Source organism: Nerophis ophidion, linkage group LG12 (genome assembly GCF_033978795.1).
Source record: "Nerophis ophidion isolate RoL-2023_Sa linkage group LG12, RoL_Noph_v1.0, whole genome shotgun sequence".
Lineage (NCBI taxonomy): Eukaryota > Metazoa > Chordata > Actinopteri > Syngnathiformes > Syngnathidae > Nerophis > Nerophis ophidion.
In genome coordinates, this window is record NC_084622.1 from 36,022,546 (window position 1) to 36,094,634 (window position 72,089).

At 40.6% G+C, this 72,089-nt stretch overlaps 1 protein-coding gene across 2 annotated transcripts; it reads left to right on the forward strand.

The window, feature by feature from the left end:
* The first annotated feature begins 6,253 nt into the window (after positions 1-6,253).
* Positions 6,254-56,484, forward strand: det1 (DET1 partner of COP1 E3 ubiquitin ligase). 2 transcript variants are annotated; one of them, XM_061917467.1, is made up of 9 exons: positions 6,254-6,517; positions 39,479-39,815; positions 39,976-40,242; positions 40,329-40,541; positions 48,182-48,405; positions 50,483-50,612; positions 50,933-51,123; positions 55,685-55,876; positions 55,987-56,484. In XM_061917467.1, exons 2-9 carry the CDS (start codon positions 39,567-39,569, stop codon positions 56,174-56,176), a joined length of 1,656 nt encoding a protein of 551 aa, XP_061773451.1. In that variant the 5' UTR covers positions 6,254-6,517; positions 39,479-39,566; the 3' UTR covers positions 56,177-56,484. The 2 variants fall into 2 exon arrangements, with proteins under 2 accessions (XP_061773451.1, XP_061773452.1); XM_061917468.1 differs by lacking the exons at positions 55,685-55,876; positions 55,987-56,484 and adding an exon at positions 51,483-51,612.
* Positions 56,485-72,089: the final 15,605 nt, after the last annotated feature.

A 72,089-nucleotide genomic window follows, 5' to 3' on the forward strand; every position in this document is an offset into this window, starting at 1 on the left:
TGCAGCCCAGATGAGAGCAGTGATATGCTGGTGCAACCCGTCATATGTTGCTCAATGGAAAATTATTGAAGAAGAAATGCCATCCATCCCCATACAAGCAATCCTGGCAGATAGCAATTTACAAGCCCACATAAATAACATTGATAATCCATGGGTGAAATGAACCCTTAAAGTATGGAAAAAGATCATCACAAGAAGGTCAGTGACTTCACTATAAAAGTGGGTGACATTGTTATCACCAGGAAGGATGAGATCACCTCCCTAGGTTCCATTCTAGAGGCCAATCTTTCCTGTGATAAAATGGCAATCAAGGTGATCAAAAAGGTCAACCAAAGAACGAGATTCCTCTACAGAATCTCCTCTCTGGTCAACAAAAGCACCTTGAGGATTCTAGCGGGAACTCTCATTCAACCCTTCTTCGATTACGCTTGCACCTCCTGGTACCCCAGCACCTCCAAAACCCTCAAATCTAGACTCCAAACATCCCAGAATAAGCTAATCCGGTTACTTTTAGACCTCCACCCCAGATCACACCTCAATCCAACCCACTTCTCCAAAGTGGGCTGGCTCAGGGTGGAGGACAGAGTAAAACAACTTGCACTGAGCCTAGTCTATAAAATCCGCTACACCTCCTTGATACCGCAGTACATGTCAAATTACTTCCTTAATGACCGCCATAACCACAACACCAGGGGGAGCTCCACAAACCACGTTAAACCCAGATTTCGATCTAACAAAGGTCTTAACTCATTCTCTTTCTACGCCACATCAATGTGGAATGCACTCCCAACAGGTATAAAAGTAAGTGCATCTCTATATTCCTTCAAAACCGCTCTAAAACAACACCTCCAGGCTACTTCAACACTTTACTAATACCCTCCTCCATTCACATCCCATCTCCCCGGATTATAAACAACTCAAATGTACTTCTAATGTATATACTTGTTCTTATGCTATGTGAACTCACTATGTTCTCTGCTGGCTGTACATATCCTACTAAATAAGACCTACACTGTTTCAATGTCCACATTTCTCTGTTGATGCAATTGTTGATGACTGAAGTTCTGATATCAACCAAAGCTCCCCACCCACCCCCCGGATTGTAAATAATGTAAATAATTCAATGTACATACTATGATGATTAACTTGTGTGATGACTGTATTATGTTGATAGTATATATTTGTACCATGAACGTGGACCCCGACTTAAACAAGTTGAAAAACTTATTCGGGTGTTACCATTTAGTGGTCAATTGTACGGAATATGTACTGTACTGTGCAATCTACTAATAAAAGTATCAATCATAAAGGAACACAAACTCAAGAGCGATATTGCCGTTCTCAATTGGTGTGCCTATGATATACAGTTTGCACCTAATAAATTAGACTCAAGATTTAAGGACTGGATATCTAAGGGTATAACAGCTTTATGTAGGGTAATGGAAAATAAAAAAAATGCTTAGTTTTGAAACTATGAAAAGGACATATATATTACAAAACCAACATTTTCATCGATATCTGCAGTTGCGACATTTTGTTAATATGAAGGCGAAAAGCGTTACAAAGACGAAAATATGTTTGATTGAATTGTTTACAAAAGCTTACAATCCCACCTAGTACCAACTTCGTCACGTCCGTTGTGTCCTGAGCAAGACACTTCACCCTTGCTCCTGATGGGTGCTGGTTGGCGCCTTGCATGGCAGCTCCCTCCATCAGTGTGTGAATGTGTGTGTGAATGGGTTAATGTGGAAGTAGTGTCAAAGCGCTTTGAGTACCTTGAAGGTAGAAAAGCGCTATACAAGTACAACCCATTTATCATTTATTTATTTACAATTCAGAAATTATCGATAAAACTGTTTCATGCTTGTATAAGTGTTTGTTGAATATGAAATTATATCAATCAATCAATCAATGTTTATTTATATAGCCCCAAATCACAAATGTCTCAAAGGACTGCACAAATCATTACGACTACAACATCCTCGGAAGAACCCACAAAAGGGCAAGGAAATCTCACACCCAGTGGGCAGGGAGAATTCACATTCAGTGGGACGCCAGCGACAATGCTGACTATGAGAAACCTTGGAGAGGACCTCAGATGTGGGCAACCCCCCCCCTCTAGGGGACCGAAAGCAATGGATGTCGAGCGGGTCTAACATCATACTGTGAAAGTTCAATCCATAGTGGCTCCAAGACAGCAGTGAGAGTCCCGTCCACAGGAAACCATCTCAAGCGGATCAGCAGCGTAGAGATGTCCCCAACCGATACAGGCGAGCGGTCCATCCTGGGTCCCGACGAGCGGTCCATCCTGGGTCTCGACTCTGGACAGTCAGTACTTCATCCATGGTCATCGGACCGGACCCCCTCCACAAGGGAGGGGGGGACATAGGAGAAAGAAAAGAAGCGGCAGATCAACTGGTCTAAAAAGGAGGTCTATTTAAAGGCTAGAGTATACAGATGAGTTTTAAGATGAGACTTAAATGCTTCTACTGAGGTAGCATCTCGAACTGTTACCGGGAGGGCATTCCAGAGTACTGGAGCCCGAACGGAAAACGCTCTATAGCCCGCAGACTTTTTTTGAGCTCTAGGAATCACTAATAAGCCGGAGTCTTTTGAACGCAGATTTCTTGCCGGGACATACGGTACAATACAATCGGCAAGATAGGCTGGAGCTAGACCGTGTAGTATTTTATACGTAAGTAGTAAAACCTTAAAGTCACATCTTAAGTGCACAGGAAGCCAGTGCAGGTGAGCCAGTATAGGCGTAATATGATCAAACTTTCTTGTTCTTGTCAAAAGTCTAGCAGCCGCATTTTGTACCAACTGTAATCTTTTAATGCTAGACATTGGAAGACCCGAAAATAATACGTTACAGTAATCGAGACGAGACGTAACAAACGCATGGATAATGATCTCGGCGTCTTTAGTGGACAAAATGGAGCGAATTTTAGCGATATTACGGAGATGAAAGAAGGCCGTTTTAGTAACGCTTTTAATGTGTGACTCAAAGGAGAGAGTTGGGTCGAAGATAATACCCAGATTTTTTACAGAGTCACCTTGTTTTATTATTTGGTTGTCAAATGTTAAAGTTGTATTATTAAATAGAGGTCGGTGTCTAGCAGGACCGATAATCAGCATTTCCGTTTTTTTGGCATTAAGTTGCAAAAAGTTAGCGGACATCCATTGTTTAATTTCATTAAGACACGCTTCCAACTGACTACAGTCCGGCGTGTTGGTCAGCTTTAGGGGCATGTAAAGTTGGGTGTCATTATACTTAACCTCATATATATAAAACAAAATGGGAGAAGGAAGGAGGGATAACTATATCAGAGGAAGAATGGACAACAATATGGAAATATCAATGGACTTGTACCAGCTCACCCAAGTGGAGGGAGTTTGGCTGGAAAAGTTTGATCCGATTTTTCATTACACCTTCTCAGAAGTCTCACTATGATAACTCCCCTGCCTGCTGGAGAAATTGTGAGAATTCAAACGCAAACCACTACCATGTTTTCTGGGACTGCTCTACCATAAAGGACTATTGGAAAGAGATACACCAAGGTTTACAGGATATTTTTAAACGAGAAATACCCCTTGAAAGTAAAACTTTGTTTTTTGGACTTGCACCTCAAGATTGGCTAAAGAAAGATAAATACTTAATGAATATCCTACTGGTGGCTTGCAAAAAGACCATCACTAGGAATGGGATATCCCAGGAGAGCCCAACTTTGAAGCGATGGATGGAAACCACAATGGATATATATAAAATGGACAAGATAACTGCCTTTATTAATTATAAATTGGAGAAATTTGCCTCATACTGGGAAAACTGGGTCAATTATGTCAAGCCCCATAAGCCTGATTTAAAACTCTGGAATTAGTGTACTGTTTAAAAAAAAAAGATTACTCCCTATATGCGTGCATATACATATAAGTATCTGTATATATTTATCTTATTTTATTTCTGTTCATTACTATTAATGTATTATTTATTTTTTGCTGATTTAATTGATGTATGTGTAGATACTACCTTGTTTTTGTTATCTCTGTTTCTTTTTCTTTTTTTGGGGGGGGTGAGTGGTAAACAAAAATACTTTTGACATTTAGGGCAGACAACGGCTGTGTGATGTATGTGAATATGATTTAGTGGATGTAAATGTCTGATGCTGGATGTCAATAAAAATACAATTTAAAAAAAAAAAAGGAATGGATCAACCAAAGAAATTTAACAAAGCACCAATATGATCCAGTTAAACATACTGTTCAAACTACAAGTGTTCACAAAGTACAAAGAAGAACAATTATGAGGAACATCATAAACTTTTATATATATATATATATATATATATATATATATATATATATATATATATATATATATATATATATATATATTATTATTTTATTTTTATTTATTTTTTTGATGTCGATTCATGTATTTCAAAAAAAGTTAAGGTACCAAAAATAGTCACACACACACTAGGTGTGATGAAATTTGACCTCTGCATTTGACCCATCCCCTTGTTCACCCCCTGGGAGGTGAGGGGAGCAGTGGGCAGCAGCGGTGCCACGCCCAGGAATAATTTTTGGTGATTTATTTAATATTTGTTTACTTATTAGGGTATATGAATTATTTGTTTATTCACTGTTTTGTTACAAACAGAGAACAAGGAAATGGGAAAAAAATGCTATGATATAAAAAGGGGTAGGATGGAATAAACTCTGCTTATTCCTGCTCCATTTCGGACGTGCTGTAATGAAACAGCTGGAACCATGCGATGAATTACATTGTATGCATGTTCGAAATAAACGGTACGTATTGTCATTTTTTTACATTTCCATCCTAGAAATATCCATCCATCCGCTTGTCCAAGCCTACCGCTTGTCCCTTTTCGGGGGCGCTGGAGCCTATTTCAAATATTTTAGAGTTAATTTTTTCAGGTATTTACAAATTATATTTATTATACAATGAACTATTGGCCCATTCCTGTTGAATCTTTTAATAATCTTTTTGTGTTTTTTTTGTTTGTTTTTGAGCATTTTCTGTCTTTAAAGTGTTTGGACATTGCTGAGTGTTTGCTATCATACAGTGGGGCAAAAAAGTATTTGGTCAGCCACCGATTGTGCAAGTTCTCCCACTTAAAATGATGACAGAGGTCTGTAATTTTCATCATAGGTACACTTCAATGTGAGAGACAGAATGTGAAAAAAAATCCAGGAATTCACATTGTAGGAATTGTAAAGAATTTATTTGTAAATAATGCTGGAAAATAAGTATTTGGTCAACCATTCAAAGCTCTCACTGATTGAAGGAGGTTTTGGCTCAAAATCTCACGATACATGGCCCCATTCATTCTTTCCTTAACACGGATCAATCGTCCTGTCACCTTAGCAGAAAAACAGCCCCAAAGCATGATGTTTCCACCCCCATGCTTCACAGAAGTTATGGTGTTCTTGGGATGCAACTCAGTATTCTTCTTCCTCCAAACACGACGAGTTGGGTTTATGCCAAAAAGGTCTATTTTGGTTTCATCTGACCACATGACATTCTCCCAATCCTCTGCTGTATCATCCATGTAACCATTTTGGTACAAACTCAACTCGTCGTGTTTGGAGGAAGAAGAATACTGAGTTGCATCCCAAGAACACCATACCTACTGTGAAGCATGGGGGTGGAAACATCATGCTTTAGGGCGGTTTTTCTGCTAAGGTGACAGGACGATTGATCCGTGTTAAGGAAAGAATGAATGGGGCCATTTATCGCGAGATTTCGAGCCACAACCTCCTTCCATCAGTGAGAGCTCTGAATGGTTGACCAAATACCTTTTTTCCACCATAATTTCCAAATAAATTCTTTAAAACTCCTACAATGTGAATTCCTGGATTTTGTTTTATCCCATTCTGTCTCTCACAGTTGAAGTGTACCTATGATGAAAATTACAGACCTCTGCCATCATTTTAAGTGGAAGAAGTTGCACAATCGGTGGCTGACTAAAAACTTTTTTGCCCCACTGTACAAAGGGATAAGCCACAATGATCCAAAAATACATTATAAGTGATACAAGTGACATTACCATAAATATAAGTATATGTTTCATTTTGTTAAAGTCCAAAACTGATTTTGGTGTAAAACGTGCCTGGAGTAATGTTTAACTTAGCGTTGCTGTGTGCAATACTTCATTTGTCCTGAGCAAATACGACAGCGCTGTCTAAAAAGACTGAATCCCAACTCTGCGCTGTTGTATCCTTTGTCTCCTGTTTCCGCTTCCGCTTCCGTTTCTCCAGTCAGACCACACACCCATAACAAACATCATTCCTCCTTTTCACAAACATATCCAACATGTATTCTGGTATTTCAGGGTAAAAATGAGGGGTTCTGTATTTCTATTGCCTGGATGATTTGTACCGTGTTTTTTTCCACAAGAGTGTGAAGGTTTTTTACTTCGCCACCCAAAGTTTGCTGCTACTGTTTAGCAGCTTGTGAACTTGACAGCAGCTGCAAGATGCCATCAACAGGGTGAGTAGGAGCAGTGGTGTGTTGTCCTAGCAACGAGTTTACTGGTAGAAGAAAGTGATTGTCAGCCAGATTAGGACGGAATGTCGTTGCATGAGCTCGTTGCTGTGCAGGATAAAAGAGCAACAAGGTGCAGATTTAAATAGATTTACTGTGCAGATAAATGCATTGCACTTTTGCATATGCGTTCACGTTTATAGCAGTGGTGCATGCTGGTCTCTTGGCTCAGGCAACTTAACTTTGCACATGCACTCACATGTTCGTAACTTTTTTCATGCCTTTTGCATGTCCTGTCAAAGTTAGAAAGATCACCAAAACCCACTTTTGACCATCCCCGAGATGGTTTCATCAAGTGGCATGGCCAACAGCACATTTTGTTTGTTACAACACTTCCAGTCAGCCAGCTCACTTTGTCATACCAGGTCAGCTGAAAAGACCTAGCTGTTACTTTTCCCCCACCTTTTGCACCAGATTAATCTGAGGAGTTGATCTACCCTCCTGTTAGACTCCAAGTGTTGCTTTGTAAGGAAGACCATCAAATTGCTTCGCCAAAATCCGGTCCGCAACATTCAAATTATCTGCCATTATGTGCAGCTTGCTACCTAGCAACCCGGATTATAAATAATGTAAATAATTCAATGTATATACTCTGATGATTAAATTTAGAGATAGGGTGAGAAGCTCTGTCATCCGGGAGGAACTCAAAGTAAAGCCGCTGCTCCTCCACATCGAGACGAGCCAGATGAGGTGGTTCGGGCATCTGGTCAGGATGCCACCCGAACGCCTCCCTCGGGAGGTGTTTAGGGCACGTCCAACCGGTAGGAGGCCACGGGGAAGACCCAGGACACATTGGGAAGACTATGTCTCCCGGCTGGGCTGGGAACGCCTCAGGATCCCCCGGGAGGAGCTGGACGAAGTGGCTGGGGAGAGGGAAGTCTGAGCTTCCCTGCTTAGGCTGCTGCCCCCGTGACCCGACCTCGGATAAGCGGAAGAAGATGGATGGATGATTAACTTGTGTGATCAAATCAAATCAACTTTATTTATAAAGCACATTTAAAATTTACCAAAGGGGTAGCCAAAGTGCTGTTCAATGGACAGGTTAAAAGATAATACGAAGACCGAGCAGTCATGACTGTATTATGCTGATAGTATATATTTATACCATGTGGGGCTGGGCGATATGGCCTGTTTTTAATATCTCGATATATTTAGGCCATATCCCAATGAACGATATATATTGCAGTAATATGCTTTAGCCTTGAATGAACACTTGATGCATATAATCACAGCAGTACGATGATTCTATGTGTCTACATTAAAACATTCTTGTGCATACTGCATTGATATAGTCTCATTTTAAACGTTCATGCAGAGAGGGGAATCACAGTGATTGATTGATTTATTGAAACTTTTATTAGTAGATTGCACAGTTCAGTACATATTCCCTACAATTGACCTCTAAATGGTAACACCCGAATAAGTTTTTCAACTTGTTTACGTATGGGTCCACGTTAATCAATTCATGGTATGTCAATTCACAACTAAGTCAATTGACCAAAATTGTATTTATTAAACAGTTGTTAAGCAGTGGCACGCACATTCATGTCATTTCCACAACAGAAAGTGCAAGATTGTCAGAGACATTTTAAAACAGGCTGTTAGTGCACTTCTGTGCATGATGTCACTAGATGACATATCAAAAGAACACTAAATTAAAGTGCACTTTTTGTACAGAACGCCACTACAATATTTTAAAACAAATAAAGTGAATGTTTATGCATGATGTCACACAATATATTTTAATAAGTGTCAAATAAAAATGATCTGCATAATAAGAAATCAAATAGCAGTGCTGCTACTTTTTGTAGCAACGCTTTTGCCGCATAATTGTTCAACATATTCCCGCTTGGAGCCAAACCACCGCCTGACGATACACCCCGTGCTGTTTTTCTTGGGAATTAATTCTTCCTTCATTTCTTACCAGATTTGCACCTTCTCTCTCTCGTATTACCACTCGTAACGCACTCGTAACGTTAGCATACACAGCTAATGTTACCCATGGAGCTACCTCTCTGCCCGGGGAGGGCGTGTGACGTTGCACACGTGACGTATGTAAGAAGGTGCGCTTGTTTATGTCCCCGTGAGAAGGAGAGACAAGAACGAGTGGGAAACGCATGTAGTGTAATGACAGCAGCTAAAAGCAACTGTGACTTATACGATGAATTGATTAACGTACAAGTTGAACAACTTATTCGGGTGTTACCATTTAGTGGTCAATTGTACGGAATATGTACTGTACTGTGCAATCTTCTATTAAAAGTCCCAAAAGCTAGCTCGCTAGCTGAGACTGGCGCGAGGCTAGTGCAAAGTTTGTCTGGTTTTGATTGCTTTGAGACGGTGGAGGGCCTCAGCAGCACCCGTTGCTCGGTAGGGACGGAAACTGCAGAGTGAATGAAGTCAGTCTCTAAACCCAAAAAACACCATTAATTAAAGCTTTATTTGTCGCGAGTCATTTTTAACAAAAACAATGACTAAGAGGTTTAGGAAAGTCTCCGGTTCAATTGAGAACAACAGAATGAAATTTATAGAATGCTCCCACGGATGTTTACAACACAAGATCGCTGATTCGCTCATTTTGCTGTCAATCAAAAGGGGAATCAGTCAGACGGATCATCCAAAAATCATGCAGATGTTGAGCGTCCGGGCCAGCCGAGGCCAGCCCACTGCCTCACAGACTACCAGAGACGCTGAGCGTCCGATGGGCGGGACAAAGCCAAGCATTTATCCAGCGACTCGTCTCATTTTGCTGCAGTGTATGCTTCCCCATTTAACTCTGTGGACAACCAGCATCTACACTGTTTAAAGCACGGTAAAGCTGCGGGAATGAGAGAGACGAAAGCCACGTTGTTACCAGCGATAAGAAGGTGATCATGAACAAAAGAGCGTGTTGTAGCGCATATTTAGTCAATAACGTGCACACAACACTATATATTTAATCACTTATTTTTTGACATTTAAGGGGAAGATTAGCTTCCCTTGCAGTCTTAGAACAATCGTGTCTGGTTTATAGAGGTATGTTGTATTGTCTTTGTATTCCAGCAAGTTAATCCGTTTTTGGGGTAGGGAATTGAGGGGATTATTTTGATACGTTCAAAAGTCTTATGGCCTGAGGGAAGAAGCTGTTACAGAACCTGGAGGTTCTGCTGCGGAGGCTACGGAACCTCTTTCTAGAGTCCAGCAGTGAAAACAGTCCTTGGTGGGGGTGGGAGGAGTCTCTACAGAATTTCTGAGCCCTGGTCAGGCAGCGGCTTTTTGCGATTTCCTGGATAAGAGGAAGAATAGTCCTGATGATCATTTCCGCTGTCCTCACCACACTCTGCAGAGACTTCCAGCTTGAGGCACTGCAGGCTCCATTCCAGACAGAGATGCAGTTGGTCAGTTGGCTCTCTACAGTGCCTCTGTAGAATGTGGTGAGAACATGAGAACAGGGGGAAGGGAGCTGTGCTCTTTTCATCCGACGCAAAAAGTGCTTGCTTTGCTGAGAGCTCCGGTGTGTAGGTACCAGGTCATATTGTCAGTTATCTGCACCCCCAGGAACTTGGTGCTGCTTAGGATATACACTGCTGTGTTGTTGTCCACCACTGTCTTGTTTCCTTTATTTTCAATTATCCTAATCACAACCTGCTATAGTTGTTTGTCGTTAAGATAGCAAACATACAAACATAGCAATTACAATGATTTGATTTAATGTCTAAAATATTTCAAAAGTAATATATAGTCTACCACATTTAACATTCGTCTGTATGACAAGAATGAAAAAAATAATTTTATGCTCTTCCTGCAGGTCTTACTAACACATCTTAAGGTTTAATCAGACTTGCAATGAAAAAAGGAAAATGTCTTGAATTAATGAAGGGGATATTTGCTATACTTCCTTTTAAACACTCCTTGTGGTTATAAATACCGGCAAAATCACAGTCTATGGTTGATTAATTTTTGAAATACATGTACAGGTATTAAGGGTGCATTTACACTTGTCATTGTTGGCTTTTTTTGTATGGTTTGTTTAGTCAAGTGCGAATGCAATCCCAGAACAAAAGGACTGGACCAAATAGGGGGAAGGAAACAGCTAAGAAATGGGTGAAACAATTACTTTGAGGGCAAAAGCCAAAGATTTAAATGGGAGATAATTAAAGATGGAACAATAAATGGTTATAATGATAACCACGGTAAAACTACAGACAGTTAGTATTACCATTTTAAACTAAAATGTGTTCTTTAATAGGATTGGAGGAGTATGGCTCAGATTGTCCTTTTCCAAATACGAGGCAATTATAATATCATCATGCTCTTGTTTTATATTGTTTTTATTGTTTCCAGAATTGCCTTTCATCATCTTAGTTTTTGTTATGTGACTTTTAACAAGTGTCATCTATAGAGGTACTATTGTAGCAAAATTTTTTGCAAACGTGTGTCTCAATCAGCGTTTAATCCAATTTGCGTGTCTCTATATCAGTCCGAGTGTGTGTATTCAGATCCGCGTACTTTTGTTTTGGATCTGCGTATTTGTGTTTTTAAGTTGTCTGTCCCTAATCAAAAAAAACCTTGATACTTACTTACGCGTGACTTTTGCGACACTTCTGCCGTGTACGATTTGAGCGAGCGCATCCTGATTCGTGAACGTGTAATACATCTTGTGTGTGCGTTTTTAGAAGTGCATGCGTGTAATAAAATCTGCTCGTGCGTATCTAAGGTGATCTTTTAGAAGCAGGAATACTCTATTGGCTGTCTCTTTTACACTTGACTTTTGCGACACTTCTGCCATGTACGATTTGAGCCAGCGCATCCAGATTTGTGAGCGTTTAATAAACAGTGGGCTCGCATAGTCAGAAGTGCTGCGTGTAATACAATCTGCGTGTGCGTATCTAAGGTGTACCTACATTAAAGGGGAACATTATCACAATTTCAAAAGGGTTAAAAACAATAAAAACAGTTCCCAGTGGCTTGTTGTATTTTTTGAAGTTTTTTTCAAAATTTTACCGGTCTCGGAATATCCCTAAATAAAGCTTTAAAGTGCCTTATTTTCGGCTCTCTGCGAAGACACTGGCCATTTCCCTGTGACGTCACACAGTGCTGCCAATGTAAACAAACAATGGGAATACCACAGCAAGATATAGTGACATAAGCTCGGATTCAAATTCGGATTTCAGCGACTTAAGTGATTCAACAGATTACGCATGTATTGAAACAGATGGTTGGAGTATGAAAATATTGAAGAAGAAACTGAAGCTATTGAGCAAATAGCTATTGACGCTATTCATAGCCATAGCTTGGCCGAATAACTGCGTTAGCATCGCCGGTAAAATGTGCGGACCAAACGATCAGGACTTTCGCATCTTTTGACACTGGAGCAACTTAAATCCGTCGATTTGTAAGTGTTTTTTTCTCATTAAATGTGGGTGGAAGGAAAGGTAATATAGTTGCAAATGCATCTACAGGTTATCCATACATCTCTGTTCCATGTCTGCTTTAGCACCGCCGGTAAATACCATGTTAGCATCGATTCGTGTACCATGTTAGCATCGATTAGCTGGCAGTCAACCTCAACAAAACTCACCTTTATGATTTCGTTGACTATCGTTGAAAATGCATTTGCAGGTCATCCATACATCTCTGTGCCATGTCTGCCTTAGCATTGCCGGTCAAATGTGGAGACACTCTGGCACATTCAATGGGGGTCTGGCGGCAGACACTTTCGCATCTTCGGGCCAGTGGTGCAACTTGAATCCCTCCCTGTTAGTGTTGTTACACCCTCCGACAACACACCGTCGAGGCATGATGTCTCCAAGGTTTCAAAAAATAGTCAAAAAAACGGCAAATAACAGAGCTGAGACCCGGTGTTTGTAATGTGTTGAAAATGAAAATGGTGGGTGTGTTACCTCGGCGACGTCACATTCTGACGTCATCGCCTCCAGCGCGATAAACAGAAATGCGTTTAATTCGCCATAATTCACCCATTTAGAGTTCGGAAATCGGTTAAAGAAATAGATGGTCTTTTTTCTGCACCATCAAGGTATATATTGACGCTTACATAGGTCTGGTGATAATGTTCCCCTTTAAACCAACCACAGAAAACACCACGCAATTTAAACCAATCAAACACAATGTACAGCTGAGGTGCGTGAAAGAGACACGTTAAGACCTGCCTTATGTCATTTCTTAATGGTTTAGGTTGTGTAGCGTCTTCCGTAGTTGGTTATATGTAGTCACAGTGAATTGATGGCTTTGTCTGGGATTGGTTATTTTGATCAATCATTCAGAGGGCAGAGGGGTTAGTGCGTCTGCCTCACAATACGAAGCCCCCCCTCCCCGCGACCCCAAAGGGAATAAGCTGTAGGAAAGATCCCGAGCCCGAGATTGAACCAAGGAATAATCAGGACCTTCTTATTGTTAGTCAGACGCACTAACCCCTCTACCACCGTGCTGCCCTGTTTGCTGCTAATGTTTGGAAAAGCCCCAACTCGGGGTTTCGAAATAAAAGAAAGCCAACGTGACCAAAACCTAAAAGAGATAAGCTTTCACCATAGGCAACAACCATATACGAATCATTCAGCGCATAGACAATGTTCACATTTATATTTATATTTTGCTAAAGATGGGGAAAACACACTACTTGTGAACGGCGGCCTGTGCGACAGCAACAAACATGGCAGCTTAGACGTGAAGTTAAATCATGAAATGCAACCTTACCCGAGCAAAAACAATGCATATTTATTCGGGAGCCTCAAAATTCTTGAGTAAATGCTGAAAGAGCTTGAGGAAACACAGGCTTTATGGTCATATATGGCCATATATGGTCGAAGAGCAGATGGAAGAGGGTATTTCAGTTTTTCCTCTTAATGTTAGCCATACCAGTTTCTAAGTAATTATTGACCAGGGTGGCAAAAACATGCAAATAAATATAAAAATAAAACACCTGAGGATAGGTTGATTGGCAACACTAAATTAACCCGTTTGTGTGAATGTTGTGTATCTGTGTTGGCTCTGCGAAGAGATGGCAACTTGTCCAGGGTGTACCCTGCCTTCCACCCCAGTGCAGCTGGGATATGCTTCAGCACCTGCCGCGACCCCGAGACGGACAAGCGGTAGAAAATGAATGGAGTCTTGGTAGCAATTTTCTTGTCCCAGTTGTAGACCTCTTTGCTTTTCCAAATTTCCATCTGTTTTGTTGCGTAGAATGTCGTCCCCAGCACAATCGTTCAATATCTGGGAACGTGATCGACGTAACCCTTGATATAACTCGACAAATCCTTTTTTTTTTAAAAAAGTATCGGGATCTATTCAATTGCATCGTCTGATGTTTTGTGTGGTATGCTTTTTGCAGAAAGATTTAAGCCTCTTTTGCCCTCAGATAGTTCGCACTCTGTTTGTTGTACAACAGCCATCTTAGCTTGGTCGACTACCACTGGTTTTCACTTTCGGAAACAAGTCACGTTTAGGATTACCAGCAATTGACACTCAAACAACATAAAAATGCGCACTCATACATATAAACACATTGCCATCATAAGTCGTACGGTAACGCTCAATTAAACAAAAAGAATATCCCTAACCGGTGCTAGCACTGTTGCTAACACGACTGTAGGGCTGGGCGATATGGATCAAAACTCATATCCCGATATAGTTTGGCCCATGATCTAACCCAGTGGTTCTCAACCTTTTTTCAGTGATGTACCCCTCTGTGAACATTTTTTTAATTCAAGTACCCCCTAATCAGAGCAAAGCATTTTTGGTTGGAAAAAAGAAGTAAAATACACCACTATGTCATCAGTTTCTGAATTATTAAATTGTATAACAGTGCACAATATTGCTCATTTGTAGTGGTCTTTATTGAACTATTTGGAAAAAAAGATATAAAAATAACTAAAAACTTGTTGAAAAATAAAAAAGTGATTCAATTATAAATAAAGATTTCTACACATAGAAGTAATCATCAACTTAAAGTGCCCTCTTTGGGGATTGTAATAGAGATCCATCTGGATTCATCAACTTCATTCTAAACATTTCTTCACAAAAAAAGAAATCTTTAACATCAATATTTATGGAACATGTCCACAAAAAATCTAGCTGTCAACACTGAATATTGCATTGTTGCATTTCTTTCCACAGTTTATGAACTTACATTCATATTTTGTTGAAGTATTATTCAATAAATATATTTTTTAAAGGATTTTTGAATTGTTGCTATTTTTAGAATATTTAAAAAAAAATCTCACTTACCCCTTGGCATACCTTTAAGTACCCCCAGGGGTACGCTTACCCCCATTTGAGAACCACTGATCTAACCTATACTTGCAAATATCCGTTGACGTAACTAAACTTCTCCACCATGCCTTGATTTAAACATTTCGGGACTGATTGGGATCACAAATACACAAAAACAGGTACAAACAAGTGAGGAAAGTAGGTTTTCAACAATAGGATCCAAATTTTTAAAGATGTTTTGAAATGAGAAAAAAGAAAAAGCCTTGAAATTAATTTAAGAAAAGTCGACTATAATCTGCAATCTTCTTTAAAAAAACATTTGGCTATGCACAATTCTTCAGCTGACCAAAACACAAATTAATGTGAAATTAAGTGCCCTGGTTTAAGAGGACATGTTTAAACATCAGCAGCAACATGACAATAATTGACTTTTAACAATGGTGTTTTTATAGGTAAACATTATTACAGGACATACACACAAATATTTTAGCCAACTGCTTCATGATGCTGTGTAACTGAAAATTAATTTTAAAAAGTAATTAATTATAGTTACTGGTTACTTTACCAAAAAAGTAATTACATTTATCAAGGAATTACTCTTCAATAAATGTAATTAGTAGGGGAAGTAATAATGTGTTACTTTAAAAAAAATTAGGTAAGTTTCACATAAAGTATGTACTGTATATGAGAGCAGTGTGTGCGTCTGTGTGTGTGTGCATTTAAAAGATGGTGCCTGTTGCCTAGTGACGTGAGACGTCAGCGAGTCCATGCTCAGTCTGATTCTTACAGGCATTTTAGCTTGAGCCGGTTTTGTTAGCTTAGCAGCGGTAGTTTGTCAATTCTGAAAGCACCTCTTTTTAATCTGTCACTGGTTTGTGTTACCTTTGCTTAATAAATAGATAGAATGTGCTTCCATTAGCGGTGTAACGGTACACAAAAATGTTGGTTCGGTACGTACCTCGGTGTAGAGGTCACGGTTCTGTTCATTTTCGGTACAGTAAGAAAACAACAAAATATAATTTTTTGGGTTATATATTTACCACATTTTTAAACAATGGCTTCATCCTTTTAACATTGGGAACACAACAATAATTCTGCCCACATTAATCCACAATAAACTGCCTCAAGTTGTTGCTTTGATTAAATAAAATGACAAAACTTTTCTTTTACATAAAAGTACAACATTAAACAGTTTCAGGCCAACTCATAATGCTTAATTTATTGCAGCATTTGGGAGGCCTGTAGTTGACTTTTATTATGTAAATGTTATATTTTTGTCAATATGTGATAGCAGGGACCCTGCCATTCAAAACTAGGCTGCTACATTACTAAGGGTTAATGTAACTATAGCTGAAAAAATAGTACAATAGCAATAGGAGAGACTATTCATCCCTGAACACCATGGAGTTCAAGTGAAATAACAGACAGACAGGGCTTTGCTGCCCCTAACACGCACGCACACACACACACACACACACACACACACACACACACACACACACACACACACACACACACACAGCAAAATGAGCTAACGTTACGCTGAAGGCTAATTAGCCTTCACCTCAAGCCATGACTGCGAGCGAGCTGAGCTGCAGTTTAAGTTTCTAGAACGTCAACGGGCTCATAGTGATGTAACTAGAACGTTGACTGGGAGGTGTTTACTATAATTTGGGGAGAGTACGCTGTCTTATGCTCACCTGCTAAACACATATCTGCTTGACGCTGAAGCTTTGACTACATGCGCTCTGAATACGCACTGCTGATTGGCTGTTATCGCTTTGTACGTAACTAATCAGATGGTTGTGTGGGTGGGACAATGCTGGGTGCTGACACAGGAGTAGAAGAAGCAAAGCAGCTTGTTAAGCCGTTAGCTTACAAACTCGTTCGGTACACCCCCGTACCGAACCGAAACCCCCGTACCAAAACGGTTCAATACAAATACACGTACCGTTACACCCCTAGCTTCCATGGCTGTATGTTCTTGTCCACATTTGGGATAGTGTTTGGATGGCAAGTTTAGCACTTGATTGATTGATTGAGACTTTTATAGTAGATTGCAAAGTACAGTGCATATTCCGTACAATGGACCACTAAATGGTAACACCCGAATAAGTTTTTCAACTTGTTTAAGTCAGGGTCCACGTTAATCGATTCATGGTAGATCAAAGACGTTGTGAATTATATTTTTATAGCTCTTTTGTCTAATGAATCAAAGCACTTTACAAAGTGAAATTCATCATCTAAGTTATATTTAAACCAGTGTGGGTAGCACTGGTAGCAGGTGGATAAAGCGTGTTGCTTAAGGACGCAACAACGGCAGGGACTAGGATGGTGGAACCAGGGATCGAACCTGGAAAGTTTTTCCGGATGTGGGAATTGAAACTTTCTCTGACAGGAGACTCTGCAGGACCCTTACTATGCTTTTGAGCCTGCCAGGTTCGTCCAGCACCCTCCCCCACCAACGGAGCCTACACCTCACTAGGTGGTGATTGGTTGAAAGCTCCGCCCCTCTCTTCACCCGAGTGTCTAAGAGGTTTCACTGTCATTGCCATTGCGAGCGTTGAAATCCCCCAGTAGAACAAAGGAATCCCCTGAGTTAGCACTCTCCAGTACTCCTTCTAGGAAATCCAAAGAGGACGGGTCATCTGAACTGTCGTTTGGTGCGTAAGCACAAACAATAGTCAGGACCCATCTACCCACCCGGAGGCGGTGGGATATTACCCTCTCGTCCACCAGGTTAAACTCCCAACGTACAGTCTCTGAGCCGCAAGGTAACAAGTATTTCCACCGCTGGCCGTCGCCTCTCACTGCTAGCAACGCCAGAGTGGAAGAGAGTTCAGCCAGAGCACTTGCTGTGAGTCGAAGTGAGACCGACTAGATCCAGCGGTTCTTTTTCCACATTGTGCACCAGCTCTGGCTCGGGGTGGGGGAGTGGGAATTTAGTGTTGCCAATCAACCTATCATTTATTTAGTTCCATGAAAATTATTCCATAAAAAGTAACATTTTTATCTGGTCTAAAAAGAACAACATTATTCAAATTAGAATTTGGCTAAGAGTAAGTTCCAGTGTAGGCAGTATCATTTTAATCTAGTAGTGTTTGATAAAATAAACACTTTTTAAAAATTATCTTGGTGATTTGTATTCAATGGTTTGTTTAAAAATTGGGAAAAAATCGAAGAAAAAAACATAAATTCAATTTTTTGTGATAAAATAAAATAAAAAATAAAAAAATCACTCCTCTCTGGCCCTTACGCGCCAAACGGCAGCTCAGAGTACCCACCCTTTTTGGATTCACTCGAGAGAGTATTGGAGAGTACTCCCCCTGGTGATTCCCTCGTTCTACTGGGGGACTTCAACGCTCATGTTGGCAATGACAGTAAAACCTGGAGAGGCGTGACTGGAAAGAATAGCTGCCCGGATCTGAACCAGAGTGATGTTTTGTTATTGGACTTTTGAGGAACTACTGTCAAAGCGCTTTGGGCTCCTTAAAAAGGGGTAGAAAAGCGCTATACAATTACAACCCATTTACCATTTTGTGCTCATCACAGATTGTCCATAACAAACACCATGTTCAAACATAAGGGTGTCCGTATGTGCACTTGGCACCAGGACACCTTAGGCCGCAGTTTCATGATCGACTTTGTAGTTGTGTCATCGGATTTGCGGTCTCATGTTTTGGACACTCGGGTGAAGAGAGGGGTGGAGCCTACTATTGATCACCACCTGGTGGTGAGTTTGCTGCGATGGTGGGGGAGGATGCCGGACAGACCTGGCAGGCCCAAACACATTGTGAGGGTTTGCTGGGAACGCCTAGCAGAGTCTCCTGTCAGAGACAATTTCAATTCCAACCTCTGGAAGAACTTTGAATATGTAACGAGGGAGGCGCTGGACATTGAGTCCGAGTGGACGATGTTCCGTACCTCTATTGTCGAGGCGGCCGATTGGAGCTGTGGGCGTAAGGTGGTGGGTGCCTTTCGTGGCGGTAATCCTAGAACCCGTTGGTGGACACCTGTGGTGAGGGATGCCGTAAAGTTGAGTCCTATTGGGTTCGTTTGGCTCATAGGACTCCGGAAGCAGCGAACAGGTACCGACAGGCCAAGCGGCGTGCGGCTTCAGCGGTCGCAGAGGCAAAAACTTGGACATGGGAGGAGTTCAGGGAAGCCTTAGAGGACGGCTTCTAAGAAATTCTGGACCACCATCCGCCGCCTCAGGAAGGGGAAGCAGTGCAGTGTCAACACTTTATATGGTGGGGACGGTGTTCTGCTGACCTCAACTGCGGATGTTGTGGATCGGTGGAGGGAATACTTCAAAGACCTGCTCAATCTTACCAACACGTCTTCCTATGAGTAAGCAGTGCCTGGGGAATCTGTGGTGGGCTCTCCTATTTCTGGGGCTGAGGTTGCCAAGGTAGTTAAAAAGCTCCTCTGTGGCAAGGCCCCGAGGGTGGATGAGATCCGCCCCGAGTTCCTTAAGGCTCTTGATGCTGTGGGGCTGTCTTGGTTGGCAAGACTCTGCAACATCGCGTGGACATCGGGTGCGGTACCTCTGAATTGGCAGACCGGGGTAGTGGTTCCTCTCTTTAAGAAGGGGAACCGAAGGGTGTGTTCCAACTATCAAGGGATCACACTCCTCAGCCTTCCCGGTAAGGTCTATTCAGGTGTACTGGAGAGGAGGCTACGTCGGTAAGTCGAACCTAGGATTCAGGAGGAACAGTGTGGTTTTCGTCCTGGTCGTGGAACTGTGGACAAGCTCTATACTCTCGGCAGGGTTCTTAAGGGTGCATGGGAGTTTGCCCAACCAGTCTACATGTGCTTTGTGGACTTGGAGAAGGCATTCAACCTGTGGGGAGTGCTCAGAGAGTATGGGGTAACGGACTGTCTGATTTTGGCGGTCCGCTCCCTGTATGATCAGTGTCAGAGCTTGGTCCGCATAGCCGGCAGTAAATCGGACCCGTTTCCAGTGAGGGTTGGCTGCCCTTTGTCACCGATTCTGTTCATAACTTGTATGGACAGAATTTCTAGGCGCAGTCAGGGCGTTGAGGGTATCTGGTTTGGTGGCTTCAGGATTAGGTCTTTTATTTTTGCAGATGATGTATTCCTGATGGCTTCGTCTGGCCAAGATCTTCAGCTCTCACTGGATCGGTTGGCATCCCAGTGTGAAGCGACTGGGATGAAAATCAGCACCTCCAATCCCGAATCCACGGTTCTCGCCCGGAAAAGGGTAGAGTGCCATCTCCGGGTTGGGGAGGAGATCTTGCCCTAAGTGGAGGAGGTCAAGTACCTAGGAGTCTTGCTCACGAGTGAGGGAAAAGTGGATAGTGAGGTCGACAGGCGGTTCGGTGCGGCGTCTTCAGTAATGCGGACGCTGTATCGATCCGTTGTGGTGAAGAAGGAGCTAAGCCGGAAGGCAAAGCTCTCAATTTACCGGTCGATCTACGTTCCCATCCTCACCTATGGTCATGAGCTTTGGGTTATGACCGAAAGGATAAGATCACGGGTACAAGCGGCCGAAGTTAGCTTCTTCCCCTGGGTGGCGGGGCTCTCCATTAGAGATAGGGTGAGAAGCTCTGTCATCCGGGAAAAGCTCAAAGTAAAGCCGCTGCCCCTCCACATCGAGAGGAGCCAGATGAGGTGGTTCGGGCATCTGGTCAGGATGCCACGCGAGCGCCTCCCGAGGGAGGTGTTTAGGGCACGTCCGATCGGTAGGAGGCCACGGGGAAGACCCAGAACACGTTGGGAAGACTATGTCTCCCGGCTGGCCTGGGAACGCCTAGGGATCCCCTGGGAGGAGCTGTACGAAGTGGCTGGGGAGAGAGAAAGCTGGGCTTACTTGCTTGGGCTGCTGCCCCCACGACCGGACCTCGGATAAGCGGAAGAAGATGGATGGATGGATGATAAAATCAGACAGTTTATTTTGAGGCCATATCACCCAGGCCTACGATGCCCTTGTATGTCAAAATACCAAGTATTGGCGCCAATAAACGGTCGATCCCTACTGTATAATTTTATTTAATATATAAACTTGTAACAATTTAATTAAGTTAGGTTCTCCAAATTAGCAAAACAGTAGCTGCAGCATAATCTCTATAATTTGAGAATTTTTTTTTTTTTTCTAGCTGCAGGATTGTAACCATGTTGCTTTCACAGAATGAGAATCGCTGTCTTAAAGTTTCTCTGTTTTGTCACAGGTGTCTTGTGTATTTGGATGTGAGGCAGTCTGGCTTTAAGCCTGAGGCTTCACAGCTGGCTGGCCTTTCTGTGTTTTCCCCTTTGGTTTGAATTAAGTTTTTTTTTTTAATTTTTCTTTGTTTATTCATAGATTAAGCATTTAGTTTTCAGAAAAACACAGTTTTATTGGTTATTGTTGATTTATTACCAGCCGAAACTAGAGATTAGAGATTGATTATTTAGAGGCGCTGTATATAGTATGTCTTATCAATATACTGTTCAATTCTGATAACGGTATCAATCGATACCAATATATACAGCAGCTCTTCCCTCAAACTAATGTCAGGTCACATCCTGTCTAATGAATGAACACTGTATGCTTCATTTACTGTGATTGACATGGATGTATTTCTCGAATAAACGCTGTTTGTGCAAAATAAGACAAATACAGCGATGTCAGTTACAGAAAAAAGGGCTATATTTATTCCAAACATTTTTTTTTATAAAATATTTATTATATAATCATGTGTAGCAATGTAATGATGTCAACATTTCATTTTACGGTTATTGAGACAATCTTTGACCAAGTTATTTTTATTATTAAGTAAAATAAATAGACACAACTGTTAGAAAAAACACTATTTTGCATGTTTTGTGTTTCTTATGCTTCACTACTTGTTTCCCACGTATTTACTTGTAGGGGTCAATATGATATCATCATATAATTTTCATCATCGCAGATTATTAAAGATGGGAACAATGATAAATTCTCCGATGGATCATAATTAGAATGTAGCCGATTCATGACTCGATTGACAAATGTCCAAACATTGATCTGTTGAATAATGCAATAGGAGGCGGTTCTAAAATGCGGCAGTTACTGCACATGTTCTGTAAATGTTGGTTCTAGGTTTGATTCTAACTAACCAAGGGAGAACTATTAGCTGACATTTTTTGAAATGATGTGTTATCTGGGTTAGCAGACACACAGGGGGCAGAGAAAAGGAGGGGACAAGCTATTCTAACCACTGTGCTAAGTTAGCTGGAATGTGAAGTAGTGAAACAATGAAATCATAAATGCTTTGCATATTTCAACAGAAAGCTAATAGGTACTGTGTCATGGGCGTCACTAGCTTTTAAGGACAGGGGGGCTTTGCCTCCAGGAGATGTACAGGATGCGAGCGAATGTAGTGTACGAGCACAAAACTTCGGCTAACAAAAAAAAAAAAAATATATATATATACATAAGGCTTAAAGGTATACTAGAGCAGTGGTCCCCAACCTTTTTGTATCCGCGGACCGTTTTTTTAATTTTATTTTTTTGTCATGAAAAAGGGACGTTTTTGTGGTTGGTGCCCTAATTGTAAGCGTATATTGTGTTTTTATGCTGATTTGATAAAAAAATTAAAAATAATGTTTTTATTTTTTTATTTTTATTTTTTTTAAATAAAAATTAATAAAAAATTCTTCTGTGGACCGGTATCAATCGGGCCACGGCCCGGTGGTTGGGGACCACTGTACTAGAGGATGTATACTAGAGAAATAATGAATATACCAACAATGGTAATCGACAAAATACCAACAATGGTAAAAGAGAACCTAGCAATAATGGTAATAGACAACTTGGCAATAATGGTAAGGAAAAATGGAGCACATGATAACATTTTGAGACAGAGTACAACAGCAAGTCAAATTAAATTAAAGACCCACATCTCTATATTTGAACCAGACCTAATGTTTGTATAATAGTTTGAATTGATTAATAGTTTGGCATTGCTTGTGTTGTAAGTCCAGTTTGTTCCATAGTTTTACTCCGCATACAGACACACAAAAACGTTTAAGAGTGGGTTTGAGGTCTCGGCAATGAGAAATATCCAAAGCCTCTCAAGTTATGAGCCGGCACTCGTCTTATAAAAATAAATTGTAGATTAGCCGGCAATCATTTGTTAAATGCTTTATATAAGATTATTCATGAATTGTATTTAACACGGTCATCAAATTTGAGCAACTTTGATTGCATAAACAGATTATGAGTATGTTTTAAATAACCAACGTTGTGAATGAGCCGCACTGCTTTTTTCTGTAATATGATCAGAGGATGAATTGTGGTGTGGTAAGTATTCCCCCATACTTCAACACAGTATGTAAGGTATGGCAGTACCAAGGTGCAGTGTAGAGTACAAAGAAGTATTCAACACAGTATGTAAGTTATGGCAGTACCAAGGTGCAGTATAGAGTACAAAGAAGTATTCAACACAGTATGTAAGTTATGGCAGTACCAAGGTGCAGTATAGAGTACAAAGAAGTATTCAACACAGTATGTAAGTTATGGCAGTACCAAGGTGCCGTATAGAGTACGGAGTGCATTTTCATTGAAGTATAGTTTTGCTTTGTTTATAATTCCGCTGCTGCCCACTACTCCCCTCACTTCCCAGGGGGTGATCAAGGGGATGGGTCAAATGCAGAGGACAAATTTCACCACACCTAGTGTCTGTGTGACAATCATTGTTACTTTAACTTTTTAATTGAGAGGCTTTTGGAGATTTTTGTTTTGTGTCTGACATGAGGTTTCCATGATAGTTTACTATCAATTATTACTCCCAAAAATGTATTCTCATTTACTATTTTAATTTGGGTAACATCAATACTTATTTTCTGTTCAGAAGTTATGTTGCGATTTCCAAACATCACTATCTTAGTTTTATTTATATTCAAAGATAATTTATTTGTGTCCATCCATTTTTTTTTACTATATTTAGCTCTGTGTTTACGGTATTTATGAGCTCATTATAGTCATCACTACTGTAGAATATATTTGTGTCGTCTGCAAATAGTATACATTTCAGTACTTTTGATGTATTAAACATTGCTTTAATATATACATTACACAGTTTTGGCCCCAACACAGACCCTTAGGGGACACCACAAGCAATGCCAAAAGTATCAGATAAAAATTGACCCATTTTTACAAACTGTACCCTTCCTGTCAAATAACTTTTTAACCAGTGACCAGTCAGCCCCCTAATTCCATATCTTTCCATTTTATCTAGTAGAATTGAGTGATTAATGGTATCAAAGGCTTTCTTTAGATCAATAAAGATACCAACTGCATATCTTTTTTGCTCCAGTGCATTAGTCATTTCTTCAATAGCTTCAGTTATCGCCATTGAGGTTGTTCGTTTGGACCTAAAGCCATACTGACCGTCATTGGTTATATGATGCTTCTCAAGAAAAGATTCAAGTCGAAGGTTAAATAGTTTCTCTAAGATTTTTGAGAACTGAGGCAAAAGAGAGATTGGTCGGTAATTGGTGCAATCGTGTTTGCTGTCACTTTTGAAGAGCGGAGTTACCTTAGCCATTTTCATTTGACTTGGAAATCGGCCAGTCTGGAATGATAGGTTACATATATAAGTTAAGGGTTTTACAATATTCAGTATAACTTTTTGAACCAATATCATGTTGATATCATGGCAGTCAGTGGAGCACTTACCTTTACACTTCCGCACAATGTTTGTCACTTCCTGCTCATTTGTAGCTGAGAGGAAGAATGACCAAGAATTGTGTTCAATAGTGGATTTTGTAACTCCATTGTCTGGGATATCAACAGCCAACTTAGGACCATTTACAAAAAAACTATTGAACTTATTCACTACATTACTCATATTATGATCTTCGGCGTTTTCATCAATCAAGTAATCAGATTAAGCCAACTTTGATTATCCTTGGTTGAATAGACTAGTCAAAACATCCTAAGTTCCTTTTATATTGTTTGTGTTTTCATAAAGTTTTTTTGATAATGTAACCTTTTGTTTGTTCTTATAATATCAGTTAATTTATTTTGGTACTTCTTGTATCGTTGTTCGACTTCGATTGTTTTTATTTTGATGAAAATTTTGTAGAGATGTTTTTTTTTTTACAGTCATTAATTATACCTTTTGTGATCCAAGGGCTATTTTTATTTTTTACTTTTAAAAAATATTCTTTCACAGGGCAGTATTTATTATGCAGGGAAGTAAAGATGTCTAAAAAATGACAATAAGCACTGTCCACATTTAGTTCTCTGTAAACTGAAGTCCAATCCTTAACTGCTAAACTATTGTTTTGGGCACAGATTGTTTCCTCAGTTGTTATTTGTTTAAAGATGTTTGCCATAGTGTCTTTGGTTTCTTGAGATGACAGTCATATTAAGTAAAAACAGGTAAATGGTCAGTGATATCACATATAAATAGGCCACTGGTGATTTGATTTGCCATAATGTTAGTACAAATGTTGTGGATGATTGTGGCACTATGTGTTGTTATTCTGTTTGCTTTAGTTACGGTTGGATAAAGAGACAAGCTGAACATTGTGTCAATGAAGTCATCAACATGTTTTTGCTTGGTTGACTTTAACAAATCAATGTTAAAATCACCACAGATGAATATGGTTTCATCGTTCACAGAGGAAAATAGTTTAGCCATCCATTCATTGAAAGTTTCTATGTTTGAACCAGGTGCCCGGTATACACAACTCATGAAGATATTTGTCTTTTTATCATTTAGGATCTCCACTGTTAAACATTCAAATAATCCATCGACTGCTATGGTCATGTTTGTTAAAACTTTAACTGTAACAGACTGAATGCAACCCCTCCTCCTATTTTGTTTATTCTGTTTATGTATCTTAATTCATAGTCATTCAGACTAAAACCTTTATCATTGTTGAACCAGGTTTCAGTAATTGCAATAATGGTAAATGGATGAGTAAATTTTTTCAAGTAATCCTTGATAGCCTCAAAGTTAGTGTACATGCTTGGACTATTGAAATTTATTATTCACAGACTATCTTCTGATTTTACACTGTTTTCATGTTGTTCACAGGTAAAATAATTAAAGTTTTTTACGATCGCAGAGAAAAAATTCTTATCAGGGTCTATCTCCATATCAGTCTCTGTTGTGGCGTGCTCTTGATACTCACACATTTCCAGTTATGATGTTGTGGGATCTTCTGTAACATGTCCATATCAATACTTGGTGTGGTCTGCCCCGCTGTCGGCCCGTCGGCTCCGCCTCTCCACAGATCTCCATCGCCAGACGCAAGCCGGGCTTCCGGCTGAGCCTATCCCCCCCCCCCTTTTTTCCCGGGAACAGGAAGTTAAGACGGCCATGACCACCTGTGCCGCCAGTCTTCTTCTTTGTCGCCTGTTCTATTCCTTCCTCTGGTGGGGAAGTAGCATCCTCGCCCTCTGCTGGCGTTGTGTGGTCCTCTTCAGTTTGCAAGTCAGCCACCACTATTTCTTTGTCTTTTCCTTCATCCTTTTGTTTCTCTTTTTCATCATCATCATCATCATCATCATCATCCTCATCATCATCATCTTCTTCATCCTCAACTTTTTCATCTTCAACTTATTCTTCAACATAAACTTCTTCTTTATCATCATAAACGTCTTCTTTATTGTAAACTTCTTCAACATAAATTTCTTCATAATCATCTTCTTCTTCGTCTTTTTCTTCCACTTCCTCCTCTTCTTTTACTTCATCTTCTTCTTCAGCTGCACGCTTCACCGTCTGTGCATCTGTCTCCTCAGCAGGGGGCGCCTCATCTGCACTGCCGTCTCCCTTCTGGTGCTCCTCCGCTACTTCTTTGGGGGGGCACTCGCCGCCTCCCCCCACCTTGTCCGCCAGCGTCTGCAGGAGTCGGCCATTTTGACGGCTGCTTGCCGCCAGCTGCGTGAGCGCGCCCACGAGAGCCCACAGGTGATCTTCCTCCCCCGCCTTCGGTGGTCCAGCCAGGTTGGGTGCCAAATGTGACAGACTCTTGCCGTCGTCGCACAGGTCGCTCCTCGCTCTCTTTCAGCCGGGCACGTCGTCGCTGTCTTCGTCTCGCTCTCGGTACTCAGGTTCTGCAGCCACTGCTGCAGACTCTCCAACTCCTTCTCCCCGATCTCTCCTCCTTCTATCCTTTTATACACTGCGAGGAGATATGTTGATTGTCTGCCGGTGCACGATCCACGCACCTGAATTAGATTGCGGCGTTGTCGCTCTTTACACGCCCCGCCTCTCCACTCAGCCACATTCTCCGCCTCCTTTCCGCCATCTTGGGCAGGGCTCCAGCGTGCCCTTCCCCGCCATCAGCCCTTCGGCTCCGCCTCTCCACAACTGCATTTAGTTAAGAGACTAAGGCTGAGGAAAAACACTCCAAGAAAGTTTCACTGATCAGCGTTTTTCAGCACAAAGATGGCTAACAAAAGTTCCTTTCGTTCTTCTTTCTCTCTTGGTTCTCTCCAAGTTTTCCGGGCTTGGGGTTTTTCTCTGTGGAGTTTGCATGTTCTCCCCTCTCTGGTTTCCTCCAACTTCCAAAGACATGCACCTGCGGATAGGTTTTTTGGCAACACTAAATTGGCCATAGTGTGTGAATGTTGTCAGTCTATCTGTGTTGGCCCTGCGATCAGGTGGCGACTAGTCCAGGGTGTACACCGCATTCCGCCCAAATGCAGCTGAAATAGGCTCCACGGGACACGCGGTAGAAAATGGATGGATGGACAAAAGTGGGTAGAAAATGAAATCTATTATTATTATTTATTATTTCTGGCGGGCATTTTGTGGCGTTCTACTTAATTCAGCGGTCCTTGAACTCACCGTAAAACATGTTTGTGTCCTAATTCTCTTATGTATAGAACGATCATACTGTTCTAAGCGAGCACAGCTTGTAGGGTCAATGTGCAAAATTGAATAGCTAAATTGTTCAAACAGCTATTATATATGGTGGTTATACAAGTTTAGATTGGGGTATGTCGTTTCTTGACGGGAAAATACACTAATGTCTCTTGTTTTCATGTAAGCTTTTAAGCTTGCAAGCTTTTGCCGGTCAGTTTGTGAGTTTATCAAAGTGGAGTTTTCTGTCACGTTTTTTTTCGATAATTTTATTTAAAACGATAACACTCACCGTCGGGAGTTTTACCGCAGTTATCATTATTACTGTTTATCGTTACATCCCTAATCATAACCAATATTCAACTAAAATAACATGTTCTGTTACTATCAACAAGTAAGACAGGTTAGTCTATTAAGTAAATTCATGAATAAGAATTTAATTTAACAAAGCTGACACCTACCAATTTGGAAAGATACACATTTTTACTCAGCAATGAAACATTTAAGCTGAGGTAAAATGCAACATGAAACTCAGGAATAATACAATAAATTAAATTGTAAACTCGGTGTACTGCTGGATGTTTCTTATCATGATTTCTCTGCAAAAACGCAGTGTGTGACTCCGGGTCAATCAGTAAATCAATCAATCAAAGTTCAATTTATATAGCCGTTTGATACACAGGCAATTGACAACACAAAGTACTCTACACCAACAAAAAATAGAAGAAGAAAAGAAAACACAAACCCGCGCACACAACACTATAATGAAAACAAAACATGGCCCGGCACTGAGGATTGAGGAAAAACGGCACCTTTGGGGTGTCCACACTGGAGAATAACTAAAATTAATGTCATCTATTAAAATAGTATATGGTATATTTTTAAATATATGTAAAAATCTGATTTAAATAATACATTAATACAACAATGAAAACATAACATTGAAAACAAAAAGGAAAATTACAAAATAAAAATGAAAGAACCTAAGAAGCGTTATCAGTTAAAAAAAGCTGTTTAAAAAGGTGTATCTTTAATAGGCTGGGGAGAGGAAACTTCAGATAAGCGGAAGAAGATAGGTTGGCCCTTTAATAGGGATGTGCCGATTAAACGATATGAATATACTGTATATCACGATAAACACATAATCGATATCAATACAAAATGTGATAAATTATGTCATATATGTTTATATTTTTGGATTGCATTATTTATGAAGTCACTCGCGCTTTGGAAACCCAGCAAATAGGAAACAGGAGGTGTCAAAGAGCAATGGGAGGGACAAGCTAACAGCCAATCAGGTAACGGTATTCACTGAGCAATGGAGGGAACACGCTTTTAGCCAATCACGTAACAGTATCAACTACCAAGAGGTTTGGTTTCACCGTCCTTTTGTCTGCTCCGGATTCACTGCATGGAGTAAAGAGAAATATCTAATAATAATATTTTGATAGATCAATTCAATAACAGAAACGATTCTGTAGTTTTGGTGGTTTTAATGCAGACGATGCTGTAACATCCTTGCACTTTCAATATGCCGTTTAATGAGTTGCTTCCCAAACTGTAAAGTGTTTAATAGCTTATACCCTACCACCATCTTGTGTCTCAAATCTGCAACTTCCTTGAAATTTACCGTAATTATCGTATTACCGTCACCGCGCTCATCCTACCTTGCAACCAGACACTCTCTCCACTCATAAATAGCACCCTTGGTAAACAGTTATCGGCAAGCTCCTTGGAAAATGTAGTAAGCTAAGCAACAAGTTACTCTCGATTAAATGTAGCTAAGCTCCAGGGAAAGCTATCCCCGAAAGAATTGTAGCAAGCTACATGGCAAAAGTAGTTTGGTATTTATAATTATGGGCCCACTGTGTAATATCAATGTTAATGTAGGTGAGAGTGTACAAATGGACCCAATAAGGCTCCATTACTATTAACTATATGTCATTTAGCTGAGGACACCCTACAACTTCCTCTAGTGGTCCCTGCCCCCCACTGTATGTATTTATTTAGTTTGCCTTTTCCTTGGCCCACACTTGTAGTGTTATTAATTTTTTCTGCCTACAGTAAAAAACAGCATCTATCTATATATTGACAGAAAAAAAATAATTACTTGTTCGTTGTATGGGAACAGTTGGTAATGTTTATGTGCAGAAAACTTTTCATGAACTCAACTCAGCTTAATGTGTGTTCCTAAATTTGTTTTGGACGTCTTGGATGAATAGAGCAGTTATGATTTTGGTTTACAGAGTAAACAACTAAAATCTAAGGTTTTGGGCACTTTTGACTGTTGTTTCTAAACACATGCATTAGTCAAAATATGGCCAAGGACACGCATTACGCAAAAATCTAATGTGCGGGAGAAAATCCCTTTGCCATTTTCAAGTATGTTTCTTTTTAATTTTTTTTGAGTGGTCAGCTCGAAGCGTCCCTGTCTCCGACTCCCTCCCTGTCATGTGACATGAGTCCCTGACTGTTATGAATGTGTTTACTAGTTTCAGTGACCTGCCTTATCTTGCCTCTGATTGGCCAGTCTGTAATGTTTCGCCCAACCTTAGCCAAGTCTGACTCATCATACAAACACCAACCAATCATCATGGATTTTCTCCATATGTATGGATGTTGTCTCCAGGCAACTTCAACCCTTTACTAACACCCTCCCCCCTTCACATCCCATCTCCCCAGATTGTAAATAACCAAATGTAAATAATCAAATGTGTTGCTAATGTATATATATACTTGTTCTTATGCTATCTGAACTCACTATGTTCTCTGCTCGCTGTACATATCCTATTAAGTCAGACCTACACTGTTTCAATGTCCATTTCTCTGATGATGCAATTGTTGATGACTGAAGTGCTGATATCAACCAAACCCTCCCGATCCCACCCCCCAGATTTTAAATAATGTAAATAATTCAATGTATATACTATGATGATTAACCTGTGTGATGACTGTATTATGCTACTAGTATATATTTGTACCATGAAATGATTTACGTGGACCCCGACTTAAACAAGTTGAATAACTTATTCGGGTGTTACCATTTAGTGGTCAACTGTACGGAATATGTACTGAACTGTGCAATCTACTAATAAAAGTTTCAATCAATCAGTCATTCATTCATCCAGATCATTGGATTTTCCCCATATATTTTTGGGCCTGGATTTCCAGTTCATTTTCTATCTTTGTCGCTTGTAGCTTTGTCCCTAAATGTCCCTAAAAATAGCTAAGCAAAAGGAAAAGCTACTTTAAAAAAAATAACTAAGCCACTGACAAGCTCACAAAAAAGGTAGTTAAGCTACGTAGTTTAACAACATGTAGCTTGTCACTAGGGATGATGTACGAAACCGGTTCTCCCGATTGTTCGATAAGAAAAGAACCGATTCCTTGGATTCAAATCCCTTTTTGAGAACTGGTTCCCTTTACTGAAGCCGCTATACCGTATTTTCGCGACCATAGGGCGCAACGTATTAAAAGGCGCCTTGTCAGTTACGGGTGCTATTTCTGTATTTCACGCATAAATAATGCACAGCGTATTTTGGGCCGCAGGCATTGTTAAACATACTTTATCACAAAACATAAGCTAGCATGCATGGATGCAGTTTTAAAAAGGCAGTAGTAGCAAAGTTGAGTTTGGTTGTACTTTATTGAAGTATTTATCAATGTACTCACATTAATTTTTGATCAATCTTCATCCACAAATCCATCCAAGTCCTCATCTTCTGTGCCCGAAATGAACAGCTGGGCAACTTAGGGTCTCCATCAAACACGACAGATTCCCTCTCATCGTTTTCAAAGTCAGTCTCGTTGCCCATTGGCATAGCAAGCTAGAACAACAGTAAAAGCAGGCTTCTCTTGCCCCGTTGTGCGTATCGATTAGCTACCTTGGAGCGGCGTGGCGCAGTGGGTGAGTGGCCGTGCGCAAACCGAGGGTCGCTGGTTCAATCCCCACCAGGTACCAACCTCGTCACGTCCGTTGTGTCCTGAGCAAGACACTTCACCCTTGCTCCTAATGGGTGCTGGTTAGCGCCTTGCATGGCAGCTCCCTCCATCAGTGTGTGAATGTGTGTGTGAATGGGTAAATGTGGAAGTAGTGTCAAAGCGCTTTGAGTACCTTGAAGGTAGAAAAGCGCTATACAAGTACAACCCATTTATCATTTATCATTTACCTTGCTGATTTCCTTCTTCAGTGGGTTTCATCGGAATGTCGAAAGTGAGTGGCACCACGTCTATGTTGGTGATGTGTTTGTCGGCAATTTTTTTATATATGCTCACTGGGGGCGTGCCCTTAGCGCCCTCTCTCACCTGATACCTTCACCCTATAACGGCCGCATGCTGTCTTCAGTCACTTCCACTTTTCCTCCATACAAACAGCATGCCGGCCCAGTCATATAACATCTATGGCTTTTGGAACTCAGTGCACAAACAACAACCTATCTAGATTCGATAAGAGATTCGATAAGGAATCGGTTCGATAGGAAGATTCGATAATGGGCTCAAACTCGATAATTTCTTAACAAATATCATCCCTACTTGTCACAGCCCATCACTGTTGGTAAGTTGAAAATGGTTTTACTGTAGTTATTGGCAGGCTTAAATAATTCATAAAAAGTATCAATAATTATCAATATGGATCAATATAAAATGTATATTGTGATGTAATTTTCAGCCATATCGCCCTGCCCTAATCTTGTTATTTTGAATATAAACGGTCTTTGCGGTCCTGAGGCTTTCTGGTTGGATGTTCCATAGGTGGGGGCCATACTTGTAAATGCCGCCTCACAGTGGGTCTATGTTCTGGTATTTGGTAAAGATAAAAGTTTGGTGCCAAGATCTATAATATGTTAAAAGCAGGTCAGATCAATAAGAAGGCGCAAGGGTATTGAGCCATTTGAAAACTAATAATAGAACTTTAAAATCGACCCTGACAGGGAGCCAATGCACCTACTTTAAAACTAGTATAATTTTCTCCCACCCTCTTGCCCTTGTCAGCAGGCGTGCAGCTGAGTTTTGTAATAATTGTAGAGTTGCAATATTCTTTTGGGAACAGCAGAGCATTGCAATAGTCTAAAAATAAATGACAGGAAATATAAGCATGCATTAACACCTTTGTGATTGTGATTTTTTTCATGAAGCATGAATTGCAATTAAAAGTATTGAAGAAAGACGGCTTATGCCCCCCTCTCATAACAAGCGCTTCACAGTTTTTTCAAATTGCATACTGTATTTACAATCTGAACCCAAAACATATCCTGATTATGTGCTTGCAAGCTTGTTGCTCTGTGGAACATTGCACAATTTGCAGATGTTGCACCACCAGAGAAGTTCTAAAAACTCACCAAATGACACTTTTATTATGGGTGTAACTTTAGTCTTGATTCACTTAACTTCCAAGCAAAATATGTTTTATTAGGAATAATTCAAATTTAAGCTGTCAACAAATGGAATTTGTTGACAGCCTTTACTGAACAGTGTGTGACAATGTGGTATTGTAATGTGCTATTACCATTTTGCTCGTTGCTCCCTATTTGTGGCTGGTGGCCTTCAAACAGGTAGGATAGGAGAGACGTTATTCATCCCACAATTAGTGGAGCAGATGATAGAATAAATCTTTCACTTAGTTGTACAGGCACCAAATTTAGGACACATGTACTCCAGGACCTATTATTTCAGAAAAATATGTTACCCATGTTGAAAAACCAAATGGCCATCATTTTTCAAGATTGCTGCTTTTTTTTTAAATGATTTTTAACCGTGTTGGAGGTAGGCTACGATTCAAAAGCTATGATTCGATTAAAAACTGATTATGGATGCATCTTTAATTTATGTACAAACCCTGTTTCCATATGAGTTGGGAAATTGTGTTAGAAGTGAATAAAAACGGAATAAAATGATTTGCAAATCCTTTTCAACCCATATTCAATTGAATGCACTACAAAGACAAGATATTTAATGTTCAAACTCAAACTTTTTTTTGTTTTGTTTTGTTTTTTGCAATTGATAATTAACTTAGAATTTCATGGCTGCAACTCGTGCCAAAGTAGTTGGAAAGGGCATGTTCACCACTGTGTTGCATCACTTTTTCGTTTAACAACACTCAATAAACGTTTGCGAACTGGGGAAACTAATTGTTGAAGCTTTGAAAGTGGAATTCTTTCCCATTCTTGTTTTATGTAGAGCTTCAGTCGTTCAACTGTTGTATTTTACGCTTCATAATGCTCCACATATTTTTGATGGGAGACAGGTCTGGACTGCAGGCGGGTCAGGAAATTACCCACACTCTTTTTTTACGAAGCCACTGTTGTAACACCTGCTGAATGTGGCTTGGCATTGTCTTGCTGAAATAAGCAGGGGCGTCCATGAAAAAGACGGCGCTTAGATGGCAGCATATGTTGTTCCAAAACCTGTATGTACCTTTTAGCATTAATGGTGCTTTCACAGATGTGTAAGTTACCCATTTATTGGACACTAATGCACCCCCATACCATCACAGATGCGGGCTTTTGAATTTTGGGTCGATAACAGTCTGGATGGTTCGATTCCCCTTTGGTCTGGATGACACGATGTCGAATATTTCCAAAAACAATTTGAAATGTGGACTTGTCAGACCACAGAACACTTTTTCTTTTCTTTTTAATCATCGGGTGTGTTTGTTCCAAATTGTTCAAGTCTCTCCTTCCAAAGACTTACCATGTCAACAAGTCGAAACCAAACAGGCCCATCACTGTTGTTTCTTGTCTCAGTAGCTGCGTTTCCATTACCCGCAGAAATGCGCAAAACCTAAATATCGCAATAAGAAACTGGTAATGGAAACACCCGTACTTCAAAAAACTTCTCAAATATGGCTAAAACATTTATGCTGTCATGATTTGGTTTTTCAGAGGTTTTGATACTCAAGTGTGTCACAAAACCATGATGGAAACACATTTTTTGCATTAACACGGCACCTAAACACCGAACCAGCGGGGCACCGATGCAGAACAACAAGGGTAGAAGGGTTGTCTTGGTCCCCTAGTTGGCCTGGGTGAGCGTGGCGTCTCCGGGCCGTCTCGCAGGTCCGTTCCGGCAATAAAAGCCAACCCGCAGGCTTGGAGAGACCCACATGCCCGAACAATGTCGAGGGCCCTTAAATCCACAATTTGTCTGTGTATTCATTTTTCACAATTCTCTCCCAAAAATCCCTTATTCTTGGCCACTGCACTGTAAGAACGTTAACTGTAAGTTACGGCTCATGATGCAAAACGAATCTATCATATTTTTCTGGTGTTATTATTTAACATACATGTGTTTAGAGACTCTACTTCTGTAGCTCAATGTCCCTGACGTAAAGCGAGTAGCAGTGAATAAGACGTCCAGTTGCACTTTTTCTCCCTAAAAGCCGCCGCCACTGTTCTTTTAATATTTGCACATATTGTATATCTGGGATGTATTGAATTTATGTCCACATCGTATTTATGCTGACTAAGCTCCAGACATCGTGTGCGTCTTGTTTACATCCGGTTTCGGCAGCACTGTTCTGGTCAGAGTATTTTTTTTCTGGTGCATTACTAGTTAATAGAGCACGCATAATAGGCTAAATATAGAATGTATAAGCATTTAAGTCTCACCTTAAAACTCATCTGTATACTCTAGCCTTTAAATATACCTCCTTTTTAGACCAGTTGATCTGCCGCTTCTTTTCTTTCTCCTATGTCCCCCTCTCCCTTGTGGAGGGGGTCCGGTCCGATGACCATGGATGAAGTACTGGCTGTCCAGAGTCCAGACCCAGGATGGACCGCTCGTCGGGACCCAGGATGGACCGCTCGCCTGTATCGGTTGGGGACATCTCTACGCTGCTGATCCGCCTCCGCTTGAAATGGTCTCCTGTGGACGGGACTCTCGCTGCTGTCTTGGATCCGCTTGAACTGAACTCTCGCGGCTGTGTTGGAGCCACTATGGATTGAACTTTCACAGTATCATGTTAGACCCGCTCGACATCCATTGCTTTCGGTCCCCTAGAGGGGTGGGGGGTTGCCCACATCTGAGGTCCTCTCTAAGGTTTCTCATAGTCAGCATTGTCACTGGCGTCCCACTGGATGTGAATTCTCCCTGCCCACTGGGTGTGAGTTTTCCTTGCCCTTTTGTGGGTTCTTCCGAGGATGTTGTAGTCGTAATGATTTGTGCAGTCCTTTGAGACATTTGTGATTTGGGGCTATATAAATAAACATTGATTGATTGATTGATATATATCCATTCACACTGTAACGATCTGCTGGTGATAATGTTTTATGTTCGTGTGGTTTTGATTGACCTGTCCGGGGAAGCACGTACATAAAAGTGTTTTCATGAAATTGAGCCAATTGTTATCATATTATTGGCAATAAAAGCTAAAAATAGCGTCACACCTTGTGTGACGTTTTCTGGAGGCTACAGTACATTGTATTACTTAATTTTTTCCACGCTAAAACACATAATTTTAAGGTGTGGCAGCCATGAATTTACAATGGCGATGCGCCACATTCAGTTACTTTAAGGGGACACCATGAATAAGATTGCAATAACCTTCATTGAGCCTCGCATTTAGCAGTATGGTCATGGCTTGTTGCAGCTTTGACTTAGGTACTGTCTTTTACACAGGAAACAGTGTTGCACTTTCATGCAACTTATTTGCATTTTTGACTGCTCTTCTCCTGACTCATTCTAAATTCCAGCTGCCCTTTTAGTGGTAAGCTGAAGTTTGTCATTACCAAACATTTTGCTGCAATTTTGGTAGTACTTCACACTATTTCACCTCAGTATATCCTCAATGCTGCCTTCTTCATTCAGTCTGGATAGGTTTAACGGTCTGACCTGATGGCTAACTGGTGGATTGTCTGAAATTGTGGTTGGTTATTGCCTACCACGGAATACACATCAGAACTTCACTCACAAGTCTTCTTTTGTATCTGTCTGAGAGTGGCAACACTTCTTCCAGTCTGTTTGAGGAGTACAGATTATTACCACCTGACCGTACTTTATACATAAGCACAAATATATACAGTATATATATATATATATATGTACTATATACAACTAGGTTCAAATATCTAAATGCCTTTCAGCTACCTCGGCTGTTCCTCTCATGTCATTTAAGCCTAGAGCAATCTGTACATCTTCTAGGTAACTGAAGCCCCGTTACCCTTGGCTCGGGTCTCCTACACTGACACATCCTGTCAATCCAAGCGCAGCTATCTAATAGTGCAATACTACAACAAACTATACTTTCAAGTTGAGATGTATACAGGGGACTATTAGGTAGTTTTTGGGACACTAAATTACAGTACAAATTACAGTTTAGTATTACAATTTACTGTTTGTAAATAAACTACAGCTACAACTAGAAAATATCATTTCCGTGAAAATTGTGTGTGAATGCCTTAATTCCATCCATCCATCCATTTTCTACCGCTTGTCCCTTAGCTAAATTGAAATGCAGAAGGAATGTAAAATGATTGTAAGAATATGTTTGAGAGTACAGTAGGAATGGTTTAAATATTGAAGAATGCTAGTTGAAATGCCAGTGAAATATAGTATAGAAACAGTTTAACTGTGAAATGGTTTGAATATAGAAATACTGTGATTGTAGGAATGATTTGAATGTTGAATATCAGAAACTGGACTGACACGTAGTATAGAAATGATAAATGTATGTTGTAATATTAAACTATATAACTGGCTTCAAATTTAGCTGGAATGATAGAGTTCACATACTAATTTTAGCCCTCATTGTTCCATCGATGTTTTGGGGGAGGGGGTAATTTGAACCTGGATTTGCTGCTTGGAGGTCAAACCTTCGAGCCACTCAACTAAATGGTCAAGCTGTTATACCCATCTTCAGCAGTATGAAGCTGCTTCCAAGTCACTAATTCAGGGCTAGTCAACTACATTATGAAGAGAGCCCCAGTTTCAAGACCCAGGGAACGATGTTTCCTCAGAAAGTGCCCCCGCAGAATATATCTATTTGATACTTTATTTAATTGCAAAGTAAATACGTCGCATTTCACATTTCATTTTCAATAAATTCATTAATTTACAATGCTACTCGTTTCCAGTGTGTGCAGCTAGTGAACAGTATAAAGAAAAAGAAGCTCTAGTCTTTGTTGGATTGATGTTTCTATTTTGAATTATTTTCCTTCCTTAGTTTTATTGATTTACACTTCTTTCTTCATTTAGGTTTGTAAGACTGAAGATATAAGCATAAAATAAACATAACAAAAATATCACGTCCATTATGTATTTTAAATAAATAATGTCTATTGTGTATTGTACATAAATGAAATATAATGTCTAGTGTTAATATATTCACACAATAACTACAAATGTTGACACATAAAGAAATTACACAACATTCACACACCAAACATTGTATGTGATTTATCGCTTTAAGTGCCCTTTACTGATCAAATTTAGCACTACATGTATTAAACAAGGTTTGATCATTAATCTCATACAAAATACATCACTGAGTCAGCAATTTCAATACAAAACAAACTAAACAATCTTCATGCACAAATTATATCTACTGACCATGTTTAGTGAGGAAGCTTACAGTTAGGATTTCTACCATTGTTGCTGCTTGTCTGGATCGATGTGTTCATTGCTTAAAAGGTCCGCCAGAAAACAACGACACAGGCGCCTGCTCGGGGTAGAACATTTATACGTTGTTGTCCAGTCTTTGTTAAAAGTCTTATTCTTACAATTTATTCTGTTTTTTCTACCAAGGTAGAATGGGTAGTCTTCTTCTACTTACCCTACTGCTGCTTCATTGTAAAATACATGCCTCGCTGTTGCCCCCTGCACTGTGGCTGGAGTACTGCATACATGATCAACCCTAGTTTTAGGTTTCATCAAGCCCATTTGTGTGATGTTCATCGGGTTAAATGAAAACCTTTGGCGCGCCAAATGTGGCCCATGGGCCGCCAGTTGAATAAGTCTTCACTCATCCTTGCCTCAATCGCAGCAAATTAACGATATTTCTGACAAATGTCATTATCACTGGAGGATGAGAAATAGCTTAATATACTTCACTACACCCTGGGAATATGCTAACCCCTAAGCAAGAGCTCTTGAACGTAAAGAATAGTGAGTGGATCAATACAGATATCCATAGATCGTCAAGTTAGCCAACACTACAGTATTAGATTGATGTTTTCACAAAATATAGCAACATTGTTCTTTTGTTGTTTTTCTTATCGTTCACAAACTCAGAAAATAAGTCCCTAGACACAGGAGGATTTTAAGGGCAAAAAACAAAGGATTTAAATAAGAACCAATAGTAGTTTTTGCTTTTGTTTATTATTTTTTTCCAAAGGCTTCTGCTATTTAATTTATTTTGCTCAAAATATTGTATGTAATTGAAGAGAATAAGGGAATGATTGAAATAAATGTATAGTTTTACACCACCAACCTGTGTTTTTGTATAACTATAATTGTGATCAAAAATGTTATCATTCAATGATCTTGAAATTTTTAAGTATCAATATCAGAATTGGTATGACCAATACTGCCTTTGTAACTATTGTGGGGATAGGTTGACTGGCAACACTAAATGTGAGTGTGAATGTTTGTCTATAAGTGTTGGCCCTGCGATGAGGTGCCGACTTGTTCAGGGTGCACCCTGCCTTTTGCTGGTTTAGGCTTCAGCGACCCCGATAGGGACAAGCGGTTGAGAATGGATGGATGGTATATGGAGTTGTATTCCTACCTCCTGGATCCACCAATTTCCCAAATTTTATCTGCTCCAGAGTGGTTATTTGTGGGTTGAATGTCTTCCAATTACTTTTTGTTCTAATAACGGCATTTTTCAATAGCAATTTGAAAGTCTGCATGTGATAGGATTATTTCTTAATGTCCATTCCTTTTGTTCCTAAACAAACAGGTAGCTGGTCAGGGATGTAGTCGTTCAACCCCCCAGGCTCACCCCAAATCTACCTAATAGGCAGAGTTTCGAGGCAACAATCGCTGTGATGGATGAGGAAACACCCACTCTCAAACCTCGACGGATCCAGAATCAGAATGTGGTTTATCGTCTTGAAATGCGTCGGATTTGCTCAGGCCATCCAGGAGCTCACTGGTACAGAGTACGCTGCTTCCACCAGAACCTTTTCCCCAACTTTACTGTGGTCAACGTGGAGAAGCCTCCCTGCTTCCTGAGGAAGTTTTCACCTGATGGTCGTTGCTTTATCGCCTTCTCATCTGACCAGACATCTCTAGAGGTAAATTATAATTTCTGTTTCAGTCCCGCTTTATTACTATGATTGGCGCGTATTTTTCGGAACTGATAGTTGCTTCTATTGAAAGTATGCTATTTTTGATACCCTGCTATCATAAGAACTGTGTATTCATTCAAAATTGAACTGATTTGTTTAAATACAGATTTATGAATACCAGGGCTGCCAAGCAGCTCAGGACCTGCTGAGAGGTCAAGAGGGTGAGACCCTTGCAACAGCCAACGACCAGCGCTCCCTCAACATTCGAGGTCGTCTTTTTGAACGTTTTTTCTCCTTGCTACATGTCACTAATGTGGCGTCCAATGGAGAGCACCTCAACCGGGAGTGTAGCCTCTTCACCGACGACTGCCGCTACGTCATCGTTGGCTCAGCCGTGTACGTTCCCGAGGAGCCACCGCCATACTTCTTTGAGGTGCGGTATTATCAAACATACGACAAAATTGACACAGAAAACTAAAACGCTAATTAATTTCATACATATTGTTGTTGTTCAAATAGGTTTATCGCAACAATGAATCAGTGACTCCAAATCCTCGGTCTCCTTTGGAAGACTACTCTCTCCACGTAATCGATCTCCATACTGGCAGGCTGTGTGATACCAGGTCCTTCAAATGTGACAAGATCATCCTGTCCCACAACCAGGGACTCTACCTCTACAGAAACATCCTTGCTGTGTTATCCGTCCAGCAGCAAACCATACATGTCTTTCAGGTAGGGATGGGCACGGGATCCAGTATTTTTTGGGCTCCTCTCTGAGCTGCCACTCCTCTCTGAGCTGCCACCTTACCGTGGTATAGGAGTTTGCGTGTCCCAATGATCCTAGGAGCTATGTGATCTGGGGGCTTCTATGCCCCCTGGTAGGGTCTCCCAAGACAAACAGGTTCTAGGTGAGGGATCAGACAAAGAGCAGCTCGAAGACTTCTATGGATATACAACAACAGAGACTCAGTTTTCCCTTGCCCGGACGCGGGTCACCGGGGCCCCCCTCTGGAGCCAGGCCCGGAGTTGGGGCACAAAGGCGAGCGCCTGGCGGCCGGGCCCAGCCCGAAGAGGCAACGTGGGTCACCCCTCCAATGGACTCACCACCCTTAGCAGGGGCCATAGAGGTCGGGTGCGTTGTGAACTGAGCGACAGCCGAAGGCAGGGCACTTAGTGGTCCGATCCTCGGCTACATAAGGTAGCTCATGGGACGTGGAACATCACCTCACTGGGGGGGAATCAGCCTGAGCTAGTGCGCGAGGTAGAGAATTTCTGCCTGGATATAGTCGGACTCACCTCGACGCACAGCAAGGGCTCTGGAACCAGTTTTCTCGAGAAGGACTGGACTCTCTTCCACTCTAGCGTTGCACGCAGTGAGAGGCGACGAGCTGTGGTAGCAATTCTTGGTTCCCCCCGGCTCAAAGGCTGTGCGTTGGAGTTCAACCCAGTGGACAAGAGGGTAGCCTCCCTCCGCCTTCGGGCGGGGGGACGGGTCCTGACTGTTTTTTGTGCTTATGCAACAAAAAGCAGTTCAGAGTACCTACCCTTTTTGGATACACTCGAGGGAGTACTGGAAAGTGCGCCCCCGCGTGATTCCCTTGTCCTACTGGGGTACTTCAACGCTCATGTTGGCAACGACAGTGAAACCTGGAGAGGCGTGATTGGTGGAAAATGGCCGCCCGGATCTGAACCCGAGTTGTGTTTTGTTATTGGACTTTTGTGCTCGTCACAGATTGTCCTTAACAAACACCATGTTCAAACATAAGGGTGTCCATATGTGCACTTGGCACCAGGACACCCTAGGCCGCAGTTCCATGATCGACTTTGTAGTTGTGTCATCGGATTTGCGGCCTCATGTTTTGGACACTCGGGTGAAGAGAGGGGCGGAGCTTTCTACCGATCACCACCTGGTGGTGAGTTGGCTGCGATGGTGGGGGAGGATGCCGGACAGACCTGGCAGGCCCAAACGCATTGTGAGGGTTTGCTGTGAACGTCTGGCAGAGTCTCCTGTCAGAGAGAGTTTCAATTCCCACCTCCGGAAGAACTTCGAACATGTCACGAGGGAGGTGCTGGACATTGAGTCCGAGTGGACCATGTTCCGCACCTCTATTGTCGAGGCGGCTGATTGGAGCTGTGGCCGCAAGGTAGTTGGTGCCTGTCGTGGCGGTAATCCTAGAACTCGTTGGTGGACACCAGCGGTGAGGGATGCCGTCAAGCTGAAGAAGTAGTCTTATTGGGTTCTTTTGGCTCATAGGACTCCGGAGGCAGTGTACAGGTACCGACAAGCCAAGCGGTGTGCAGCTTAAGCGGTCGCGGAGGGAAAAACTTGGACATTGGAGGAGTTCAGGGAAGCCATGGAAAATGACTTCCGGACAGCTTCAAAGCGATTCTGGACCACCATCCGCCGCCTTAGGAAGGGGAAGCAGTGCACTGTCTACACCGTGTATGGTGCGGATGTTCCGCTGACCTCGACTGCGGATGTTGTGGATCGGTGGAAGGAATACTTCAAAGACCTCCTCAATCCCACCAACACGTCTTCCTATGAGGAAGCAGTGCCTGGGGAATCTGTGGTTGCTCTCCTTTTTCTGGGACTGAGGTTGCTGAGGTAGTTAAAAAGCTCCTCGGTGGCAAGGCCTGGGGGCTGGATGAGACCCGCCCGGAATTACTTAAGGCTCTGGATGCTGTGGGGCTGTTTTGGTTGACAAGACTCAGCAGCATTGCGTGGACATCGGGAGCGGTACCTCTGGATTGGCAGACCGGGGTGGTGGTCCCTCTCTTTAAAAAGGGGGACCGCAGGGTGTGTTCCAACTATCGTGGGATCACACTCCTCAGCCTTCCCGGTAAGGTTTATTCAGGTGTACTGGAGAGGAGGCTACGCCAGATATTCGAACCTCGGATTCAGGAAGAACAGTGTGGTTTTCGTCCTGGTCGTGGAACTGTGGACCAGTCTATACTCTCGGCAGGGTCCTTGAGGGTGCATGGAAGTTTGCCCAACCAGTCTACATGTACTTTGTGGACTTGGAGAAGGCATTCGACCGTGTCCCTCGGGACGTCTTGTGGGGAGCGCTCAGAGAGTATGGGGTACCGGACTGTGATTGTGGCAGTCCGCTCCCTGTACGATCAGTGTTAGAGCTTTGTCCGCATTGCCGGCAGTAGGTCGGACACGTTTCCAGTGAGGGTTGGACTCCGTCAAGGCTGTCCTTTATCACGATTCTGTTCATAACTTTTATGGACAGAATTTCTCGGCACAGTCAAGGCGTTGAGAGGTTCGGGTTTGGTGGCCGCGGGATTAGGTCTCTGCTTTTTGCAGATGATGTGGTCCTGATGGTTTCATCTGGCCAGGATCTTCAGCTCTCACTGGATCGGTTGGCAGCCGAGTGTGAAGCGACCGGAATGAGAATCAGCACTTCCAAGTCTGAGTCCATGGTTCTCGCCCGGAAACGGTTGGTATGCCATCTCCGGGTTGGGGAGGAGACCCTGCCCCAAGTGGAGGAGTTCAAGTACCTAGGAGTCTTGCTCACGAGTGAGGGAAAAGTGGATCGTGAGGTCGACAGGCGGATCCGTGCGGCGTCTTCACTAATGCGGACACTGTATCGATCCGTTTTGGTGAAGAAGGAGCTGAGCCGGAAGGCAAAGCTCTCAATTTACCGGTCGATCTACAATCCCATCCTCACCTATGGTCATGAGCTTTGGGTCATGACCGAAAGGATAAGATCACGGGTACAAGCGGCTGAAATGAGTTTCCTCCGCCGGGTGAGAAGCTCAGTCACCCGGGAGTAGCTCAAAGTAAACCCGCTGCTCCTCCACATTGAGAGAAGCCAGATGAGTTGGTTAGGGCATCTGGTCAGGATGCCACCCGAACGCCTCCCTAGGGAGGTGTTTAGGGCACGTCCAACTGGTAGGAGGCCACGGGGAAAGACCTAGGACACGTTGGGAAGACTTTGTCTCCCAGCTGGCCTGGGAACGCCTCGGGATCCCCCGGGAAGAGCTGGACGAAGTGGCTGGGGAGAGGAAAGTCTGGGCTTCCCTGTTTAGGCTGCTGCCACCGCGATCCGACCTCGGATGAGTGGAAGAAGATGGATGGATGGAAGGAAACTGGTTGATACTACCGGGCACCAATTCACATAAGATCCAGCTGTGCCATGTTTCGCTAACTGGGTCCAGTTGCATTACAACCGGCGTGTGGCGAGTACTTGTTAGCACTTGAGAGGAAAACAGGGGATTTCGACATGCTCTTAGTAATCTTTTTTAACCCATACAATTTTCATGACAAAAATCCAACCGTGCCTTATGAAAAATACTCTAAAATGTGGCTCCACTTTTCCAAAAGTAATGCCGATGCAGATTACACACTCTGCAATATTTGTGATGCAAAAATCAAGCCAAGTGGCAGGAATACTTACAATCTGAGGAAGCACCTGGTTAAACACAGGATTTTTCTTTTGCTGAAGAGTGCAGAATTTTTGACAGCCAAGACATATGTCCGGGTACAACATATGCATTTGTAACCTTTAGCGACTCGGCTGCAGCCACCAACACGGTTGAAGAGACTGTGTTAACAATTGGTGACAGCAACAGTGATAAGGCATCATCATCATCGCTATGGCATGGCTTGAGGGTCATAAAGGAAGTGTTTGTGTTAATCGGCCGTTAAAAATAAGTACAGTATATATATATATAAATATATATATATATATACATATATATATATATATATATATATATGTATGTGTGTGTGTGTGTGTGTTTATATATATAAAATATATATATATGTATGTGTGTATATACAGTATATATATATATATTTATATATATGTGTGTATATATATATATATATTAGGGCTGGGCAACGATTAAAAATTTTAATCGAAGGTAATCGCACTTTTTATCTGATTAATCGCGATTAACTGCAAAGCCCAATAATGAATTCAAAAGTAGTGTGTAGTGCACCTTTATTGGAATATTCTCCCACATGAACAAAAGCGCCAAAACATTTGTTGTGCAAACACAATTCAAATGAGTACTTGTTAAACAGTAGCAGTTAAATAGCATATTTTAAGAAAATCAACTGAAAAAATGTAAATACAAACATTTATGCTTATTGCCACTGCCAGGGTATTTAAGTTATCCTGTTTGTTATGGAAAATAAATATAATCTACATAAAAATCTCTGAGCCACAATCATAACATCTGAACAGGTAATTTCTGAGGTAACAGCAGAAACATTTTTTTTATCAGGGATCTTATGTTTAAAAAACCTGTATCATAGGTAGTGGGCTGTTTTAGGGAATTTATGATTAAATTATCCGTAGTAGCAATATTAATAATGTTGTGTTTATTATGCGTAGTGCACTTAAAATAATTTTGACCATATCTAAGAATTGATATGATGGGAATTTTTCGATTGTTTGCTTGGTGCTTTGATAAACTGAACGCATATACATGGTACTATATTGTGATGTTATGAGCCAGGGAAATAAAGAACTACCCTACCCAGCATGCAACAGGAGTGACGAGCATGCGCGGTAGCCCAGTATAGGTTGTGTCGCCATGACGGCATCTTGTATGTTGTGATATGCACGCTCTGAAAGTAAACGTTAAGAACTCAGCCAACACGCCTCGTCTGCATTATTCTTAAATAGACAGACAACACATAAACTCCGCTGCTTCACAAGCTGCTGGATGTAGCTGGCAAAGTATTCCTATGCTAGCTAGCAGGTCTAGCAAGCACGCGTCATTTAGTCCAAAACGGCCCGATCTATCCACATCCAGAATTGTCTGGCGGTCGTAAGTGATCCCGGAGTGACCACGCTGTAAGCCAGCCATGAAATTTGCAGAATTGTCCGGTATTTTTGCCAAATGTTCCATCTTTACCAACAGCCCCTCCACGCCGAAGCCCGTCCGGGTGCCGCCATCTTTATAAGAAAAGGCGTTAACAAAATAAAAGCATGTAAACAACATACGCAAATGCGCGATAAAATAATTGTCGGTGTTAATAGATTGATGAGTTAACTCGTAATTAACGCATTAATTTGCCCACCCCTAATATATATATATATATATATATATATATATATATATATATATATATATATATATATATATATATATATATATATATATATATATATATATATATAATATGTATATATATATGTATGTATGTATGTGTATATTTCAATCATTTCTACAACTCTTATTTTTTTGTGATGCAGTGATTGGAGCACATAAATGTTGGTCACAAAAACATTCATGAAGTTTGGTTCTTTTATGAATTTATTATGGGTCTACTGAAAATGTGACCAAATCTGCTGGGTCAAAAGCATACATCCAGCAATGTTATATTTTTTTACATGTCCCTTGGCAAATTTTCACTGCAATAAGGCGCTTTTGGTAGCCATCCACAAGCTGGCAAGCTTCTGGTTGAATTTTTTTGACCACTCCTCTTGACAAAATTGGTTAAGTTCAGCTACATTTGTTGGTTTTCTGACATTGACTTGTTTCTACAGCATTGCCCACATGTTCTCAATGGGTTTTAAGTCAGGACTTGGGGAAGGCTATACTAAAACCTTAATTCTAGCCTGATTTACTTTACAACTTTTGACGTGTGTTTTTGGTCATTGTCCTGTTGGAACACCCAAATGCCCCTAACACCCAACCTCCATGTTGATGAGTTTAGGTTGTCCTGAAGAATTTGGAGGTAATCCTCTTTTTTCATTGTCCCTTTTACTCTCTGTAAAGCACCAGTTCCATTTGCAGCAAAACAGGTCCAGAGCATCATACTATTGTAGCCAAACAGCTCCATTTTTGTTTCATCTGAACACAGAACTTTCCACCAGAAAGTCTTGTCTTTGTCCATGTGATGTCAGATGAAACAAAAATGGAGGTGTTTGGCCACAATAACCAGCAATATGTTTGGAGGAGTAAAGGTCAGGCTTTTAATCCCAGGAACACCAGACCTACCGTCAAGCATGGTGGTGGTAGTATTATGCTCTGGGCCTGTTTTTCTGCCAATGGAACTGGTGCGTCATAGAGAGTAAATGGGACAATGAAAAAGGAGGATTACCTCCAAATTCTTCAGGAGAACCTAAAATCATCAGCCCGGAGGTTTGGTCTTGGGCGCAGTTGGGTGTTCCAACATTGCTGTATGTATACTTTTGACCCAGCAGATTTGGTCACATTTTCAGTAGACCCATAATAAATTCATAAAATAACCAAACTCCATGAATGTTTTTTGTGACCAACAAGTATTTGCTCTAATCACTCTATCACAAAAAAATTAAGAGTTGTAGAAATGATGAACATTATTCATGTATGTAAACTTTTGACCACGGCTTCATGTGTGTGTGTGTGTGACCGTGACAGTGTGCGTGTGGTGTGGTGTACGTGTATGTGTGTGTGTGCGTGTGTGTGTGTGTGTGCGGAAAGCATTCACAGTGCTTCGCTTTTTTCACATTTATGTTAAAAACCTATGTCATAATGGAATAAATGATATATATAATTTATATATGATGATGATATATATATATATATATATATATATATATATATATATATATATATATACAAATGTATATATGTATAAGCATATATATATATATATATATATATATATATATATATATATATATATGTATATATAGCCACACACACCCACACAAAAGAGCAAATGTATTTAAACCAAAAAAAGTATATGTACATAAGTATTCACAGCCTTTTCTCAATACTTTGTTGATGCACTTTTGGCAGCAATTACAGCTTCAAGTCTTTCTGAATACGATGCCACAAGCTTTGCACACCTACAGCATAGGGTCAAAATCTATTTATAACAAATGACTTCACCACCACCTTCACCGTTATCATTTTGTTGAGAATATTTAAAATTTACATGCTGAAAACAATGCAAAATACATATAAATGACAAATGAAATGGACAAATGAACATATTATCATTTTTATATTGTTGAAAAGATGGCAATGATAAGAAAGTTAGAAGATGAGAGCCACCAGAGTTTTGAGCTCTTCCTTGAAAGCATTTTTTGTATCACAGTCTTTACAAAGTGATGGCACTCACAACATTGTTTGGGTCCATGGTGGTTTATTTTGCAGTCATAATTAATATATATATATTTTTTTAAACCAGAAGAACCGTCACTGATGCATGGTAAAACAAACCTGTGTGTTACATGCAATGTTTGGCTGTACAATAGCTAAGACAATGTATGAAAACCATGTAACATTTAGGCAAAACTATTTTGCCCAAAACCGAAGCATACAAGTGGCGAGTACACGAACCAGGTTACCGCTGTAGAATTTAGAATGCAGGAAAATCTTCTTGAATAATTGTTTTTTATTTTTCATTTCTTTTACAGGTGACTCCAGACGGAACATTTCTGGATGTGAGGACCATTGGGCGGTTTTGTTATGAGGACGACCTCCTGACTCTCTCAGCCGTTTACACAGAGGCTCAGGCTGAGGGCCAGCTGGGCTTCCCACGTCTCTACACGGACAAAACCATCAACTCTCTCAAGCACAGGCTTCTGGTGTACCTTTGGAGGAGAGCTGAGCAGGATGGCAGTGCTACTGCCAAGAGAAGGTCTATGACTTCTGCATTTTCTACACCTTCATTAAGATTTATTTTCTGTGTGTTTTCTAGTCCCACAAATCTGACCTAAAGGATGTATCCTATATGGATATAATAAGTAATAGGTTAATCACTGTGCTATGCTAACCGTATAATAATATGCTAACAATAGTCCAAAATCGCTGCGATGAGGTGGCGACTTGTCCAGGGTGTACGCCGCCTTCCGCTCGATTGTAGCTGAGATAGGCACCAGCGCTCCCCGCGACCCCAAAGGGAATAAGCGGTAGAAAATTGATGGATCGATAGTCCAAAATCTTTCAAAAATGTTACTGTATTACTACCTTTACTATTCCTTATGACTTAACTCTTATTGAAATATTCATAGCCAGTCAAACCATTGCATTCATAAAACATTTATTTATTGGAAATACCAAATGTTAAGGAACATTGTGGTGTTCTGAAAATCCACACAAGAAAAAATGTTAAGTTAATCAGTATTATAATAATTACATTGTACAAAATACATTCTATTCTTGTATATTGTTGACTCATTGTTGAGCAGCCTAGACATATTGCTAGCATTACTCACAATCGAGTTCCACCTCAGATTAGTGCAACTTTGAAATGTTATTCCCCCCATTTTTGGTCTGTTTCCAAATTGGACAACTTTAAGGGTATTCAATGTTTTAGATTTCACAGTATTTTTCCTCAGTATCACTCAGTGAGTAGATTACTCACTGAGTTGTCAACAATAGTTGTCATCAAATAAATAATAAATAAATGGGTTGTACTTGTATAGCGCTTTTCTACCTTCAAGGTACTCAAAGCGCTTTGACACTACTTCCACATTTACCCATTCACACACACATTCACACACTGATGGAGGGAGCTGCCATGCAAGGCGCCAACCAGCACCCATCAGGAGCAAGGGTGAAGTGTCTTGCTCAGGACACAACGGACGTGACGAGGTTGGTACTAGGTGGGAATTGAACCAGGGACCCTCGGGTTGCGCACGGCCACTCTCCCACTGCGCCACGCCGTCCCTATAGCAGGGATAAGAATGTCTGTTTAATGTACAAACATCGCAGTGATTGTTTTTTCTAAATATATATTTTTGCTTTATTGACAGACAAAACAGAAACAAAAATCACCCAAAACAATCATAAAAAACATCCATCTAGCCATTTAATAACATTTTAATAAAAAAATATATACAGTGTATTAAAAATAATGAAATTAAAAAACAGTCTAATGTAGTAAGATACAATAGGAAATAAAATAACAGTAACCAAGAGGGAGGTTACATTTCAGTAAAATTTAATTTAAAACAACGCAGACGAGCAAGTCCTCAAGTTATTGCCATGATAAAGTGAAAGAGGACAATGGGTTATCCATCCATCCATTTCCTACCGCTTGTCCCGATGAGGTGGCAACTTGTCCACGGTGTAGTCCGCCTTCCGCCCGATTGCAGCTGAGATAGGCTCCAGCGACAATGGTTCAGTCAGGTAAAATAAAAGAATACATAATGTGACATAGATATTATACAATGGCAAGTTGTAATATGGGCTTCACGGTGGCAGAGGGGTTAGTGCGTCTGCCTCACAATACGAAGGTCCTGCAGTCCTGGGTTCAAATCCAGGCTCGGGATCTTTCTGTGTGAAGTTTGCATGTTCTCCCCGTGAATGCGTGGGTTCCCTCCGGGTACTCCGGCTTCCTCCCACTTCCAAAGACATGCACCTGGGGATAGGTTGATTGGCAACACTAAATTGTCCCTAGTGTGTGAATGTGAGTGTGAATGTTGTCTGGCTATCTGTATTGGCCCTGCGATGAGGTGGCGACTTGTCCAGGGTGTACCCCGCCTTCCGCCCGATTGTAGCTGAGATAGGCACCAGCGCCGCCCGCCACCCCAAAAGGGAATAAGCGGTAGAAAATGGATGGATGGATGGAAGTTGTAATATGGCAATCCAGAAATCTCAGACCTGCCGTCATTAAAGTAGCTTCTCTGTAACATGCTCCTGCCGTACTTAATATTCACGTGTTGTTCTCTGACTTTGAGTCATCATTTTATCTTTTTAATTGTTCCTCTTAGATTTTTCCAATTTTTTGATCAGCTGAGGCGACTCAGGATGTGGAAGATGCAGCTGCTGGATGAGCATCACCTCTTCATTAAATACACAAGTGAAGATGTAGTTACTCTCAGGGTCACAGACCCCTCACAGGTACACACAAGTGTGCACATGCACACACATACATAGCTCTGTTTGTTGTCTTTCTTATTGCCTCGTCTTTTGTTGTTTGTGTTGTATGAAAATAATTAATTTTACTCCTCTCCAAGGACTCTTCTACAGACTGTTCAGTTCTGTGACTCATTCACACAGCTACATAATAATCGTATTATTACAATATGTTTGTGTGAAATGTCCACTTTTTTTAATAAATATACATGAGCATGTTAAGTATGCATCAGTGTCTCATGTTTCCTGATATTTTGCTCTTGAAAATGACAATTTTTCCTCTAATCTTCCCCTTTTTGTGGCAGCCATCATTCTTTGTCGTTTACAACATGGTGTCTACCGAGGTGCTGGCCGTCTTTGAGAATACCTCCGATCAGTTACTGGAGCTGTTCGAGAATTTCTGTGACCTCTTCAGAAATGCCACGCTGCACAGCCAGGCCGTCCAGTTTCCCTGCTCAGCTTCCTCCAATAACTATGCCCGGCAGGTCCAAAGAAGGTAAGATGAAAAATGCCTTAAAGAAACGGCACCTTTTTTTGGAATTATGCATATCGTTCACAATCATTATGAAAGACATGGCGGAAGATGTATTTTTTAAATTCATTTTAAAAAGTAAAGATGATTATAAAACGCTTGAAAGACAGGGCTAATGGGAGTCATCGTTGTAGCCTTCAAAGCCCTCTAAAACAACTACAAATCACTCCACCAGTGTTTTATATACACGGTGCAAGTCGATCTATTATAAGTAACAGACAAGTTCATAACAATATGTAGTATGTTCAATATTTACCGTATTTTGATCATTTTAATCTTTTCCGGGACTGAATTATTTTGTGCATTGATTTCTGTTTCCATAGCAGCACACGTCTGACTTCTGGCAACATGTGTGTTTCTTCTTCTGGATACAAAACGCTTGTGAGTGTTCTAATCATGGCAGACTTGGTAACAAACAACGAAAACAAGTATTTTTGACCAAAAAATTAGGATTTACAACCTTATACTTTTGAAGCTAAATATACTACTGCCTATAGAATTGAGCACGAAGGAAGAGTGAGTCCTTGGAGCGGACGGAAGCCAGGAGAGGGGGATGAAAGTGTTTTTTACGCTATAAATTTTGAATAACAAACTGAGTTCTTACTACATAAATAGACTGCCTTACCAAAATCCCCAGACAAACAATTGTCCATTATCTGGATGTCAGCATCCAGTGAGTCACTTTATTCTAATAGGTTATATGTAATAACTTAATCTCAAATCATCATTAAATGGCTCTGGTATGTCCAAGGGCATTAATAAATCATGTTCTTTTCAAATACCTTTATAAATGATAAAGATAGTTCATTTAAAAAATGAGATTTACAGCCCCGAAATAATTGTTTTTTATATTTTATTTTGATGCCCCGCCCTCCACCGTTTGACCATTTAAAAATTCTGTGAGTGTGTCACATCCAGGTTACCAGTTATGCACCACCCTCCTCGTTGAGTTAATGCCACTGGTAAAGTTACTAAACATGTCAGACCTTAGTAAATCTAAAAGGCGTCTTACGATTCTAAACGTATGCATTTTTGACAAAGCCAGGAACAAAACAAGGATGTGTATGGGGGATGCCTTTGAAAGCAAGGATTAAAGGCGGAAAATATTTTTTCATCTGGCGCCAAACTTGCTAATTTCCTCCTTGATAGGTAAGTCAGGCATTGACGTTTTATTTTTACATGTAATAAATGGAAATTGACATTTTGAAAAATAAACTATATTGTCCAATACAGTCTATGATCTTGTCTAACAAAATTAGTATGCTCGTGCAACGGGTTTGAGGCAGCGGCGGCAGCGGCGCTGACCAAGAAGAACGCGGAGTTGGAATATAATTACAACACTTTATGTACATATTTATATAATATTTACATATTTATATAATATGTAACTACAAGCTCCATTCACAGACAGAGTTCCATTGCTTTTATGAGCTGTCGAGCGGGTCAAAAGCCGAAAAATGTTTTTTTTAATTTTTTTTACTTTTGTTTTATTATTTTAATTTGTGGCGGCCGTAATTCTTTCGTGGTGGGCCGCCACAAATAAATTAATGTGTGGGAAACCCTGGATTGTGAAAGATAGGTAAAATTTAAAAAAAAAGTGCAATTCCCCTTTAAGATTGTACATACAGTACTTGATGTAAGTAAATATGTTATGTAGTAACAGGCACATTTATAATAACATTTAATATTTACGTATTTTGATCATTTTAAGAATCACCGGCGCATTGATTTCAAAAACACATCACAACGTTCACTGTTTTTTTTTCAACACCACTTTAACAGAGCGACAGGTGATTAGACAAACACTTCCAGCTGCGTCATCCACTTACCTGTTGCCAATCTCGAAGCCGGTCCTGCCACACCCCGCTTTGCTGCAAGTGCGCAGACCACGCCCACCACAGCATGATTTATATCTAGAATAACTTCGACGAGCCGAGATTTTATGATGCAGGAGCAGCAGGACATCGATGCCGGCTCATTGTAAAGCAGCAGAGGGCTACTGAGCTGTGTTATCAATCCGCCGCTAAAAAATAGTTTGTCTGCTAATATTTGGTTAATATTCAGATAACTATATGTATAATGAGTAATGTTGGCGGGTTTTGGATGGTTATTTTTAGGGTTTTGTGGGCGAAATAGAGAGCCCCCATTGACTACATTGTTAGCATACTTTTGATGTATTTATTTACGACTTAAAATGCATAAAAAATAGAAAAACAAATGTGTTAATCATGTTAATTTCTTATACAGTGATTGTAAATGACAGACAGTACATCCGTCTCGAATTTTTGCTTATTTTCAGTATGACTGATATGATGCTATGGTCAGAGCACAGAAGTGTTTCTCCACTGACGTCAATCTACGGAAATTACCTAAGACGTTCGAAGCGGGATATTTAAAATGGCTGACTGAATTTGTGGCATTTTGTGATGTTTAGACGATATTTTCACATACTTTGCGAATGATAAATACAATCGAGTATGGTTTAATGGATACAATGAAACACAATTTAGCATAAAAAATCAACTGTTTTTTATGGTTGGAGTCTGATCAGGCCAAGACATTAATTTTGACACTACAATCGCCCCCTTGTGGTGAAAAATTATGTCAGTTGTATCTTCCTTCCATGTGCTCCGGGAATCTTCCCAAATTTTTTGATGGTGGATCATGGTAATGGATGGGATGCAACTGCATCACTTCAGTGGTGCCAATATCGCCAACTTATGGTGGAAAATTATAACTTACATAAGCTTCAGTCTTCCTGAAATGTTTGATGCTGGTTGCAGCTTCCTAGCTATTCAGTATTGAATTTGCAGAACTAATGTACAGTGGAAACTTAATTTACGAACCTTTTGTTATATGAACTTATTGGTTTAGGAACCGCCATACCGAATGAAAATATGCTTTGGTCTACGAACCTTTTCCCCATGTACAAAAGTTTTATTGTGTACCTACAACACAGCGTTTTAGTGCCCGGCAGCTCAGCGATTGTTGGGCAGAGGGCTGGTCGATTTCTAGTGCTAATTCCATTCAGTCAGGATAGTTTTGTTTTTTTACACCATTTTTCTAGTTTTTCGAAATGGTAAATGGGTTATACTTGTATTGCGTTTTTCTACCTTTTTAAAGGAACTCAAAGCACTTGAGACTATTTCCACATCCACCCATTCACACACTGATGCTAGCTCAATATGAGTCCAAAAAAATCAATGAACAAGCAATGTGTGGTTTGAAACATTTTATTGTCATTCAAATTTGAACTTTACAGTACAGATAAGAATAAAATTGTGTTGCATTAGCTCGTTATAGTGCAAAATAGCAATAGGGTGCAGATATGAATAAATAGATTACTGTAAAGATAAATATATTGCACTTTTGCATATGCATCCGCGTTTATGGATGTAATGGTAAACGGGGTATACTTATATAACACTTTTCTACCTTCAAGGTACTATGTTATATTGTCTTTATTTTCCAACGAGTTAATCCATTTTGGGGGGGTAATTGATGGGATTATTATGATGCGTTCAAGAGTCTTACGGCCTCAGGGAAGAAGCTGTTACAGAACCTGGAGGTTTTGCTACGGGGGCTACGAAACCTCTTTCTAGAGTCCAGCAGTGAAAACAGTCCCTGGTGGGAGTGGGAGGAGTCTCTGCAGATTTTCTGAGCCCTGGTCAGGCAGCAGCTTTTTGCGATCTCCTGGATAGATGGAAGAGGAGTACTGATGATCGTTTCCGCCGTCCTCACCACTCTCTGCAAAGACTTCCAGTCTTAGGGACTGCAGGCTCCAGTCCAGACAGAGATGCTGTTCGTCAGTAGGCTCCCTATAGTGCCTCTGTAGAATGTGGTGAGAATGGGGGCAGGGAGCTGTGCTCTTTTCATCCGACACAAAAGTGCTCTTTTTACAAGAGTTCTGGTGTGAAGGGACAGGTCATATTTTCAGTTATCTGCACCCACAGGAACTTGGTGCTGCTTACAATCCCCACCGCTGTGTGTGTGTGTGTGTGTGTGTGTGTGTGTGTGTGTGTGTGTGTGTGTGTGTGTGTGTGTGTGTGTGTGTGTGTGTGTGTGTGTGTGTGTGTGTGTGTGTGTGTGTGTGTGTGTGTGTGTGTGTGTGTGTGTGTGTGTGTGTGTGTGTGCGTGCGTGCGTCTGCAAGGTGGCTTTAACTGAGGACAATTAAGCTTGTTGTTGTTTTTACTTAATTAAATAGACAGTTCCTCCATTGCCCCCTTGCTGTGTTTGTTTGATATACAGTACTGTATAGTGCTTTATATTGTGTTAAAAGTGTATACACCATTCTACTAAAATGTGTTTTGTTGAGGTTGGAATTATTTATTCATAGTGACATTGTTTCTTATGGAAAAGTGTGCTTCAATATACAAATTGTTGTATTTTCAAACCCAGTACAATAACCAATTAAGTTCATAAATCGAGTTTTCCCTCTAAATGATAAGACATTCATGTCTGCAATTCGCTGAGGGTGGTGACTTTGGAGTCTGTGCTGATGCTGGTCTCTGTTGTGTGCCTTAGATTCAAAGACACAATTGTAAATGCCAAGTATGGAGGCCATACTGAGGCGGTGCGTCGACTGCTGGGTCAGTTACCCATCAGTGCACAGTCCTACAGCAGCAGCCCTTACTTGGACCTGTCACTCTTCAGCTACGATGACAAGTGGGTTTCTGTGATGGAGAGGCCAAAGACCTGCGGGGACCACCCTATCCGGTAAAGACCACATTAGCCACCATGCTGCAAAGGCAGAACTGTTTGATAAGAAATGATGCATTGAAATTTCAACAAATGTCTCACTGAGTTTTCTTTAACGCACACGGTAGGTTTTATGCACGTGACTCCGGCCTACTGAAGTTTAAGATCCAGGCAGGCCTGCTTGGTCGGCCGGTAAACCACACTGTAAGACGTCTCGTTGCTTTTACCTTCCACCCCTTCGAGCCCTTCGCCATTTCTGTCCAGCGGACTAATGCTGAGTACGTGGTCAACTTCCACATGAGGCATGTGTGCGCGTGAGGACTGGAGACTTTGCTTTTTTACCGTACACACGTACCAAATGAGGAGTACTCTTCTTTCAGCGTTCACTTCACTTCACCTCTGCTCCCCTTCATAGTTTGCTTCCACTTTGCTGCCTCTTTTGCCAAACAACATGGAGGAGAGGCCGCAGTCAGTGCTGGTAAGAACCGCCCATCCAATTGTTTATCAGTCGCTCACATGGAAGAAAATACCTTTTAATAGTAATCGATTGTTGTTTTTTACACTTTTATTATGTATTATTGTTTGTATATATTTTATGCCAATAAAATGGTAGCTTTTTTTCAGTATTTCATTGTGAATTTTTGAACGAGCGAGAATCAGCTTTTCTGTATACAGTATGGCAAGGATGGGCGATATTGCATCACATCCATGTTGTGATATACATTATATTCCAGCGTCTTTTGAAATACTGATATACAAACCCCGCTTCCATATGAGTTGGGAAATTGTGTTAGACGTAAATATAAACGGAATACAATGATTTGCAAATCATTTTCAACCCATTTTCACATGAATATGCTACAAAGACAACATATTTGATGTTCTAACTGATAAAAAAAATCTTTTTTGCAAATAATCATTGACTTTAGAATTTGATGCCAGCAACACGTGACAAAAAAGTTGGGAAAGGTGGCAATAAATACTGATAAAGTTGAGGAATGCTCATCAAACACTTATATGGAACATCCCACAGGTGTGCAGGCTAAATGGGAACATTTGGCTGCCATGATTGGGTATAAAAGCAGCTTCCATGAAATGCTAAGTAATTCACAAGAAAGGATGGGGCGAGGATCACCACTTTGTAAGCAAATTGTTGAACAGTTTTAGAACAACGTTTCTCAACTAGCTATTGCAAGGAATTTAGGGATTTTACCATCTACGGTCCGTAAAATCATCAAATGGTTCAGAAAATCTGGAGAAATCACTGCACGTAAGCGATGATATTACGGACCTTTGATCCCTCAGGCGGTACTGCATCAAAAACCGACATCAGTGTGTAAAGGATATCGCCACATGGGCTCAGGAACACATCATAAAACCACTACAGTTGGTTGCTACATCTGTAAGTGCAAGTTAAAACTTTACTATGCAAAGCCAAACCCATTTATCAACAACACCCTGAAACGCCGCCGGCTTGGCTGGGCCCGAGCTCACCTAAGATGGACTGATGCAAAGTGGAAAGGTGTTCTGTGGTCTGACGAGTCCACATTTCAAATTATATTTGGAAACAGAGGACATGGTGTCCTCCCGAACAAAGAAGAAAATAACCATTCGGATTGTTATAGACGCAAAGTTCAAAAGCCAGCATCTGTGATGGTATGGGGGTGTATTAGTGCCCAAGGCATGGGTAACTTACACATCTGTGAAGACACCATGAATGCTGAAAGGTCCATACAGGTTTTGGAGCAACATATGTTGTCATCCAAACAACGTTATCATGGACGCCCCTGCTTATTTCAGCAAGACAATGCCAAGCCACGTGTTACTACAGTGTGGCTTCGTAGTAAAAGAGTGCGGGTACTTTCCTGGCCCGCCTGCAGTCCAGACCTGTCTCCCATTGAAAATGTGTGGCACAGTATGAAGCATAAAATACAACAGCTGAGACCCCGGACTGTTGAACGACTAAAGCTCTACATAAAACAAGAATGAGAAAGAATTCCACTTTCAAAGCTTCAACAATTAGTTTCCTCAGTTCCCAAACATTTATTGAGTGTTGTTAATAGAAAAGGTGATGTAACACAGTGGTGAACATGCCCTTTCCCAATTACTTTGGCACGTGTGGCAGCCATGAAATTCTAAGTTAATTATTATTTGCAATAAAAAATAAAATTTATGAGTTTGAACATCAAATAGCTTGTCTTTGTAGTGCATTCAATTGAATATGGGTTGAAAATGATTTGCAAATCATTGTATTCCGTTTATATTTACATCTAACACAATTTCCCAACTCATATGGCAACGGGGTTTGTATATCACAATATATTATTGTCATGTAAATGATAATAAAACAATTTCAAAACGGTTAAAAAGGCTCCTAATTCATCTGCTGACTTATGCATTAACAAATGGCCTCATTTTCAGTTGTATTACAACATTTCATTGAAACTATTATTGATCTACTGGCTAATTTACTGTTGCTTTCTGGTTACTTGTTGTATCTTCATTCTGTTATTTGGATACTTTACATTAGTAAATTGGGTGATGCTATAAATGTGGGTCTCCATCCAATACCAAGTAGTTACAGGGACAGTATTTGTCATACCAATGTTCATACCTAACATTTTCAGGATAATCGAATGATTACATTTTTGATCACAGCTGTAGTCCGACAACAACACAATATGAAGTAACGATAATAAATAAATATTACTATCATATAATTTTCCTTATTTTATTTTTTTCATTCAAAATGTATAAGTGTATAGTCAAACGCAAAAACTACTGTTGGCTCTTATTGTTTGAGTTTGTAAATTATTTTGGGATAGTGCAGTGATTAGATTGATATTTTTTTGATATCAACCATATACTGATACTATACTTGGTATGGTTAATGTCGATATTTGTATCTTCTGGTGATATACTTGTACGAAACGTTGTTCAGTTGTAGCCATGGAGATGAGGATTAGTGATTTAGAAGTAGTTTCGCACTGTGGAGGGACGCTACATTACGTTAAAGTGGAATTACACTTTTTTTTAAATTTTGCTCAGCGTTCACAATCATTATGAAAGACATAACGACAGAGGTATTTTTTTTTTGCATTCTAACTTGGAAATTAACATAAATAAAAGTCTGCTGACAGCGCAGCCAATGGGATGTCCAATAAAATCCAATAAAAAAACCTTTTAAAAAAAATTAACAAAGCTCCTATTAACATTTTGTGTTTTTTATATTAACCAATTATTAGTGATATTATTATTATAAGCGCTAACGCAGACAAAATATGTATAGCGGCATTGTGATCACAAGCCTGTGTACAATTTTGACATGATCGACTGGTGAGGTGTTTCCTCGCTTCCTTGGTCCCTGGAAGTTTATTGTACATCAAGTTTTCTCATTGTAGCACATTGGGTTGAGTTTTTCCTGGCTCTGATTTGGGATCTGAGTCGAGGATGTCATTGTGGCTTGTGCAGCCCTTTCAAAACACTCGGGATTTAGGGGCTATATAAATAAACTTTGAATGATTGATCGATTGATTGATAAATCTTCCATCTCACCTGGACAGAAGAAGTCTGCGGATGTATTCCAACAAGTTGGTACACCTTGACAGCCATTTAGGACCCACAGATGCTTGGTGTGCCCCCCGCCCCCAATGCACAACCCCCACCTGCATTGGAAATCCTGTGGCAGAACATCCTGGAAGTCAGCATCCTAATGAGAGCAGGCGTTGTACAGTAAGTGATGTTGTATTTGCTTTGTTGGCTCTCATGAACGAGCAGTAATCAGTGATGATAGGGGAAAAAAAGCAAACGTGATGCGTTTTTGAAATGTTATTATTAATGTTTAGTGGTGCAAGGACAAATTGTGAAGCAAAATTTAAATTAAATCAAGTGGAAATTGATAGAGAATGTGAAACTAAGTTCTTGGGGAAAATAATTGATCATAAATTATGTTGAAAAACGCAGATTGAATGTATAAAGGGAAACATATCCTAATCCATTGCTATTCTTTATAAAGTAAGATACATGCTGAATAAGAAATGCCTGCATATGTTATATTATTCTTTTATTTTTCCATATCTAACATATTGTGTTGAAGTTTTGTAAAATGTTTGTAAAACAAACATAGACCGAATAATAAACTTCAAAAAAGGATCATTAGAATAATGCACAAAGCTGATACTATGAACATACCAATCCATTATTCATAAGTTCTAATGTGTTAAAATTTTCAGATATTGTGTTTTTAAAAACAATGGAAATTGGGTTTCGAGTAAAGAACAGCCTTGCAGCTTGTATTCTTAGGTTATTTAAATTAAGAGGAGAAAACTATAATTTACTGGGGATTTTGTTTTTTGAAATAGGTAAAGTAAGAACAAATATAAAATACACATGTATTTCAGCTTTAGGAGTTAAATGCTGCGATGAGGTGGCGACTTGTCCAGGGTGTATCCCGGCTTCCGCCCGATTGTAGCTGAGATAGGCACCAGCGCCCCCCGTGACCCCAAAGGGAATAAGTAGTAGAAAATGGATGTATGGACGGAGTTAAATGGTGGAACAAGCTCAGTGATGAGTTGAGGACATGTAGTTCTTTGTTAGGTTTGAGAAAACCTTGAAAGGTGAAATAATGGAAAATTATATAAAATAGCAATGATTACTTTCATCCCATTGATTTTTTGAAACGTTGATGTTTCAGGTAAGCTAAGTTTTAGTGAATGTATAGGATAGGCAAATATAAGCCTTGTCTTCAGCCTGTTCCTTTTTCGGTCATTCTTTTTCTTTTTGTGCGTGTAAGTGTATGATTGTTAATATGTTTAATCCGTGCTGGTGAATTAATCACACAAAATGGCTAATTATATGACCGAACTAAACTCATTTAATTTCAATGTGTCCGCTAGTACATTACATATATACTTACTAGGGCTGCGAATCTTTGGGTGTCTCACAATTCGATTCAATATCGATTCTTGGGGTCGCGATTCGATAATATCGATTTTTTTCGATTCAACGCGATTCTTGATTCAAAAATGATATTTTTCCGATTCAAAACGATTCTGTATTCATTCAATACATAGGATTTCAGCAGGATCTACCCCAGTCTGCTGAAATGCTAGCAGAGTAGTAGATTTGTTTCTTAAAAAGTTTTTATAATTGTAAAGGACAATGTTTTATCAACTGATTGCAATAATGTAAGTTTGTTTTAACTATTAAACAAACCAAAAATATGACTTATTTTATCTTTGTGAAAACATTGGACACAGTGTGTTGTCAAGCTTATGAGATGCGATGCAAGTGTAAGCCACTGTGACACTATTGTTCTTTGTTTTGTTTTTTTATAAATGTCTAATGATAATGTCAATGAGGGATTTTTAATCACTGCTATGCTGAAATTATAACTAATATTGATACTGTTGTTGATAATATTCATTTTTGTTTCACTACTTTTGGTTTGTTCTGTGTCGTGCTTGTGTCTCCTCTCAGTTGCTGGGTCAGGTTTGGTTTTGGTATTGGATTGCATTGTTACGGTATTGCTGTGTAGTGGTTTGTTGGATTGATAAAAATAAAAAAAATATATATATTTTTTAAATGAGAATCGATTCTGAATCGCACAATGTATTCGAATCGATCCGTATTCGAATCGATTTTTTCCTACACCCCTGATACTTACATCATGTATATAAAACCTTTTAAGGGCTTTATAGGCGGAATTAAGCGGCTCCCATGAGGCTCCATTGTAAGCGGACTATTAATTGCATTTATTTGATATTTAGAATTAATCTGAAAAAAAAAATAACATCCATTTTCATGTCTCTCATATTGATTTTGAATAATAGGCAACATTTTTTTAAACAGTGCAGTTCCCTTTTAAGGGACACAATTTTGCATTATATCATTTACAGTATTTCCTTGAATAGCCGCCAGGCATGTATTGTGCGCCTGCCTTGAATTACTGCCGGGTCAAACTCGCTCCCCAAATTTATTAGCGCATGCTTACTTTTACCGCAGGGTCAAATTTGTTACGTCACGAGTGACGCTTCCCTTGTCGTCATTTTCAAAATGACGGAGGAGATTTTTCTTTGCTTTTACTATCTGTAAACCAGGGGTCTTGTTCCACAGCCATACAGATCACACTGATGGTTGTGATAGAAAACAACTTTAACACTCTTACTAATATGTGCCACACTCTGTGAACCCACACCACACACATTTCGGGAGAACATCGGCTCTGTAACACATTATAAACGCAACATAAGAATTACCCACGATGCCATGCATCCATGACTTTTGGCTGTATTATACACCCCGCTAGCACCAAACCCCCCCCGTCGGTGGAGGTGGGTGGGTTGGGGGCGCGTCTATAATATAGCCAAGAGTCATGGATGGATGGCATTGTGGGTAATTCTTATGTTGCGTTTATAATGTGTTACAGAGCCGATGTTCTCCAGAAATATGTTCGGTGTGGGTTCACAGAGTGTGGCACATATTAGTAAGAGTGTTAAAGTTGTTTACATGACAACCATCAGTGTAAAAGGTATGGCTGTTGACCAAGTATGCATTGCAAACTCGTACGAGAAGCAGCAAAATGCATGCGTTTTTTACTGCATGCCGTTGGCAAGCGCAGGGGTGAGAAGAGGTTTTAAAATTATTAGCGCCTTCTTACTTATACCGCATACCTTGAATAAGCGCAGGAGTGAGAAGAGGTTTTAAATTATATATATAGATAGATAGATAGATAGATAGATAGATAGATGGATAGTACTTTATTTATTCCGTCAGGAGAGTTCCTTCAGGAAAATTACAATTTTCAGCACAATCCCATTCAAGATCAGACAAACATTACAGGGAGACAGAACAGGATCGCTGACGGGTCTGCCGGCTTCCAGCGCCCCTTACAAAAAAGATGACATACAGGTAAACATGGGGGGGGGGGAGAAAAGAATAGAAGATTAAAATAAAATTAAAAAAATCGGTCTTAGCCTGGGCCCTGTAGTGGGGGTGCAGACTGAGGCCAAGGGAAAAAAAAAACAAAAAAAAAACAACTCATAGCCATAGTACACATCCCTCTTACATGTGTGTAAGAGGGAAACATCAAAGAACACAGAGGACATTAAAGACATTAAAGCAGCAGATACAACCAGACACTTCTACATACAGCTATGAATAAAAAGTAAAAGAAACATATCCACTGTGGTGGCCTCTGCGGTGTTCCACGCCATTGTCCGCTGGGGAGGAGGGAGCATGGCCAGAGACAGAAGCAGACCCAGCAAAGCAACCAAGACAGCCGACTCCACTCTCGGCCAATGTCCAGTCCGCATGGATGAGCGAGGAAATTAATTAGCACCCTGGCGACTAGTCAAGGAAATACGGTATATTGTCTGTTGTGCAACCCTACGATGTGGTCTGATAGCTTGAACGGTTTGCCTATTTTTCCACCGCCAACTTCCAACTACTGACCTTTTGACTAACCCCTGCCATTCAATTTGGTTGTCAAAGTGTTTCTGTTTGTGTGCTTTGTTGTCTAAGTTGACTTGTTATTCTTACATATTTGCTAATGGGTAGTGGACAATGTGCTCGGGGCACTCATTATGTCAAAGTTCAGCCTTGGCGGAGGGTTCATAATAGTGGCACAAGACATAATGAATGCTCTGAATGTTAAGCATTCACAACCTATTCACACATATGCAAATGATCTGGTACGCCCCCTCTCTTAACCTCTGACAACTGGGCAGACCTGAATGCATAGTTGCTGATATGTAAGGCGTGTGTCATAGACAGACATGAAGGCACACGTCCAAGCAGCTGCAAGGGGTCATGGTGGTATGAGGAGCAGGTGCTGAGGGATTAGGTGTACCTCTAGCCTCTGGTTACAAACCGTGGTGAACCTGTGGGTGTGTGCGTGTTTTTGTGTGAGCCTGAGAGACTATCCAACTGTGCTTTAAGGCTAAAAGCAAAAAAAAAAAAAAAAAAAGCCATTCACAGATGAAAGGGGATGAAGGAAATGTAAAAAAAACATGGTTGGACGAGAGGAAAGGAGGAGACTTTTTGTGAGCTTTGATAGCTGCCGTCTTGTTTACTTTGTCTTTTTCTGCTCAAGATGCGAAACACAAGATATTATTTGCCGTGATTAAGGGGACGATGTTATGTCATTGTCATTGTAATGTGTTTGTGTAAGCTGATGTGTGACGGCGTGCTGTGATAATTATCTCATTACAGGACGTGCACACAGCAGGCCAACAAATAGAAGGACACATTGTTTAGTCTCTGAAAGATTGCGGGAGAATTGCGAATGTTTTTGTGGTTGTAATTTGGCCTTTTTGCGTTGTGTTTACACTCCCAGCATCACGCGACTTGAGTGTCCCCAGTTCCAAATCTGTTGCAAGGGTCTTCTTCAGAAACAGGTAAACCCCTAGCTTTCTCTTTCACCTTGGTTGCTATGGTTGCCTGGTAACCTGGTCTTTTCTAATTGCCGTCGCCCTGGCAACAGCACAACCGATGTAATCCAGAAAAGGCCACAATCCTAAATGTTTCTCCATTTTCCCCTTCTCCAAGTGGTCTCCAAGCACGGAAATGCTCATTAAGCAGTAACCTTCAAATAAATACGACTTATAAAGTCAGGTTTTTGTTATTTTGTAAGTATGGCTGTGTTCAAAACTTTCAAGAAAAAGGTTTTTCTGCACCCGTGTATAGCCCGACAAAGTGGTAGCAGACTTTTTTCCTATTTGAGTTGCTGTAAAACACGCATGAGTAACATAAAGAGCTTGTTAGTACGCATGGTATGGATTCAGCGGAGCATATGGAAGTGGTGCTGAACGCTCTGCGGCGCTCATCTGGCATACATATATCCTGCTGGAGCTAAACCAATGTTTGTCGAGCAGCAGATGGTCGAAGAACGAAGTGTTACCTGTCCATTATTGATGCTATTTTTACTGAACGTGCGAAAGACCAGATGAGAGTTTCACTGCATGGTGTACCTTAAAGTTGGGGGGGAGGGTGGGGTTGGTTGATGTGTGCACGTTGAGGCAAGAAGAGATAATGATATGGAAAGGTCACAGCAGATTTACCAGGGTGGATTTTATTATCTTCTCCAAAGACATACCTATCACCCTCACCCTCTCATAATAGGTGAAGCCGAAAGGTTCCTTGATGCCTAATAAGACACATGTCTATGAGTCTATCGTTTTCTTTTCTCTCCAATGCCTTCCTTCCGCAGTTGGATTAGGTATCTACAAACCCCGTTTATATATGAGTTGGGAAATTGTGTTTGATGTAAATATGAACGGAATACAATGATTTCCAAATCCTTTTCAACCCATATTGAATTGAATGCACTACAAACACAATTTCAAACTCATAAACTTTATTTTTTTTTTGTAAATAATAATTAACTTAGAATTTCATGGCTGCAACACGTGTCAAAGTAGTTGGGAAAGGGCATGTTCCCCACTGTGTTACATCACCTTTTCTTTTAACAACACTCAATAAACGTTTGGGAACTGAGGAAACTAATTGTTGAAGATTTGAAAGTGGAATTCTTTCCCATTCTTGTTTTATGTAGAGCTTCAGTCGTTCAACAGTCCGGGGTCTCCGCTGTTGTATTTTGCGCTTCATAATTGATTGATTGATACTTTTATTAGTAGTTTGCACAGTACAGTACATATTCCGTACAATTGACCACTAAATGGTAACACCCGAATAAGTTTTTCAACTTGTTTAAGTCGGGATCCACGTTAATCAATTCATGGTACAAATATATACTATCAACATAATACAGTCATCACACAAGTTAATCATCATAGTATGTACATTGAATTATTTACATTATTTACAGTCCGGGGGGTGGGATGAGGAGCTTTGGTTGATATCAGTACTTCAGTCATCAACAATTGCATCAACAGAGAAATGTGGACATTGAAACAGTGTAGGTCTTATTTAGTAGGATATGTACAGCCAGCAGAGAACATAGTGAGTTCAGATAGCATAAGAACAAGTATATACATTAGAAATACATTTGAGTTGTTTATAATCCGGGGAGATGGGATGTGAATGGAGGAGGGTATTAGTAAAGTGTTGAAGTTGCCTGGAGGTGTTGTTTTAGAGCGGTTTTGAAAGAATACAGAGATGCACTTACTTTTATACCTGTTGGGAGTGCATTCCACATTGATGTGGAATGCGCCACACATTTTTGATGGGGACAGGTCTGGACTGCAGGCGGGCCAGGAAAGTATCCGCACTCTTTTTTTTACGAAGCCACGCTGTTCTAACACGTGCTGAATGTGGCTTGGCATTGTCTTACTGAAATAAGCAGGGGCGTCCATGAAAAAGACAGCGCTTAGATGGCAGCATATGTTGTTCCAAAACCTATATGTACATTTCAGCATTAATGGTGCACAGATGTGTAAGTTACCCATGTCTTAGGCACTAATGCACCCCCATACCGTCACAGATGCTGGCTTTTGAACTTTGCGTCGATAACGGTCTGGATGGTTCGCTTCCCCTTTGGTCCGGATGACACAATGTCGAATATTTCCAAAAAACAATTTGAAATGTGGACTCGTCAAACCACAGAACACTTTTCCACTTTGCATCAGTCCATCTTAGATGATCTCGGGCCCAGAGAAGCCGGCTGCGTTTCTGGATGTCGTTGATAAATGGCTTTCGCTTTGCATAGTAGAGCTTTAACTTGCACTTACAGATGTAGCGACCAACTGTATTTAGTGACGGTGGTTTTCTGAAGTGTTCCTGAGCCCATGTGGTGATATCCTTTAGAGATTGATGTCGGTTTTTGATACAGTGCCGTCTGAGGGATCGAAGTTCACGGTCATTCAATGTTGGTTTCCGGCCATGCCGCTTACGTGGAGGGATTTCTGCAAACTCTTTGAACCTTTTCATGATATTGTGGACCTTCGATGTTGAAATCCCTAAATGTCTTGCGATTGCACTTTGAGAAACGTCGTTCTTAAACTGTTTGACTATTTGCTCACGCAGTTGTGGACAAAGGGGGGGTACCTCCCCCCATCCTTTCCTGTGAAAGACTGAGCATTTTCTGGGAAGCTGTTTTTATACCCAATCATGGCACCCACCTGTTCCCAATTAGCCTGCACACCTGTGGGATGTTCCAAATAAGTGTTTGATGAACATTTCTCAACTTTATCAGCATTTATTGCCACCTTTCCCAACTTCTTTGTCACGTGTTGCTGGCATCAAATTCTAAAGTTCATGATAATTTGCACAAAAAAAAAATGTTTATCAGTTTGAACATCAAATATGTTGTCTTTGTAGCATATTCAACTGAATATGGGTTGAAAATGATTTGCCAATCATTGTATTTTGTTTATATTTACATCTAATACAATTTCCCAACTCATATGGAAACAGGGTTTGTACTTATTGGATTGTTTACTTTATGAGGAAACAATATAACACAGCTTAGACGATGAAGAACATGAAGACAATAAAGACCATTGAACTGATCGCAACGAGATTGTATCGATTGTCTTAGGTCAGGGGTCCAACAGGTGAAAGCTTGCATGGAGCCAAATGACTCTTAATTACTATTATCGTGCGCTCTCGGGGTCTCTTTCCAATGGTCTTAATGCCCCTACCAGTCTTGTGTAGGTCTACAATCTTGTTCTAGAGGTACTTTGGCAGCCCTTTGGTCTTGCCCGTGGAGGTGAATAGAAGAGATTGTTCTTGGGTGTATTTTATACACAAAATTAATTCCACTGTTCGAGTACTTTCCTAAATTGTGTGCACATAATCAGTCTGTGGAGAATGAATTTGTATTTATAAACATTATTATTGTGTGTAGGCTCCAAAACATTCACACAAACGGTTTTCTTCACCAAAATCCATCCATTTATTATTCAACTTAATCTTCTTCTTCTTCTTCTTCTTCTCCAGATTTTGGCGCGCTCCACCTTCCACGTTTTTCATTCAATTCAAACCGTTCCAACTTCAAACTGTTCGGGCTTTACCTTAACAAATTCAGAAAATTCCCAAAATTCCAGATTTTCCAGGACATTTGTCTCCCATTTTGAAATGAATTAGCCATTTTTCAAACATCGACCATTTCCACATTTTTCAACCATATCAGACCATTCCACCTTCAACACATTCCGAACATTCAAGTTTTTTACCATTTTCCGAAAATTTTTGCTTTTCCTAAATTCCCTAAATTTCCAAGAAGTTCCCATTGAAATGAATGGGACATTTTTCCAAGTTGCACAATTCTCACATTTTTCAACCTATTCAAACCATTCCAACATCAACACATTCCACTCATCCTGGACATTCAAACTAACACTTTCCCAAGTTCCGGTTTTCCTGGAAATTCAAACTCTTCAATATTCAAACCATTCCAACATTCAAACTATTCTTACATTCATTCTATATTCTATAAGCCTTTGACTTCAACTTCAGCATTGGAGCATTCGCACGCAATTCCTTCAGGAATTGTCTCATCTAGTTATTCAACAACTTCTTCTTCTCCAGATTTTGGCGCGTTCCACCTTCTACATTTTTCACCCGATTCAAACTGTTCAGCCTATTGGGGAATCGCAGGCTTTCTGTAAACCAATTCCCAAAATTCCAAGATTTCCCAGAATTCCAGGTTTTCCGGGACATTTTTCCCATTCAAAATGAATTGGTTATTTTTCCAAACATTCACCATTTTCACATTTTTCAACCAATTAAAACCATTCCACCATTCTGGAAATTCAAACTATCTTTTTTTCCAAGTTCCAAAAAATTCTAGGATTTTCCTGGATTCCTGGTTTTCCAAAGCTCTATTGCCAACCTTTTTTCAGGTGACTACTCCTCCCTTAACCTTTTCACCATCCAAAATGTTTTCTTATTTAGAACAAAAAACTAAGTCATTTTTTTGAACTGGAAAAATTCCCGGTTTTCCCGAAATTTCTCAATTCAACATGTTACTACTTCAACATTTTTCGACCGATTTGAAAAATTTCAACACCAACTATTTCAACTCATTCAGACCATTCAAGTTGTTTACCATTTCAAAAAAATTCCCGCTTTTCCCGAAATTACCAATTTTGGGGGGGAAATTCCCATTTAAATTAATGGGACATTCTTCAAAGTTCCACAATTCCCACATTTTTCATCTGATTTAAATCGTTCCAACTTCAAAATACTTAGACTGTTCAGGAATTGTGTTCTCTACTTCAACAATTCTACAAAAATATTCCAGGATTACAGTTGAACTTCAGCATTAGAGCATGCACACACAATTTCTTCAGAAATTGCCTCATGTAGTTATTATTGGATATTCTGTTTGTGGGGGAAAAAGATGCCACATACATTTTGGACCATTCTTTTCTTTAGTTTTTGTTCAAGGGCATAAACTAACACAATCCGCATGGGCTCAAATATTTGTTTCCCCCCCCCAGTGTTTTTCTTCTTTTCTTGCTCATGTAGCTGAGTGATAGATCAAATGCAAATATCTGAAATATAACTATATAGAACAATTAAAAAACATATTTCTATTTGACGCATTACACTTGTATAACACTGAAAACTATAAGCATGAATATAATTAGATGAAAAACTCTGTCAATCTAAACTGAGCCTTATCTTTGAAGATTCTAGATTTTTGATCCCGCTGTTTTGTTCCAATACCAACTTTATTAATGGAGCCCTTTCGCAACAACCACAAATGGCTGTACACCAAAACACATAAAACTGAAAGAAAACATGAAACAAAAAGTAAATGCAAAATATTTTTTGCAAGCAAAAGCAAATGCATATGTTCAAAACTAAAATGGTCAAATAAATTATGATAAGAGCATCCATCCATCCATTTTTCTACCGCTTGGGGTGCTGGGACTTATCTCAGCTGCATTCGGGCGGAAGGGAGTGTACACCCTGGACAAGTCGCCAACTCATCACAGGGCCAACACGGCAATGAGTTCAAAATAAAAAGAGTCTCATGCTGGTTTAAAAGCCGATGAATAACATTTAAATACAACATAAATAAACTCCTCAGCCTTCCCGGTAAGGTTTATTCAGGTGTACTGGAGAGGAGGCTACGCCGGATAGTCGAACCTCGGATTCAGGAGGAACAGTGTGGTTTTCGTCCTGGTCGTGGAACTGTGGACCAGCTCTATACTCTCGGCAGGGTTCTTGAGGGTGCATGGGAGTTTGCCCAACCAGTCTACATGTGCTTTGTGGACTTGGAGAAGGCATTCGACCGTGTCCCTCGGGAAGTCCTGTGGGGAGTGCTCAGAGAGTATGGGGTATCGGACTGTCTTATTGTGGCGGTCCGATCCCTGGACGATCAGTGCCTGAGCTTGGTCCGCATTGCTGGCAGTAAGTCGGACACGTTTCCAGTGAGGGTTGGACTCCGCCAAGGTTGCCCTTTGTCACCGATTCTGTTCATAACTTTTATGGACAGAATTTCTAGGCGCAGTCAAGGCATTGAGGGGTTCCGGTTTGGTGGCCGCGGGATTAGGTCTCTGCCTTTTGCAGACGATGTGGTCCTGTTGGCTTCATCTGGCCGGGATCTTCAGTTCTCACTGGATCGGTTCGCAGCCGAGTGTGAAGCGGCCGGAATGAGAATCAGCACCTCCAAATCCGAGTCCATGATTCTCTCCTGGAAAAGGGTGGAGTGCCATCTCCGGGTTGGGGAGGAGACCCTGCCCCAAGTGGAGGAGTTCAAGTACCTAGGAGTCTTGTTCACGAGTGAGGGAAGAGTGGATCGTGAGATCGACAGGCGGATCGGTGCGGCGTCTTCAGTAATGCGGACGTTGTACCGATCCGTTGTGGTGAAGAAGGAGCTGAGCCGGAAGGCAAAGCTCTCAATTTACCGGTCGATCTACGTTCCCATCCTCACCTATGGTCATGAGCTTTGGGTCATGACCGAAAGGATAAGATCACGGGTACAAGCGGCCGAAATGAGTTTCCTCCGCCGTGTGGCGGGGCTCTCCCTTAGAGATAGGGTGAGAAGCTCTGCCATCTGGGAGGAACTCAAAGTAAAGCCGCTGCTCCTCCACATCGAGAGGAGCCAGATGAGGTGGTTCGGGCATCTGGTCAGGATGCCACCCGAACGCCTCCCTAGGGAGGTGTTTAGGGCACGTCCAACAAGTAGGAGGCCACGGGGAAGACCCAGGACACGTTGGGAAGACTATGTCTCCCGGCTGGCTTGGGAACGCCTCGGGATCCCCCGGGAAGAGCTAGACGAAGTGGCTGGGGAGAGGGAAGTCTGGGCTTCCCTGCTTAGGCTGCTGCCCCCGCGACCCGACCTCGGATAAGCGGAAGAAGATGGATGGATGGATGGATAAATAAACTAGTGCTTCCCAACGGCTACGACAGAACCTAAAAGTAGATTGCGTACAGCTTGTCAAAAAGTAGATGATTATGTCTAATACACAGCTTTAATGTTGTTGTTTTTTGGATACAAATTCGTTTCAAACATATGTGATAAGCATGTTTTTCCTTGGTGTATTAATTATTAAAATTGTATTTATTTACATAACATTTCTCATATGTAGGTGGGTGTATTTGTTTCAAAAATGGTATAGAACACACTTTTATTGGTTTGGACTCCTATAAAAGTGGGCAACCACTGTAGGGCTGCAGATATCGATTGTTTTAGTAATCAAATATTCTTTCGAGTAGTTTATTCAAGTCATCCATTTCCTACCGCTTGTCCTTCCCGGGTGTCATGATCCACTACTTGGATCATGGCATGTTCTGGTTTTGTTCTGTTTGTTATCACATTCTGTCTAGTACTTGTCATCCCCAGTTCCTGGTGGCACTTCCTGTTTCGTTTGCGTTTCCGTAGCAACGCATTTGTGTCACCTGCCTTGTTTTTTTTACGCACACCTGCCTCCTGATTTCTGTCCCTATTTAAAACTGCCTTTGTTTGCCATTCGCTCTCGGATTCTCATATGCCATTTGATGCAACAGGTGACGTCGCTCGTCCCGCATTGTGGTAAAAACTGTTTGATACTTGGTACCTTCCACGCTATTCCTGTCTTGTTTATGTTCCTAGCTTACATAATAGCGCTTTCTGTTTGTTTTGTCTTGTTGCCTTTGTGCAAGTCTTTCTGTTCCTAGTCTGTTTTTATAGTTAAATAAATTAGCATTCTTACCTTCACACTGTGTCCGTCTCAACTGCATGCTCAAGAGAACAAAAAACACACCACGATGCCAGCAAACCGTCACATCAGGGTCAATCATACATATAATAGACACTTATATACTCCATGCGTATTTT

Coding starts and splice junctions, on each gene's coding strand:
- det1 (XM_061917467.1), top strand. CDS start 39,567: ATGGATGAGGAAACACCCACTCTCAAACCTCGACGGATCCAGAATCAG. Junction 40,243..40,328: donor CACCGCCATACTTCTTTGAG/GTGCGGTATTAT, acceptor TTGTTCAAATAG/GTTTATCGCAACAATGAATC. Junction 48,406..50,482: donor AGTGCTACTGCCAAGAGAAG/GTCTATGACTTC, acceptor TGTTCCTCTTAG/ATTTTTCCAATTTTTTGATC.